This window comes from Amyelois transitella, chromosome 18 (genome assembly GCF_032362555.1).
Source record: "Amyelois transitella isolate CPQ chromosome 18, ilAmyTran1.1, whole genome shotgun sequence".
NCBI lineage: Eukaryota > Metazoa > Arthropoda > Insecta > Lepidoptera > Pyralidae > Amyelois > Amyelois transitella.
Genome location: NC_083521.1, coordinates 5,117,502 through 5,181,237, shown reverse-complemented (window position 1 = coordinate 5,181,237; position 63,736 = coordinate 5,117,502). Strand labels below are relative to the sequence as shown.

The window sequence follows — 63,736 nt, the reverse complement described above, 5'->3', positions numbered from 1 at the left end:
TCGTGAGATAGGATGTGAGAGAATTATAGTTTATACGAGACTACATAAATTTGTATTGTAACCCATACTAAACGAGAACATTGCATATCCAGTGCACCGAATGTGTTATTATTTCCCAATGTGGGTGGACTCTCATATCAACTTGGTCAAGAAGGTTCGGTAAAAATTATGTTAAGTGGAGAAAAATAAATTTTGGGTTTCCAGGCTGGCAGTAGCGAAGAAGAAATATCGAATGTGTCAGCTGCTTCTTGGATTAATAAATAAGATTCTGTGCTAAGATTGTAAAAGATTTTACTTTTTGGCGATGTGATAGTAAGTAACCTGCCACTATGGATTTTAGACCTTCATACATATAATTACGTCTTTGACCTTTTCGGGGTAGACAGAGCCAGAGTTTTGAAAAGACTCGAATGTAACGGTTAACTGATGGAATGAGAATTTTCCCTTATTTTACGAATATTATCAACTAGAAATAAAACGTAAATTTCTCACTTACCTATTCTAAGAAAACCATCAAAAGGTAAGGTAGGTAAGAAAAATATACTTTATTCTATCATAAAACTAGACAAGAGAAAATTTTTTTATTTTAATTTCCTGACGACGTTTTAATGCAAAGTATTTCAACAAAATGTTCAATAAAAGCGGGGTTTGAAACAGTCGCGGCTCGGACTCCACCAACCTATCCAATTTGTGAAGTTACGCCTCCGCCAAGTTTTACACTCGCTGTTTGAGTGAGCGCTGATTTTTATTCGAACGTAAAAATAAAAGCAGACCGCGCTGAAATAACTTAAAAAGTCTTTTCGTAGCGAAAGTCTGTACTAAATTGGTCCTCGAAAAATGCATTGAAGTTTTGCTAGATATAGCCGAATAAACTTGCTTCTGACCGCGGCTTTGTTCGCGCGATGCATTATGTTTTAGTTATGTAATTATTTATTCTGCTAACTTAGCTAAACCTTATAATAGCATTAATACATAATCGTAAGACGTTTAAAACATACAACAACATAACAACTAACATAACAAACATTTTCCTCCGTTTTAATCTACGTAAATAAAGCCACGACTTCTTTGTCACCGAAATAACGTGCACACAAGGTGACCAAACACAAAGGGCGGAAATATATTTTCCCACGAAAATTACTTTCTCGTATTATGAGTTCGGGTTTAAAGAAGGGATAAAAGAAAATAAATGTAAGCTGGCAGGAAAACACAGCTGACAGCTTCGAGAGATTAACGTGAGCGCCATGCGAGTACGAATAAACGAAAAAACATCTTCAAAGGTATATTTTCTAAAGTAGTATAACACGTTGTTTTTGTTCGTCTCATACATTTTTTCTTTTTACAGGTTGTTTTCGTTGCATTAATTATTAGTATTTTTGATATTTGGAGACGAACGTTTACGTTTGGTACGACTTTATAAGCAAAATTACAAATTTTGCGCTTACAGAGTCAGGATGAATAAACAAACTCCTCCTATATTCTATTGAAGAAGATTCAGTTACAAATGACTTTATTTACATGATACTTAAAGGATTAACTATGGAGATCCCATATTTCAAAACATTACATTATTTATGTTATAACATTAAGTATAGTGAAAGGTTTCTTACTGGTAAATGAAAAACCGTTTAAAAATCTTAATGGCAGTAAATTCTAAACCTCTTACAATTAAAATGGTAAAAGAAATTCGTAATCATTTAGCTATTCGTTTTCCAGTTTTGCGGTGTTCCCCGTCATTTTCCAAGCCACTTCATTTAAATTTCTTCATTCATTATGATTTTAATCTGGGTCTTTAAAGGTCTAACGTGGATTAGTAGGGTCGGTCGCATAGTCCTACATAAGAAATTTTAATTTATTCAATATTGTAAATCAATATTGACTTGTTCAATTTGTCGTATTTTTTTCCAAAAAGCCGCATTTAAAACATAAAAACATTATTTTACTTTTACTAAGCAGATAACTGAAAATTAAATAAAAAAAATGTATAATTCTCTCTCTTTTAAAATACCTACCTATATAAAATCGTAATTAGAGGGTTGGTAAAAAAGCAGGATGGTTTAAATATCGGTCATGTACTAAAGACTCTTTTCTGAGTCATTGATTATAATAAAAACCATTGATTAAAAGAAAAGTACTATCAAGAGTCGCGGAAAAACCCGTCGTTTCTAAGATTTGCGATTGCTTACTAGTGGCTAGACATAAAATATGGACCTCGGAGAAGGAGTAGTATATCAATGTCTACACAAATTACCTAAAGGACCGGGTCAAGCCGTGGCTCCTTCGGAAATGAAGAAGAATTTTGTGCCCAACGAATGGTATGCGAATTGTAGTCCTATTGTTTGGTAGGAAAAATACTTATAGATAAAAATATATACAAACATGGGTATAATATCGCCTTTAAAATCTACTTCTTTCAAATTTATGTGTTGAGCGAATTTAGGTATAGATATTTATTGTTCATACTCACTACCGAATATTTACTTAGTAACCGCTCAAAAGAAAATGTCTCAACTACGGGATAATCGAGGCTGATTTGATCCGTGAACTAAATAGTAACAACAGAAAATACTATTTTTTTTTACATCGGTGGAATTATTTCCATCTGATTCTTTGCTGCTTTGTTCATAAATTTGTTGATTTTGCAAAAAATATGATAAACACATTATGGCGCTTACAAATGTATACTGAATTTTACAAAAATACGTCTCAGCAAATCAACTAATGCAATATTTCTAGCAAGTTGATGTAGGTTTGACGATTGGGAGATTATTTAAGCATTAGGAGATGAGGTTCCTCCTCTAATCCACTTTCTTCGTATTTCTCCAATAATAAAGCTAATGTGTCTATTTTTGACGCCAACCTAATCTTCCGCAAGTTGGAAGTAGTCCCGAGGCGCCGACTTATTGAATTTGTGCGATATACGAAGTGCTCTGCTATATTCGTTCCAAATCAATGTTCAAACCATGAAGCTATATATATGTAGGTATAGTAAATAACTGAACGATTTTAACTTTTCTAGAAAAAGGATTAATTAATTTCTTTTTTTTTGCCATTGAAAAGAGATAAATCAAATCACAGTTTATAGAAATATCAACGAAATTAATAGAAATCTAAGAAGTAGTTTTCAGGAAAAATGTCAAGAAAAGATATTCCAAAGTTACAGAACGCTCTTCATTACGACATGACTTGTAATTTGTATTTTTCAACGTAGTTTAAAATTGCCAGTAATGACCATCGAGTAGTCATAACTTTTAATTTATACAATTACTTCAACCTCAAATAATCAACGTTAACTGGGACTTCTCTTGTTTTGGTTGTGTTTACTTTTTGCCAACAAAAATCTTTTGTTACTCGGCTAACTTTCAACGAAATTACCTGTAGCTAGAAGTAGAAAAATTAAGTAGGGTGATACATAATACACAAATTAAAGAAAATACAAAACAGTTTATGTCGCCCAGATTGTTCAAATTATTATTTCTTTCCCTTTTACTCTCGGTTAATATCTTCTCTGGAAAGGAGACCTGGGTGCGCCTTTTTGACTTTGATCCTAAGATTGAGTAGAGTACCTGACTCCGTATTTACACTATTCTATAATTAAATTCAAGCTCCGCAAGATATGACCGCATACATTGAGATTATGACCGCAAAACACTCTTATTATAGCGATAGGTTTAGATTTCATAGCTATACGTTATTAAAGGGAGTTTTATGTTTGCTTTAACTTTATTTTGTGTCTGTGACTTGCTACGGCAATAAAAACGTTTGTCTAACTCGCAAACAAACCTTGGAAGTTCACAATCTGTTTCATATAGGAATTTATGATTGTTTAGGATATTACTTATAAATAAAACACATAATAGCTTCGCTTGCATGATGACGCAATGCCCAACTGATTTATTGTCTTGTATGGCCGTTACAAACTGTTAGTCTATCTCTCTTGACAATGACATTGACACTAATATGACACACAATCTGTTACAGCCAGTACCAGGACTATATTTCTCTTACTTTTCTACACTCTTAGTTCTAAGAAAACATTTTGAATTTGCAGGGTAACTTAACCCATGTTGGATCATGGTTACATATACAGTTGCCTGAATACGCAAGTTTCCTCACGATGTTTTTCCTCACCATAAAAGCATCGCAATCGCATCACACAATCTTATGTACGAGTTCGAACATGAATCATTGGTACATACATAGTTACGGTCGAATTTGAACCTGTGCTTACATGCGCACCTCCCGTTTATCCGACATCCACCACCGCATGTATGTATGTTACATAACACAATTACTTTTCAAACCTTGATATTTGATATGGATGAGTAATCGCGTAAGGGATATAGACGTGACTATATGTATGTATGTATGAGTAACCTAGGAAAATATTTCTCGTACGCTCAACAAATTTAAATTAGTAGCAGTAGGAAAAATTTTGGTCCCAAATAATCAGTGATTGAGCAGTTTTATAGTATATAGTTTGAAGGCTCATTGTTACCATACATTTTGAATTTTCGTAGAGTACCTAAGCGAAATGCTAAATTTCCGACTAAAACTAAGGAACCGCTATGGTGAGAGTGCGCAGTAAACTTGTCAGTCTAATTTTATACTGCATGCCTCTTACTTATTATTGCAATTACTGTGGATGCAAAATCGCAATAAAAAAAGAAAATAAAACAATAATTTTGCGTTATTTTCAACGATTCAAAAACCTGATGCCACGGGAGCGAGCGGTCATTACTCGACCATAATTTTCAGCAGCCGCAATGCTTTCACAGAAACCGCTTTGTTGGCAGTTATTATTTTAATATTTCGTTGCAAGTAACAACGAATTGCATCGTAGTTTACAAACACTTTTCTGAATTGATAAACATTGTGGTTAAGCGATATGTAAGTAAAAAAGGGTATGGTATATCTTTCGTATATGAACGAGATGAGTTTAAGAAAAATATGTGAATTTATGTTTAAACACGAGAGAAACTTTGTAACTTTGTTAAAAAAACACAGCCTAATGCGCATGTTGACGCCCATAATTTGACATTGCAATACAAAAGTTAAGCATGCATTTCTCGTATACAAACTATCATAATTTGTTAAGCAGCGGACTTTCAGTTGACTGTGGCCTTCGAATCGAAATACCTTAAGATATAATAATTAAACATAATGTAGATTAGTAACCTTAATGGGCAGCGACTATGATTTAGAGAAAATTCCTACTCCACATTATATCCTCGCTGACATATCCCAAAAATACATCAAAGGTTCGTATAACGGTTATCAATGCCTATATTTCTCCTCCTCACTGAAACCTTCCCAAGGGTGATGGGACCATGTTTAATACTTAAGATACTACACAAAAATCCGTAGGATTTATGAAAGGAGAACGAAATATTTTTTCAAGATAATTTCACAGAGCCCACGAAGAGTGAGCAAGTCGAAACAAAATCGGCGCTAATGAACTGCACAGCAAAAGGCGGGCAAAGTCAGCTGTCCATCAAGGCTCATTCAGGGTTCGTTGACCCTAATTACGTGGCAGAAATTCATTGAGAAACAAACACGGTGTAAGCCCTGCGGAGTAAATTACAATCTGTTGCCACTGCGATAAGTATACTCACGGGAGTCTGTACTGCGCGCTGTGGACACAACGACGTCTTTGAAAATTAACAAGTTCTTGTAACGTACTTTTGCGCGTTTTAATATTAGGTACCATTTTCACATGGAAGCTTTTCGGCTTATTTTCGTTATAAAAAATAGAATGACTGAATGAGTTTGGAATTAAATGAGTATGAGTAAAATCTTGAAAATATTGTGGAATCCGCACCCGATCAAATATTTTGACCAGCCAAAAAATAGCGATCTTGGCGATCGAATCAAGGGCAACAAAGGGAAATTCTATTTACATTTTTTTTAAATGTATAGTTTTACTATAATAAGCTATCTAACTTACTTTAGAACTCTTATAGTTATCTAAATATTTCTGATTCCTGTAATACTTTAAATATTTGCATTTATTTGTTAACAGTAATTACATAGTTCCGTATGTTTTTGTTGGTAAGTTAAAAAGCAAAGGAGTTGTCGGAAGTCGGCGGTGGGCTGTTTCACTACCTTGGGTATTTTATAATGTGCTCTTACAGTTTTAATTAAACTAAAACTTAAACCGACTTTACTTTTAGATCAAATGCAGTGCAGATAGATGTTGGTAAGAACTTAAATGAGATTAATTCGAGGTATTTACCAGAATCAGGATTTAATTAGAAATTTGACACACGGAAAGAATTCTCACCGACAGAAAGACATTTGTTTCAAGATATTTCTTTTATCTTCTATATTAATTTATATTAAAGTAAAATTATTTATTTTTACTTAAATAATTTTACTTTATTTTAACTGTTACGTTCAAACTTTCACCGCTGTTCGTTTTACATTACCAATTATTTTGCAGTTACAAATTTTTACATGGATTAATTTTAAATTTTAAACAAAACTGGATATTACTACGTTATTGCTTTGAGCCTGTAACTGAAATTGAAATTAATTAATGATAAAAACGAAATACTTTTTGGTGGCTTATGAAATATTTTACAACAAACACCGAGCTCCGCTCCGATTTTCCAGGTACTGTCAAAATAAAGTGCTAAACATTCGTGTCTCATTTTTACATATAGGTATAATTTCAAAATGTAAAACAAAACTGGAAACCGTAGTATAGCACGCACGACACCGTTTTAATCTAGCGCTGTCCCCTTTCACGTCACAATAAAAAACGAAACAGCGATAGTTTTCAGCGCGACAAAAACGACATCACGCGTGCCATGCTACAGGGGCTGAATTATCGCTTTACGCTATCACCATACTACCACAAAGTTATAACAGCGCGACTACAAGTAAATCAAAACACAGTGAGTCTACTTTCAAGAGTAGGTAGGTACCTGACACCGACGAACTTGCCTGAAAATATTTATTAATGTGAATGAAGCGAAAGAAGTATGCAGGAATCGTGGTGAGTGGAAAGAGATGCGTGATTATGTAAATCTCTAATGTCGGTTTTCGCAAAGTTAAGACAATCATTTTAACACCGACGTTAATTTCAAAATTGCAACAAAACTAGATAAGCAATATCGCTTTACGCTAGCACAATGCCGCCGCAAAGCTATCACTGCGCGGCTACAATGGATTCACTTTGCAGATTATCATCATGCAGTGTCCCGCACGCGCGCAGTAAGACAATCGCAAAACGACATGCATTCACGCAGCCTCCCTGATAAACGTAGCTAATAGGGTTGACGGAGTTACGATAAAGTTATCGGTAACATTGTCAGCAAATAACTACAAAATTTTAAATCACGGAACTTTGCTGTGTGGCTTTCAGCACTTTAGAATAGATCACACCATATCTTTCCCATGGATGTCGTAAAGTCGTCGACTAAGGGATGGATAACTTGGGATTCCTTTTGTAAGCGATGGGCTAGCAACCTGATGATTCAAATATTGACAGGTTTCTCAGCTCAAAAGTTTAGCTGTATGGCTTTATGATGGAATTGATCATAATTCCATCATAAAGCCATACAGCTGAACTTTTTCTTCTCTTCTCTCGCGAAGTAAGAATTTTATCAAAAACAATATTTACATAACAGTGCCCACCGTCACCCATTTGTGCAATATGGTGCAAGCAGCGTAACCTAACCATGGTCTTACTGAAACCTGAACAATCAATTCCGTTGTTAGTGTTGCCAACCCTATCAATTCAATAGTGGGTGCATTGTACGCGGCGGCGGTCGGTGCGAGCCTCGTAACTGGATGCCTCGCTTGATTAGTGAACTAATTAGCTTGTTCGGCTCTGTTATTATTGCAAAGCTCGTAGAGATATTAAATTTAATCGTTACTTCCATACTGTACAAAAAGGAAAGATTTATATATCTTTTTGTAACAAATAAAATAAAAAACACTAGTTTTGAATATATTTGGCACAGACAAATGCCTTGAATTACTTAGGCTACTTTCTTTCTGGAAATTGCCATGGGAGCTAAGCTTATTCCTAGATTAATTAAAATTGGTTGTTATTGAATTGTTTATCCTTCAAACAAACTAAAAATTACTGATGAAAATATAGTATGCCAGCCGTTATTATCGAAACCATCCCTGCGTCTGTCCCGATAACATCTGCTTATCTGGAACAGGGCCTAATTATTATCCGCGTAAAAAAAGATCCAAGAATTATCATAGGTATTAATTCTAAGTATCTCCCGTCTGTCCCATCCTTTTTAATCCATCATACATATTTATTGCCGTTCCATCACGTATAAATCACATACCAACTCTTTATCTAGATATAGGTTATGCAGCAATAGAAAAAGTTTTACGAGGAACTGAATATTATTGCAGTATAAGCTGTGAAAGAACGCATGACTTCCACTTACTGACAACTTCATAATCCCTGTATATGATGCTAACATTACAACGTAGCTCATTTAATAATAAACTCATGTAAAAAAACAAATTTGTTTATGGACCTATAGTAATATTATAAAGCTGATGAGTTTGTTTGTTTGAACGCCCTAATCTCAGAAACTACTGGTTCGAATTGAAAAATTATTTTTGTGTTGAATAGACCATGTATGAAATGTGAAAAAAAAACGGGGAAAATTATTCATCCTTGAGGGCTTCAATAATGCCCAAAATAACTATTCCACGCTGACGAAGTCGCGGGCACAGCTAGTATTTAATATGGGGTTTAAACAAGCAAAAGGGCAGGTCAGCCGCCAGCAAACGAATCCTCTCGCTAACTTGCTCGAATCGAGCTTATCGAGCTGAAAAAAAAAATGTGGTCTAGAATATCTTCGGCCGTATTGCTCACACCTTATAGTATACTACCTGTATCACAGTATGAAAAGAGGTGAATCGACGTTCGTTGGTTTCGCACACACGTTTGCGCGCTGACTCTCTGACCTATCTTTATATTTTAATTTTAGCCTTAGGGCTTGCCACCTCTATGAATCTGCATTTGATTACCTATGCATACAATTAAACTAAGTCTACACTTCTATCTATATATTCTTCTGACTACCGACTTTGTATACTATATATTGTATTCCACTTATTTATTTACATGTCCATGGCTGCTACTATGGGACCGAAACGTCGACAATGCAAAAGAATGTATACGTCAATACCTGTGTTTTTCACAACATATGTTAGAAAATGTATTTTAAAAATAATGTTTCGAATTAAAATCACACATGCGACTCGATTTAGCAGGCGGAAAGTGATGCAAGTGGCGGAAATTAGTCAGCCGCCAGACATCACTCAACTCACGCCTGGCCGATGGAAACATACGGAAATATTGAGCATTTGACGAAGTTTTAGGTACCAAATGTAATATCCTCAATACTCGGGTACTTTGATTCTATTAATTTATTTTAAATTTTATTATACAAAATGTAGAAACGCCGGATGTACTGTTTGTTATACGCGTACCTATGGAATTTTCTACCACACAGTCTCTACAGCCTACCAAATGACCAAACAGAGAGAGTGTGGTGGTTCGATAAAATGAATGTGCGTTGATTATTGATTAGGAGAGCTCCTAGTCGCTCTGCGTTTAAACATGCTGTGAAGGGGTTCTTTCTTCGGCAGATTAATGATGGGTCATCCTAATTATATAATTATATATTAAATGTATGTATATGTATTTATAGTGTATATTATGTATCTTGTATGTATTTACGCATTTTTTTTGTAATGTATGTATTTTGTCAGTATGCATGTGCACTTTATCGCACCACCAACTTAATGTTTTTTCTGTTTGGTCAGCTGGTTGACTGGTAGAGAATGCCAAACGGCATTAAGTCCGCCTTTTGTACATTTTTGTTTTTGTGCAATAAAGTTTAAATAAATAAATAAATAGATTATGTCAATCTATCAGAACTAGGAATTCTGTTTTATAAATGTTATGTTACGGTAACTTCCGTTCAGAACATACTTCAATAATAATACTCGTAATAAAAATAGAGGCGTAGGGACGAGACGACCCCATCGCCCTCTGTGGAAGGGTTTCTTTCCAGTGCAGTCAGTCTCCGCGGGGTGGCTTGTGGCGAAACCGTCGGTGAGTGGTAACAACACGGACCTTACATCCTGGGGAACATACAGGCAAAGAACATCTAATGAAGCTGCCGCTAGTTGGCTGGATTAAGGGTCAGATGCAGAAAACCGTACCTACTTCTAGACACGGCACGCATCGTCAGGTTTGACACGAAGAAGCGTGGGCCATAAGCTACCGGTAGTTAGGCCTACTGGTGAAGATCTATATTATTTTTTTATTATGTTTTCATAAACATATTACATATTATAACAATTTAACATTTCAAGTATGATACTTGAAATGTTATTTAACAATCTTGTGTAAACTTTCTAAAACGTTATAACTATTCGTACAAAACTTCAGCGCAGGTTTAACCAATTTCACTGAAGTAAGTTACGAGCCAAGTCACAGCCGTAAGAATATAAACATCGGTAAACTTCCTCTGCCTGTAATACGTGAAATAGTTGCAAAGTTGCCTGAAGAACGGGTAGAGGGCAGCACTTTGTTTCCCTTGTTATAACTTTACGATTTTTGTTTTCGCCACAAACAACGAACTAAGGCGATTCCTGTTCGGACCCGATAACGTTACTTATTATGTTTGTTTAACGAATAATGTTTCCAACTTAGAGTTAGTTTTTTTTATATCTAGGCAGATTTAAAATTTTCGATAGATAAATCGCAATATGACCAAATAAAAAGAAACTAATTTATGGCGACTTTTTCACTTACATACTTTAGCTTAGCCGTTTTGCGATTTATTCTATCCTTATAACCGCCTATTGAAGCCCTGAGTAAAGTTTTTTTCATTTCTAAGTATATTTTTAAAAGCTTGTGTTATTTAAAACAATTTCTTTTGCCAAATAAAAAATTGAAGACAAAATGTTAATACAAAATTATTAAACAGTAACCATCTGTTTTATATAAATATTATAGTTACAAGAAAAACCTATTACGCGGTCAGTATTTTGTATTTACATTTGTAAGCTGTGGACTGAAGCCGATCGACAGCTTATAACATTACTTACGTGACTGAGAGAAATGAGTTTTCCAATGAATTCCGCGCGCGTCTCACCGACCCCGTAATACGCTCTTGTACCGCGTAGCTACAAGAGTATTACTAGAAGAATAAAATAATATTACATGAGAAAATATTAAGAAGTAAAATGTCAATGAGAAATGCAAATATGTATGTTTGTAAGTTAAACATGTGTATCTTTAATTGCGATGTTGTGGTAAGTCAGGTAATTACTTCAGAGTCAATTATTGAAACATGCTCAAAGTATTTCCAAATTGAAATCTTTAATTTCACAGTGAGTAAAAAAACAAAGGTACTCTAAAATTACTTTGCCAATTTTAAGGTTAATTAATTTTAATGTACCATATATCTACATCTTTCTCTATTGAAGGACAAAATATTCTAATAATTTCTTTTTATATTCGTATCTTTAGTACTGTTTTCAGATACTAACAAGTTAATCTATTAATCCGTGGCCTGTAAACGTAAGGCACCGGTTACTAAAGCTCCACTCTTTCAGGGCGGAGAAAACATTTCATCAAATCCAATTTGTATCAGATGAAAGTCAACATAAACGAGGGCTCATTTATCTCGTTTCCAAATGAAAAATGCGGATGAGACTCCCATCGCGGTAATACGCGACAAATGCCAAAAGATCATAAAGGAAATTTACATAAAATTTAGTTCATTCGGGCAGAATTCGAGGCCTGAGAGATTTTTTATGAAGGCACATTAGGCGACATTACGAGACACGGCCCTCGCCCACGTTTACCGAAATAATATTTTTCAAGCTGTTGAGTTGCTTTTTATTTCGTGGTTCGCCGGCAAATGAGTTTCTAAGCGTAAATAAATCTTTCACGGCTCCACTTGGGAGAAACTCCCATTATTAACATTTTGTTTCGAATGAAATCTTTAGTGAGAGCCGCTGAGGGAGGAAAAATGAGAAAAGCATCATTTAATTGTTTATATTTTAGCTTCTTTTGACTCAATTATAAAAACTTTTAATACTAATAGTAATAGAATGACATAATTCGTAAGCAAAGTTTCTATTAAAATTCTAAACATTTGAAAATACCCCCTATTTATATACGTGGACCGTAAAGCCAACAGATGAAAACTCATTTTGAAATATGCTACTATGAGAAAGAGGGAGAAATAGGACTACATTTTTCCAAAACATTTGTATGTGAACTCTCAAAAAAGAGAACAAAATATATATCCGCTCAGGCGTCAAAATCTCTAAGCCCAAATACATTTCGTTTAGAAAAGAGCGAGGATTGGTGCGACACATTCGCGCAGCATCAAATCCACAAGTTATTCCCGACATCCCTATTTCCCGGGACCCACTGGATACAAGCGATAATAAAATATACTACATCATGGAACTATGAAATAAAATACTGTCTGAGATTCTACTATGACACTGAGGAATTGGAAAATCTCATTGGATCTTTTTCTAATTTATTTTGTACTTTGCTATAATGAGGTTTCGAGTTATTTCAAGGCTTTTAATTCTTAGGACTTATATCAGAGGAGTCAATCAGAAATTGTTGTTTAAGTTCTTTTTTACACTAGCATTGTCTCTGTTTAAGTTTGTTCAAATAAAACATAATACATATATCTTTACATACAAGCCGCCAACAACGGTGCTGACATCGGTCACGTCAAGCGTTGGCAAATTCCATAGATCGGAAAGCGGACCCAGGGCCCCATTAAGCATTATATTAGGGAGTGCCACCGAGAACACGTACGTAACACATAATATGAGAGAGGGATCTCTATTTTAATATAAACAAGGTTCAAAATTTTATTCTTTGTGACTGGCACTAACCGCAAAAAAAATTGTAATCACTACATCACTAGGTATAATAACCAGAAAGGGAAACCTCATTTATACATACATACATTAATCACGCTTCTTTCCTGATGGGGTGGGCAGAGACTAGATCTTTCCGCTTGCCACGATCCCTGCATACTTCTTTCGCTGCATCCACATTCATAACTTACTTCATGCAAGCTCGTCGGTTTCGGTTACTCATGACATAATCATAAAGATCTATTTTAAAGCAATATGAGAAGTACACATAAATCAGAAACAGCATTTCCTATTTCCTTTCTTAGCTATATTCTCACATACCCTACAAATCTTGTTTGCGCTCGTTCCGCCTGGAATTCTTACAGCGACTGTATCGGCATTTATTACCTGCTGGCAATGCCAATTTCATGGTATTCGTACCTATAAAAATGATTTAAAACTACAAGGTGTTCTAGTATGTACTAGGTTTATATTCAAATTTATGAACATGAAAAATACTGCTGCTGTCTTTTCAAAGTCGTATTTCATTATGATTCAATAAAGTTTGTTGAAAAAATTGACTGGCCGATTGTCATATCAACGCACGGCCCAGACCACTAGGTAGATTGAAATGTGGCGTGTAGGTTCTTCATGTGGTCTAGGAGTGCACATAGAGTACCTGAAATTCCAACGGGAATTTTAGTGATTTTTCGATTAATAATTATATAACCATTAGGTACATTAAATGATAGTCACTCCTCTCACGCGTTACTTTTCTGGTTACAATTTACACAATTGTAGCTTTTTTATTAGAAAGTAACGAGGATTGTAGGTTTGTTTGACCTACTCACATCTATTTTAAAAATAGTATAGAGTTCTTATATTGATATTGATTTAAACAATATGATCTCTGAAATTCAGAGCAAGTTTCAAAATAAAACAATTTACAATGGGGATTTTTCCCAAATCATAACGGGCCCGTAGGTAGAAGCATGACCGAATGCAGAATACAAATCCAAGTCTCCAGACACAACAAGATAGGTCCCTGGACATGTTTATAAATCCCGCTGTTTCACCCCGGCTGCATAGAAAGTAGGGACGGGGGGCATGTCTTTGTATATTGGTCGGAGGAGGCCAGTCGACCACCTGAGATTTCAATTTCGCGACGCTGAATAAATTTATTCGTATTTCGCCGTCTTCGTTGAACTTTCAGTTACATAGTCGTGTGAGCATATGCTGCATACTCAATCGTTTCGTCCATTCGCTCGATCATCTCTTTTGAAAAGAAAATCAAATTATAAACCTTTTGAAATTTTACGTAGGTTGCAGTAAGTTCTTTCATTCGCAAGTTGCAGGTTTTCATTCACAATTTTATTATTTCGGCCTACGTCTTTTTTATATAAATTATTTAATGTAAATTATGTTTTATGTAAAAATTTTAATATATTGTTTTTTTTTATTTTCTTTGAAGTTATTTCATGTAAATTTTATTATATTATATAGTTTTTTATGTTAATTTGAGTCAGAGATTAGGTTAATGGTTTTAGAAATAAATCGTTTTATTTGGAAAACAGCCAAGTAGCGCTATCTGTGAGGTCGGTTCCAAACCGACAGTAATTTCAACGTTACAAAAACCATTTTAATGATAGACAGTTATGTTAGGAAAGTATTTCTTACTTTACTTTGCCTAGGTAACCCCATGGAAGGTTCGATACCCGATTAGATAGTCATGATTAAAAATGATCTTTTTATTGTTTATTGGCTTGGATAATAAATATTTATCTATCGTTTCGATTACTATCGCTGTATTGTTTAACTCAAAACATACACATACATTAAAAGTCACTCCAGTCAATCAATATATGTATCTGTCTTTCAATATAGTTATACTTCAATTGTTTTCGTTAGTCATTCTCAAAAAAATATATGACGCTGAGTAAGCAAGTTTGTTTGTAACCTTCCACTTAACAGCATGAAATTTTTCAAATTGTGAAGTACTGAAAAGAACATAGGGTACATAACACGCCGGCGGAGTCGCAGTCAAAAGCATACAAAATTTAGATTTATATATATGATGTATCCACTAACGCGCGCAATACGCACACTCAATCTCATATCGAATGAGATTGATTTATTCAATTGCAGTTTGAGTGAATTCACAAGGATATATTATACACTATCGCATTAGATTAAGTCTGTAATGGTAGATGTAAGAAAGTAAATAAATAAATATTTTATTTTTATAGTCAAACTACGAGATTCCATTACATTACCCCGTTCTTCATTTTCATCTGAATAATTCAACGCAGCGAATGTAAGTGACAGAGAGAACAAGATAGGGCAGAGACCATTTAAGGGATTACAACAAAATATTTGACGGAAATTCTTTCAATTACGCCGGAAACTTTATAGATTTCAATTAAATTCAGCCAGTTTCCGTTCAATAAACGTATTTTTATTTTTCTTGTTATTTTGAGACGTCAACCACAGGTCTTTTATGAAAAGTATGAAACGATTTAAAACAAACTACTCTGTTTCTTACCATTGATATTTATAATCAATAAGTGAAAACCCTGTAATTAAGTAACTAGAAAATCACTGAGTTGACATATCAACGCTTGACCAAACCATAGAACGGAATATACTAAAAAACTTAACTTTCAGAGAGGTGAGAACGCAACCAGGATAACGGCTTGATGAATTGTATAAACACCATTGGGTAAGTTTTCGTTTGATAATAAAAAAATATCTCTATCACCTATGTGTACCTATTTCTTTATTATTATTTAAATAAGGGTAAACTCTCTTAACAAATTTTCTCCAGAGAAAGCTTTACTCATTCAAATTACATGCGCCTACTTTATAACAACACCTTCACCACCCTGAACATCAATATAATAGAAAACATTGATTCTCACATCTTAGGTTCCTTACATACTTTCTTAGTACTGTAGATAATATCTTTTTGTAAAATTATTGTGCCATGCAGCCGAGCGTGGCCTTTTGCAAGACTGTCGATTCTTTCTACCCCTTAAAGGATGGAAACGTGATTATACGTGTCTTTTTTTTTAATAGAATCACTTTTTTCAAGGTGTGACAATATGTGTAAGGTGCCTTCCTACAAAAATTGCGGAGATCGTACGAGAGTCGTTTCATGTGTAAATTTGACTTTGCCAATCCAGGATCATGGTGAAAGACGCAGACTGTGCAGACTTTCACAGTCTGCGTCTATGACCGTAACCGGGACTGACGCCAGGGGGAACAATAAACCATATATCTTGGTTTTATCCTTAATGAGGTCCAAAACCAATGTGGTCACAAGACACAAGAAATTTACAGTAAGTCAAAGGTAGCCCATAACTTGAAGAAATTTCAAGGTTATAAGCCATTATTCCTTGATTTAGAAATCTTTGCTGAACAGTAGCAGCTTTCACAGCTTTTTTTCTTACAGTGCACATATTTTGATGTACATTCATAAATACATCTAATCACGTCTATATCCCTTGCGGGGTAGACAGAGCCAACAGTCTTGTAAAGACTGATAGGCCACGTTCAGCTATTTGGCTTTAAGATAGAATTGAGATTCAAATAGTGACAGGTTGCTAGCCCATCGCCTAAAAGAAGAATCCCAAGTTTATAAGCCTACCCTTAGTCGCCTTTTACGACATCCATGGGAGAGAGATGGAGTGGTCCTTTTCTTTTTTTTTATTGGTTCCAGACAAGTGCCAGTACAGATCCCTAAAAAGCAAATGATCCCAAAACACATAACGCCGCGCCAATACGCACGTCGATACGGAGGCGTAGAAAGAGAATATCTTCCCACGTGATCCCTGAATCGGCCGCGGCGCCTCACGTACCAAATTTATTGGCCCCTCTAATAAAACAGAACACATTTTCTGCATTCGGGCGTAACGTGCCCGGCCCGAGAGATTCCTCCAGTAATCAGGGATCTTCTGATGTTTTCCAAACACGCAACCTTGGTTTACACAGGGAATGTCATAAAGTCATATTGAATATTTCATCGTGTTATTTGTTGGCGCAATAAAGAAGTATTTGAATACGTAATAAGTTACTATGATGTGCGGTTCTATTGGTTCTTAGACTGATAGATTGTGCGCAAAATACATTCATACCACTAAACTAAAATATTGATAAAAGTTCGAATAAGTCTCCGGGATAAGTATGCGGATGACAACTGCCAAACATTAGTTTACGAGAACACGTTTAACGTATGCATAAAAACCGGGAATCTATTTGGATTGAGGAAATTTGGTTTGGAGTGTTCGACAAACAGTTTATCTCGATAAATCATTTCAACTCACCTTTTCAATCCGCGCTCGGCGGATTTAACTTGGAACAGATTTCGTACTTTTTATGTCATTTTAACAAGAGATTATAATTCATTTTTCCAGTGAAAATGAAATGTTAATGTAGGTCGGTTTATCCTTGATGGCTTTTCTTGTAGTGATTATAACATAGTAGGTACAAATGAATCCGATAAAATTATGTTAGCATTTTCAAAATGTTAGCATTAAGGATGGTCCATAAAACAGTTTTTTTTACTGGAAATACATTATTTTTACAAATGGCAGTAGTTGTACTTATAGTTGTAGTTTTATTGACTTATTCGCTTACGAATTTTACCAAGGATGAGAATTTCTCAATTCTGCGGTAGAAGCACTATGTTCTTTTGTACTCATTTGATGGTAAAGGGCACTCCTTATATTTATTTAATTTTACGATCCTAGACTAACAGCCAGAAATTTTCGGTAAGTTATTATTATGTAGATACATATAGTAAATTTTAAGTTTAATTAAGCATATGTCATTGAACAGATAGATAATGGAACTGATATTATCCTGAAAAATATCAACTCCCCAACTAAACGGCACCTCCACCAGACATATTTTGCTATTTCATTTCCCTCGGGAGGCGGACATGGTTTACGCGACACCTCATTCTTAAGGAAGTTTAATATTTCTGCAATCTTCGCCTGTCCGAGACTGGCAATAAAGATACTTTAAACTAGATTACACCACAACGTTGTAGTGGGAATTTGGAGAAACAGGAAATAAGACGCAGTAGTTTCAAACGTTGGAAATGTACTTACAAAATACTTTGAATTTGTATTTAACCCATCCACGCTTATGCCAGAAACTTAATTGTAAGGAGATTAAAAAATGATACCACATTTAAACACACATGTAAAAATATATTGATATATAATTTAATTTTCCTTTCACCGTCGTGAAAAGGTCCTTCAACTTATCATTTTAATTCCGCCGTCCATATTATGCACTAAATCTGCCTATAATGAATTAAGTCGGATGCAGTAGCCACTCGACAGCCGGCTCCGGCGTCTACCGTGCCGCGATTTTTACAAGAGCACCCATTTACACATTTAATTAAATTCTCACTGTTTTAATTTGACTCGGTAACGCAGTGGAGCACTTGCCGCGCAATTCAAGTTAAGCCGCGTAAAATACTGGGAAAATACGGTAAAATCGAGCATTATGTACAAAAGCCGAAGCGGCATAATTGGAATGACGGTTGCTATCGGCCTGAATGTCGGTCCGATGCGATAAATATTGGAAATGCCGGTAGAAAAATATGGCGCTCCAGTTATCTGGGGCTGCACTAAATTATTATGCCTACCGTTTTATATAAAAACTATTCCATGTAAAAACTATGTTAATGCATCCTGATAATGGTTTATATCTGTCAGTTACTATTCTTAACAATCCTTAAAGACCATTTATGAGGGAATTAGATTTTAATTTTCCAACAAAAACGAAACGAATTCCGCAAAAAAAGAAAATGGCATCCATATAGGTATGTCATAACGACATATACGGATGAAGCATCCGCTTAGAAAACGGATGGATATCTAAAATAAACAAACTCAGTTACATACTTTGGATTATAAACTAAAACTAAACAATTACCTCCTAGTTTTAATGGGAAGGAAGTGCAGAATCACAATAAAAGAACCTACATAAGAGCTATTCTAATTTAAACCAATTAATGTGTTTGTATTTACTTAAATAAATCTGTAATCAAATACTTTTGCAACCGATACATATACAATTGCAAGCTGCACCAAGCTATTAGCAGTACACGCGTGCAAGTGACAGCCGCGCGGAACGTACGCGCTCAGCCTAACGTTTTGCACAAAAAAGCGCAAACTGACGTGAATGTTTTAGAGCGAAATACAATTACTGGCAACTTTCGGAACAACTCCGCGGAATGGTAAGCGCAATGAAATAAAAAAAAATATTTTTGTGGTGGATACGACGTTTAAGGGTTCAGTTGGTGGGCAGTTTAAAAAATAATCAATCTTCCATGATAGCCTTGTAGCGAAGAAAAATATAGTGTATAACAGCTGTTTCTCTTCCTATGAAGATTGTAAAAGTCAATGAAGGGAAAGGCTAATAAATTTCAGATTCTTTTTTCAGGCGTTAGGCTAGCAACCTGTTACTATTGGAATCTCAATTCATTAAGGTATACAAGTGAACGTGGCCTTTCAGTCTTTTTGAGACTGTTGGCTCTGTCTTCCCAATTAAGGGTTAGGACGTGATCATATGTACGTATGGTTATAAATCATTTTTGAAAAAACTTTTTCAATTTTATTGGTAAGTAACAGAAGAACACATTTAATAATTTCGTCATTCGCACTTGGCCGTGTTTAATAAATTTAATACATTAATCGTCATAATGGTAGTACTAAAAACTAGTACATTATTTCCAGTTTTTCAAAACACTAACATGTAAGGAGTAATCAATACATCCTGTACAATAATGAATAACGAAATAAGTTTTTGTGAAAAATTAAAACTTCTGTTTGAAGCTCAACAACATATATGCATACATATAATGTCTTCATTCCTCACGGAGTAGACGGAGCCAACAGTGCAAAAAGACTGTAAGGCCACGTTCTATTGTGTGGCTGAATCATGAAATTCAAACATACAACAATTAAAGAATAGTGACGGGAATGACTGGTTACTTGCTAGCCCATCGCCTAAAAGAATAAACTTAAGCTTATTAGCCTTTACCTTGATTGACTTATACAATCTGCAAGGGAAGGGAAGCAGTTGGCACGCAACAAGATGCTTGTGTAAATTTGTATTCAGTTTTTTGGTGATTCCAGGAGACCTTACTTACGCGGTGCTTCTCCATTCACAACATGTGTGACTGCAGTATTTGTCTAATCTTGTCCTAATAACCGTACTCCTAAGAGGCTCTAAATGTGGCAGACTATCGTGCGATTGCTTTGGCTTCCTTTTGGGCAACACTCATTTAGACAAATAATATTAATTACTCATTTACGACTCGAAAAAATATGTATTCATAGATTGTCGACTATCATTTAGGCGCTGTTTAGCCAACATTACTTGAAACCAGCCAATTCAGCCTAACGTTCTATCCTATCATTCAGAAAAACATTACTTTAAATTCTAACTACAACAGAGCGGCCGTAATGAACCTCCCCCCGCAATGTTGCCAACTCGTGAAAAAGCAATAACTGCACCGTATATCTACTGGCACAATTCGAAAGAATAATAATTTTCGGGTGTATTTTTTGCTGCGGCCAGTGGCCAGTCGGAGCTACCGTTTTATTGCGCACTATCCTGCGAATAAACGCGGCCGGGGGGGTTTAATGGACCGGTCAAGGGGGTGCCACCCCACCCTTATAGGCTAGCCAGGGAATATTCAATATATTTTTGCATGTGAAGCCGCCGGCAATCCAACCACTAATCAGAGGTTTGTGCGATGTGCTTACGTAAATGTTTGTATATTTTTTTACGTTATTAAGTGGTCTGCGGTTAATATGTACTTGTTTCTATCGTACTTTGTTTATGATTATGTAAATTAACATTTTATTTTTTCTATTTCACAGAAGATACGTAAATTCTTCACTAATTTTAACTAAAAGAACAACAGTTTGTCTCTCACTGCTCTCCTAAAACTAAGGTACTTACTTAATTCAAATAAATGATAAATATAACAATTATTCAGAATTCTACTTACAGTGTATTTCCAAGAGAGAACTACATTTTTAATTTTATAAAATTATTTATGATCCAAGTTTTATTTTTCATTATTCTAAAGTACGTAGTAAAAACCGATTAGTTGAACAAAATACTTTTGAGTAAGACCGCCTTTAAGACTCAATTCACAAAGTACACTCGCAAAAAAAACAAGTTCGTGTCTTGACTTCGTCTGACTTCGACATCCATGGTTGTATGGACTCTATAGGACTTTAAGAAAACTTTTTTGGAGCTCCATCTATCGGGAAGGAAAACAGTACCAAATACTTTATTTTGCATCTGAGTCGTTTTTGTTTAAGGTAGAAACAGAGTATTTAGTTGTACTTTTGTAAATATTTAGGGATGCTCTCTTGCTCTGATTTTGTCGTGATGCAAAAACTTTGTTAATAGTTATATAAAGTACATGTTACGCTTTTAGGAACAGGGAATATAATCAGCATATTTCGCGAATCTAACACTAAATTCGAATAGAATTATCCGCATACATAATATTCCCTTGTTGTTTTATTTCCTTTTTTTTTTTGTTTCTTTTAGGGAAATTTTATCTGTATATATCACCATCTCATACACACAGCCATTTATTTGTAAACACGTTAAAAATCCTATTATCTCAAAGGTAATCAGATATTCTATAATAAACTTACCTCAAAATGAAACTGGAATTTGTTCAAGTCGAGCCGGGAGCGGCAGCTAATAACATAAAAAACTTAAAAATTCAGCTTACTAAGTACATACCGACTTTCAACTTTTGAATTCGAACCGCCGACTTTGAAAGTCCGCGATTCCTCGACTCTACAAAAACTTTTCTTTTTTCTTGTGTAAACGTGGACGCAGCTCAAAGGGATTTACAATCAGTTGGCGCATGTTTAACTTGTTCTAGCTTTAGATATTTATCTAACTTCGATGTAGCTATAGAGTTCTTGTCCTTTTAGTTTATTTTCGTAAGAATTCCATTTGTAAGTATTTATTTGAGTTGAAAATGTTTCCATCCCAGAAAGCAGAATGATTTTACTTTATTATTCTGATTTCTATTGTTTCTATCATAATGTATAATGGGACATGACTTATTTTTTACTCACTGATACTTTATTTAATCATAAAAATATATAATTATTTTTGTGTACAATTCCAAATATTATTCTATGCTGTCCTCGTCAATTGACTTTCAGTTGTTTAAATTAATATCAAAAGACAATAAAATTATGCCCGATCCATAAATGATTATATATTAAAAAATAAATATTGGAATGGCTTCATTTCCCGTTTGCAGCCGTTATCAATTTTATGCTGCAATTCGAGCTGTCATAGTCCATCGCGCTCCTCAATTCCTCTCCAAATGGAATATTCAATTAATTATTACCCACCGAAGGCAGGAATGCTCTCCGAAACTTTTTACACAAAAAACCCATCTGCTCTGAAGTATTAACTTTTTCTTTGTTTTAAAACTCTGCATTGGCTGTTTCGTTGCGAAATAATGAGGAGTTTTTAGATGCAGTAATGTTATGTATTTATTTGTTGTAAATATAGAAAAGTATTTACATAAAAAATTGTTACGAGTATTTCAGATGGCTGGCATAGGTAATGAGTTAGAGATATATAATAACGTATCGGTATTGATTTTATTCAATTAGTAAAGTCAATCTATTATATTGAGGATTTTTCTTTTAGGCAAGGAACTAGCAACCTGTCACTATTTTAATCTCAATTCCATCATAAAGCTGAATGTGGCTTTTCAGTCCCTTCCAGACTATTTGCTCTGTTTACCAAGTAAGGCTAAAGACGTGATTATAGCACACTCCATCCACACTTAAATCGTTTCGTAGAACACTGTTGCTTACAAATATCCGTAGCAATAAACTCGCAGCATCGTCGTATCAAAATCAAAATATTACACAGGTTTTTTCCCGTCATTTTTTTCAATTATTATAAGGTAGAGTAGGCAGTTAAAACATATACCTACCTTGTACACTTGTTAGTGAATAAGGGGCAGGACACATCATTATCATTTCAACAGTAATATTGCATACCTATGGTCTTATCTTTCCGATTTCTATCTCATTATGATAAGTATTAGTAGTGGCATTATGAGCATTCTCTCGCTGCATCGAGCTTGTCCGATCCGCGATGCTGGACCCCACTCGTTGTTTCTCGCATCCAATGTTCCAGAATGTTCACAGGTTTCCACTTCACTATTCTCATTTCAATGCGCTCCCAACTCATTTTATATAGCATAGGGTCATTGCACACTAGAGAAAAAATACTAGCTTTGAAAGATTTTAAGTTTCGTATTCACAATTTATATCCAAGTACCGCGTTTATCTTAAATAGAGTTAAAATCTTTGCTAAAGCGTTTCAAAGCATCGACATAATTAGGTAAGAGACTTAAGCAAATCTTATGCTTTAAAGAAAGTAGCTTATATGCAAACGGAAACTAAACTCCTGGTACTGATATTTAAATATACAGATAAATAAGAATTTATTAGGTATGATAAAGGAAATTAAACCTTTTTAACCTAGAACATTCAGTTCATCAATCAATAAAAAATTCTTGCATTACTGAGTGACAAATCACGTACGGCCGAAATAACTGAATGGGAAAAACTTTGTTTTTTTGTTTCTAAATACTGAGTAGAATTCGAACCTACTTGCAAGATGTATGCTTAGGTATATTTGAGATAAAATATACTGCTGTTGTCTGCTAAAGCCCTTACCTATAAACATTACAACTATGAGCTCTGCTCGGCTCCAATATAGTGCAACAAGAAATAATTTTCCTCGCTGGCTCCTATTCGTTGTAGGGAAGCACTTTTATGATAAATCTATTTCGATACACACGTTACTTCGAATTCTATCCAGAATCCCGATAGCATCCAACTTTCCGAGCTGAAATAACCATTTATGCGGAACAACACTTACCTTGCTCTCGAATACAATATTTCGCATCGATACATCCAATCGTACCTTATGCTATTTCAAATATAAATTTATTTCACATGATGGAATGCGAATAGAGCCAATTTTATTGCAGTAATAAAACAATTTATTTGTGTAATAAATAAAATGGATAGTTCTCATATAGATATTACTCTCGTGATTAAATCCTCATAACATTCGATTGTCAAAGGCACAGGTCGGTGGGAGTATGGTCTGCTTCTACCACGAAAAACTGACTTTAAAAATGTATTCAACACAAAAATAAATCTGATGAACATAGTCTCTATTGCGCCAAGAAAATACAATCATGAACAGCAAAAATTGTACACAGTCACGCATTTTGTGCCTACTTTTTTACTACCAAAAGTTTTTCTCAACAAACCTGGAAATAACACTAGATCGATCATTGTATTTTCACGGCCTGAATCCATTATCACATGAATCAACGTCCTCAAGGAAGTTTCGACAGCTCCGATACTCTTCATTGTTTTAAGAGCTTCGTGTACTTTGCTTTTTACTTGCCTTGTACCTTTATAATTTATAAAGGTCATATTTTAATCTACGATGGTTATACTCATATACTTATCTGAAAGTTGTGATGTTTATTAAATAATAAATGAGATGCCAACAATATAATCTCGTTAACTTAAATTATTAACTACGTAATGGTTCATCCATTACGTAGTAAACATTCAATATCAAGAGTTGATAATATTTTAAATAAAATATAAGTACGAACATACAGCGTCAATCCCGTGGACCCGTCAATCTTTTCTCCAGAATCTAATAATATAACATTGGTGAAACAACAAAAACTGGATAAGAAAGAAAATATCAACAAAAAAGAACAGTATGTAAAACTTTTTTCTCAAAGAAACAAAACATTGGTCTGCATATTTGTTACGCCTGAGAAATCGGAGCTGTGCGCAACTTTTAATCAAAGGTGTCAAAAGATACGAGTAGGTCAGCCATTTTGCGTCTCGTGCGAGAAATCAAACGAACAAACGAAACGTTCATTTTGACCGGGTTCCTATATTTGCGGCCTCTTTTGTAATGCAAATACATATATCTTATACTTTAGATATTATTCTATTTGACAGTATCTTTTTTTTGTACATTCGAAGTGCATATTTACACGATCTCAGTAGTTAAATGATTACTTCTTTAGGGTTCATTGTAATAATTTCATGTTCTCTTTCATGCGATGAAGATAAACTTAACCTACGGCCGGCGAGCTACAATCGACACTTTCCAATACTTAGTGTAAAATGAAGGTATTGCGGGTCATGCTATAACTGCTTCAAATTTTGCTTGATGCTTCCAAACATCAAGCAAAATTTGTGCACCATAGAGAACATTATGCAAAAGGGAAGCAAGCACACAATATTTCAGAGATGGTTTTAATAACAGGTGCGGTTACAAAGAACAGTCATTGTCTGTTGTCGGCGCGGCCGGTCACAAACGAAAACGCTCATTTTGTACTGCCCCGAAATTGTGGTGAGTGTAGGGTCGCCATCCGTCTAAATTTTCTCGGACATGTCCGACTTTTATAAAAACTTGTATTATTGTGATTATAATTGTTGATGCATTAAGTCTAAAAAAATGTACCTAACATATCAAGGTGAATTTAGTGCCCCAATGGGTGAACATATGTTTATGAACATTATATAGGTACGTCAGACGTAGGTACGAAACTGCATAAAATATTATATTAACACTGAACACTACTTTGCAGTATTGTAGAGGTCTTCATTTAAAAATGATTTTTTAAATGCAGGCCTATTAACAATTGTTTTTAAATGCAAAAGGATATTATATGTTTAGGTACTTGCAAAGATATTAAGTATATTAAACTACCTACTCATCATTCTGAAAACTTCCTACAGTTTCGCTAGAGCTCAAACTTTTTTGCTATCAAAACTATATTAACTTCGGGTGGTTGACAAATAATTTATATCTTATTTTCTCTATCTCTGAGGTGAACAGAACGAAACCATATCAACGTTCGTGAGTAACGCCGTAGGTTGTAACATGCATAAAGTAATTGGCATTCATATTCCGTATCTAAAATATCCGCAAACTTTTCACAAACTTCCGAAAGTCGTAACCCTAAACGCGTATATTTGGGAGTCAAAATATTTATTGCAACAAACTGCTAAAACAAAGCATTGTATTCAGGACATTGTTGGAGGAAATTCAAACAATGTGTTTATTTTATATTGCCTATTTTTACCAACTAAAAGTTATTCACTTTTAACCTTAGGTTGGTAGGTAGGTACCTAGCTAAAAATGAGAAATACAGAATCGATTTATTTCATAAAGTATGACTTTTTGAAAGAAATCAGTTCTGGACCTTGCATTATATCGATACTAAAAAAATTATAAACCATTCTTGTTTTATTTTCGTTTTTAACGTTGATTTTTAATTTCATTTGTAACGTAAAATCTCGAAATTCAGTTGGAATACAAGCTGGGTAAGTGTCAAACAAGTAAGGTTGCAGAGTTGCTTCAATTAAAAACCTGACTTACCCACACTAGAATCGTGGTTAAAGGCGCATTTTTTGCACCCAAAAGTGAGGATGTAACCATAACGTTAAAAGCTCATGACGATTTTTATTTTACCGCACACTATCATTAAAACCAAAGCATATCTTTGTTTTCAGTACATGTTTGGTGCTTTTACCAGTTACTCCAAGTTGTTGGGTAAATATTACTTAAATCCAATGAAGTTCGATACAAAGCATCAAATGACTAACAAACAAATATTGCGTTCAGTTTTATCCACACAAAAACCGCGCACAGCTAGCGAATTTTTATTAAAAGGCAAAGAGTCAGCATTTCGTAGCCGGCTATTTAGATAATTCACGATATTATATTCTTACGGAACATCCTATGTTTTATATTACCATTTTCATGTGATTTCGTTTTGTATTAGTAGGTAAGTAAAATATATTTATGGTCAAAAAATTCTTCATCTTAGAAATTATAAATAATTATAAGATTAATAATAATTACTCACTAAGTAACACAATAAGAGAGCAACAACATTCCGAATCCTGGATCGCATTCTTAAGTTCTCATTGCCTTGCCTCATGGCTCTAAATAATGCTTCATATTATCTTTTGATCGACTTTTACAGGAGATGACATTCTGTTTCCGATACTAGATCAGCATTTAAGGTAAGGTAAGAATAGATCAATGAAAAAACTAAAAATACCTAATATATTAGGTAGGTACTGTAGCAGGAGCAATGATTCGGCTCGACCGCCACCAAAAGAAAGAACTTCCACCGGGCTAGGTGTGATGCCTGGAGAATGCGACTGTAGGTTGTATTTATGCTCTAATTCGTGAAATCGTTGCTAACATGAAAGCGTCGCGTGATTGGCTATTGTGACTTGTGGCGTAGAAATGTCGCCACAGTACAAATTAGAAATACTTTTCTATCTACTTGAATTTTCATTGGGTATTCGTCTGCTTTTCACAAAGATCTTGATACCACGCACAAAAGACGCGATGAAACCAGAATACTTACATGTAAAAGATAAGCAACAAATAAACGGGCGATGCGGATATAGAACGCCGTTTTTCGTAGCGTCGACGAAGAAAGCGTTTAATAATGATACCGCCTATAAACGCGGCCGTTTCTTTTTATTTGCCTTCTCGGCCTTTGTCTAAGGCTTTGTATTTAAGTCTATAGAAACCTCTATTGGCGTAGCGGTAGACGGCAAGTCGAAATTAACGAATACTGGGATTGCAGATGCAAAACAAATGGCTGTTAAGAAGGTGAAGATTATAGTTTATGAAGAAACAGCTTTGTCGGTATAAGCTAGTCCGGGGGAAATTACTTTTTTCATGAGGAAATGACCACAAGACGTGCGTGCAATTAGACAGTGCCTAAGTAAGTGTTCATCACTTATGAGTGTTATAAATTAGATATATCCTGATTCTGTACCAAATACCCTGTTCAGTTCGATTCAACTTATGAGAAAGTGGAGTCAAGCAAATAAAGACTAAAAATGTACGTATATAGCGCAAAGCTACAAAGCTGTCACATCTCTGCATGCCTAGCTGTACCGTGCGATTGGGAACAGAACAACGGAATCAGATAGCGCTCGACAGAATCTTGGCAACATGCCTGCCACCAACAGCACTTGGCAAACTAATACTAGTACGCCGTGTGGTTCACGGCACTTAAGGTTCATAAAAGGCGACTAAAAGAATGGCTAATCAACTTTGGATTCTTTTTATAAGCGATGGGCTACCAAACTGTATCTATTTACATTTCAATTCAATCATTAAGCCGTATAGCTGAACTTGGCCTTTCATAATTTTTGAGACTGTTGAGTCTGTCTACACCGCAAGTGATATGGACGTGATTATATGTATGGATGCTAGTACGCGCTGCAGCATCGCTGTAGTGAATTTTATTCAGCCGAACCGTAATCGCAACCATATTGCCACCCTAGTGTGAACACATACTTACTCGTTTGACCTGCTGACTTGCCCATCTATCGCTTCCATGGTGATATCTAGCAGTAAATAACCTACGTCACTCAGAGAATAATCCCTTTCTTGTGTTAAATTTAACCAAAATCAGCTGGTTTGGAGTTTGGTTATTTAAACATAAATACTTACAGATATTTGCTCTTTGGTTATACATGTGCATGAATTAACACTGGTAATAAATAGGCTACAGATAAATCAGAAAATAAAACAAGGCCAATTAAAACAACTCAAATAAACTTTATTTATCTACGTTATCTTATAACTTAACATTCAGACTTAGGAAATAAAAATTATACACTTACTACACAGTTATCACTATAAATGTCATTCTACACTTTTCAGCTTATTTTCCTAAAAATAAAATTACACTTCCCCGTAATGTTACTTTCATTAGGAATTTAAAGTAATCTTTCTGTTAAATCAACCCTTGCATACTAATTACAAAGTGTAGTTAACACTTCGTGAGCCTTTTCGAAACCTATTCGAAATTGGATGGATGGAAATTTTTTTGTTGCGTTAAGTATACAAAATGAATATTGATTTTTTTTATTCATTAATTCAAAACCAATTTGACAAACGTTTTCTGTGAGTGTCAATCGTTATGTATCTTCAATGGGTCCGTGAATTGTGCTGTAAGTATGTAAAATAGTGCTGGAGCCGGTACCAAAGACAAATACCACAATTCCCTGAACCCAGTCAGTGATATGATGCCATAAGCGTGGACGAGCCAATGACCGAGGAGTATTGTAAGGTTCCTTGTATCAGTTATGGATGAAATTAGCAGAGCCGGCGCCGATTGGTCCAATTTTACGGAAAAATGAGATGCTGACGTCATCATGGATATTATGATTATTATGTAGGGGAAAGAGCAATCTGAAAAGAAATACATTTAAAATTGAGCATCGGATAAAATCTGAAGATGACACTAATCTGATTTTTTAAAGAAAGTAACACCTGTCTGACCTCCACAAAACTTTGCATCTAAAGTTATTGTTATCTTTTAAAAAACCTCAAGCATTGAAATTAATATTAAAGAATATGATTGGGATTTGTTTATAGAGTGAAAGACAATGAACAGCTCTTTGAACTTACAAATCAAACCTGCAGCAACAGTGTGAATGAGAATGAGGATGGGATAGAAATAAAGAGCACAGTATATGGCCTTCTTTCCATAGTTAGGTGTGTGCCACGCCAGCAGCCAAGGCCGCAAGCTTATTGTCATTAGAAGACTGAATGCGTAGATCAACAACACTATTGTATATCTGAAATAAAATAAATACATCATTTTATGTGTGTGATATTAGCATATGTGGGTGGATAACTTAATGCTGACGGCTTGACCCTACACAAATCAAATTAACTTATTTTGTTGTCAAGATATAATCTTAATGTTTTTTTTAAATCTCATAATTTCTTTAATATAAGATCTCAATCAGGAAAAACGAAATGATTTTGAAGTTTAACACAATATTTAACTCCGGGTTGTGTTTATACTTACATTATATGATCATAGCTATTTTGTGGAGGTATAGGTAGAGACTACATGTTTCCACTTGCCACTATCCCTGCATACTTCTTTTGTGCCATCTTCACTACATTCATCAAACACTTATCTAACAAAACATCACAAATTTACTTACAATGGATAAACAGCTTCTTGAGTACAATGCAAGGTTTCCTTATAATCAGGTTGTGGGTTATGCAGCAGAGTGTACCAGTCCGACAGAGCCTTTGGAGTACACACATGCAAAGCTAAGTGGCCTGTCGGAGGTAAAACCAGAAGAGCTGATAGTGTGCCTGTTACCACTTCCACAAACGCACATATATGCTGGATCAAAATGCCATCTTTGCTGTAAGGAAAAAAAATCATACGAAATAATTCATCTGTTCTCAAACTTGCTTTTAATAACTAAAGAATTCAATGAATCTAACATCTACCTTAATAATAAGAAACTGTTAGGTACTATTTTGAAACACCAATATAGAAATTATGTACTTTCATCAATTTCATTTTTTTTATTGCTGAACAAGTAATAATTATATGTGTTATTCCAATTAAATTAAACCAGACTTACCTTTTTCCTGCCGCAACTATATCTATGAAAAACCAATGAAGCACAAGCGGCAAAAGAACCATAAAACCCAAGTACTGCCAGTCATAAAGCGAAGGTTCGTCAGCACACGGGGTGCAGTAGCTGGATGCATTGGTTCTAAAGCCCCGAGGACAGGCACCGCAGTCACTCCATGACCCATCTTCCAATTCTGTACGACCACAGAAGAGTCCGGGACAAGTCCTTACGTTTGACATTGAAATGAATTATTTTCTCAGGCGTGGAAACTAGAATTCTCAATAGTAAAACGACTGCGTTAACAAGTTAATTATTGCTTCATAATATATAATAATTCTGAGGTAATTTATTTCATTTGGAAGTAGGTACCTACCACTTTTGATTTGTTTTGGAAATATTAGTTTTTCACGTTCTCGACTTCTCGACTCGACGTTGACAAGGAGACTTTTGTCAAAATGATGTCATGAGTGACATTGATAATTAATCGTTTTGTTATTGAGGTTTTGAACCAAGAAAGAAATAAAGAATTATAATCACGTCTTCCCCTTGCGGGGTAGATTGAGCCAACAGTCTTGAAAAGACTGATAGGCCACGTTCAGCTATTTGGCTTTAAGATAGAATTGAGATTCAAATAGTGACAGGTTGCTAGCCCATCGCCTAAAAGAAGAATCCCAAGTTTATAAGCCCACCTCTTAGTCGCCTTTTACGTCATCTATGGGAGAATAATAATAGCGAAGATGTCATAACTTATAGCTTGTGATTTTAAAAAAAAAAAAAGCAATCACTTATAACGTTTTATATTTCTTTGGATTTGTCTAAATTTAGGCGTCCTAAATGATTAAGTAACTATTCCAACAAGTACATACTAGCATTTTCCTACCAACTTTCGTTGAATTTTAAGAAAGTCAAATAAATGGAATAGGTAAGGTGCTTTTTACTTTTAGTTCGAAGTCAGTACATACAGTTAACCTACCGAAAATAGGTTAGTACTGACCTTTTAGAGTAAAACCGTGACCGCTTCGAGTGAATCTTATGGTGGCTGGTCCTTCCACTAGGAAACACTGTGTTTTGAGAATCACAAATTAACTTGTAGGTAATGTTTGTATGTGATCATCTTTAACGGGATACTTAATCATTTTTCTTTGGTCATGATTTTGTAAAAAAGGAAATTAAAACCCTCGAAATTAATGAAAAATATAATTTATTACTTAAAAACAGTAGCAAACAATTCTACAGCGCTTTGAATTTACCGCCTTTACCACCCAAATCGGGGACGCCCCTGAAGCGCTGTCGAAGACGTCGGTAGACATACCGCAGAATAAGATATGATAGATACAGAACAAACAGAGACGCTATTAAAAAATAGCTCAATAGATCCAACATGTAGTATTTGAAGAATGAGACTCCAACTGCAGGAGACCGAAGGTGACGGGCGCCATTGTGACGAAGAACATACTCCGTCCACCAGAGGGCGTTCTCCGGTCCAGATATCACAGGATCGTAGATCATATCCTTGAGTTTAATCATTGCTTGCTTGTACCTGTAAAACGTGATGGTTATTTTCATACTTCACTACTTATTACACTTCAATTTATTCATTTAATTAAAGAACATTCAAATATTCTTAAAAGATCTCTTTAGTTCTCAGAAGTCTAACTTCAAAAAAGGTAGATTTCACGTCGTATAAATAATTTCTTAAAAGTTTAAAAGGCTTACTAGATAAACATTATCGGGAATCCGCTATGATGAGAGAGAAAAAACTAGATAGTAGGTATTGAGTTCAATGGGTAGGTATTCACTATTCTCAAAACTTACTTATCATCGGTAGCCACAGCAGAAATCGTTGCTTTCAACGTTTCTTTGTCCAACTGATAAGGATCCAAGATTTCTCCTGTGCCGAATTTAGTGACCTCGCGAATAAAGGGTTTTCTAGACCGGACAATCGGAAGGCCGACTATTGGAACTTGGTAGTAAATAGCTTCTTCCAAAGACCGTGCGCCTCCGTGAGTTATAAAAGCCTTGACGTTAGGGTGAGCTGGAAAATAAGATTATTTTCTAGGTAACAAACGAAGTTATCAAATCAATGGACAAACTAAGATTCAAAAACAGAGCTAGGGTAAATAGGTAGGTAAGTAATTAGACTCTAAAATCAAAATACACTTTGTCATTGACTTTTGCACCATTCGTCCAAAGAAACATAAGTACCTACTTATAATGATAATAGCTATAAGGTATTATATTTATAGATAGATAGACTCTTTATTGCACCATAAGAAAAAGAAAAGCAGAAAAAAAACACAGGTAATGAGGTACAAAGACGGACTTTTCGCTTAAGCAATCTCTTCCAGTCAACCTTAGAGTGGGAGGAAATTAAAAATAAAAAGGCGATTGGCGCAGTTCATATAAAAATAAATGCTAAGTATAATTATAGCTAAACCTAATGTAAACACAATTTAAATACATACTACATTGAAATATATCTACATAAATAAATAACTTTCAAAATATGCCCCTACAAATGAAATACATAATTATGACAACCTACAAATATATACATGATATAATATAAATTAGGAAAGTGTAGAAAGATAATGATATTATAGATAACTATTAATTTTTATAATATGGTTATGTACCTACCGTTAGGAACCCACACCGAAATACCTAACCTACAACTTACATAACAGCTCTTGCTGAGGGAACCATCCTTCAGCAATGACATTGTCTGGTTTGTTGATCATGGTGGTATTGCCAATCTTCCACAACACTGTGAAAGGAAGTTCTTTGAATGCCTCAGACATGGTTTGAAGAATCGTTGGTGAGAGGAGTTCGGCGTCTTGAGTCACCCCTAAACTGAAGTAAATAACTCCTTTCGTAGCAGAATCTAGCACCGTCTTCCAGTTCTGTGGGCATAAATAATTCATTCGTATACACAATCAAAACGAAGCTCTATTTCATCGGAACCAATCGAAACTGAAACTTATATTGTAGTTACTACCTGTGGCAAAACAGCGTTTGGTCTGAGATGCAAACGGTCAGCATAAATAATTGCGGGCACTGTCGGTCTATTTCCAACAAGGATGGGGTTGGCGGCAATAAGCAATAAATCGATGTCATACTCCACTTCTTGAAGGTCTCTCTGCAAACCTAGAAGCTTCTTAGCTGCTATTTCACTCAATGGGAGATAATGATTGTAGTATTCGTTCTTGGTCTGCAGATGACGGTAGAACTCTAGCACCTTCTGCCAGCGAGTCAAATTTTTATAGTTCAAGGTGTTTACATCTGGATACAAAATTGGATGAATGGGATTTCCTTTTGCTTCATACTGATGTATTTTTCCATTTGACGTCGTTATAGAAATATGAGGAACTTTATATTTCTCAGCCACCGCATAAAACAGAGGTACGTCGGCTTCAGTAATAACAAGATCGAATTTTATGTTAGGATTAATAAGCAACGCTTGCATCTGCTGCGATTTCAGTTGAACTATTGCCAATTTCAGTGAAAATTCGTTCAGTGCCCTTAATCTGGGGAAGTAATCGTCAACATTGGTCGTCAGTCTTCTGTATTCATCCCAGAAAGGTGCTGAGTCTTGGCCTACATCAAGTTCTATAATTTTCTCTACATCAGGATATTGGAACTGACCTGGATAAGGCGTCATTAATACAACAGTATGTCCTTTCTGTGTGAGGAGAGAGATGTACCCTCTGAAGACGAGATGATCCGTGTAAGAAAGAGATGAAAACAAAGCCAAAATAGCTGCACTTTGCACTGCATAGCTACAGTATAGCAGGGTCAACACTGCACACAGTATTTTCAACCCCATCCCGTTCAACGCAACCACGTTGCAACACAAAAAATACGACTACTGTTGACGTGGAAAATTAATGAATGCTCGAACACCTAGTTGAATTTGAAGGCGCTGTGAATTGAAAAACATCTGTTTAAATATGAAATCAATGTGCACAGGTGGTATTCGGCAAGTCAACAAAGTTATTGTAATCGGGTCACACTAAAGAATGATGAAAATATTACTAAACTGATACAGTCTTCTTACCAAAGAGTACCATATAATCACTAAAGATTATTTTATGTAAAACAGGCTTTCATTTCATATCTACTCAGTCAAACAATTTATGCTAAGTTCGTGTCTCGTAAAATTTATTTAACAACACAATTGTACCTGTATTTTTGAATCTACGAACATTTCAAAATACAATTACATACATACATACATACATAAAATCACGCCTCTTTCCCGGAGGGGTAGGCAGAGACTACCTCTTTCCACTTGCCACGATCTCTGCATACTTCTTTCGCTTCGTCCACATTCATAACTCTCTTCATACAAGCTCGGCGGTTTCGGGTACTTTTGACCTGACCCTTTACCAGGACGTCCTTAATTTGATCAAGATACGTTCGTCTAGGTCTTCCCACTCCGACCTTTCCCTCCACACTCTCCTTGTATATCTGCTTAGTCAACCTGCTTTCATTCATCCTCTCCACATGACCGATCCATCTTAACATACCCTTTTCTATTCCTGTAACTACATCTTCTTTCACATCACAACATTCCCTTATCACGCTGTTCCTTATCCTGTCACTCAATTTCACACCCATCATACTCCTTAACGCTCTCATTTCCACTGCATTTATTCTGCTTTCATGCTTACATATGCTAAAATACAATTAAGTAGTTAGTAAGGCGGCTTTTCCCTCATAACCATATATAAACTACCACCATAGGCTTATGAAAAATTCAAGTGCGCCCATTATTTATCTAGTTAGATTTCTGAAAGGTGAAGGAAATCGCTCCATTGTTATAACCAGACATTTCCACTGCGGGATCAAGGGCAACGGATTCTTCCCAAACAATTGGTACAGGCAACTACAAAAGCCTACTACCTATATTGCATGTGGCCCGTGGCTCGACAAGCAGTTGCCGGGCGTAACCATAGTAACCGCCCCAAACAAAATAAAATTTCAAAATTGTCTTTATCCAAAAAGTATATACGAATAATGAATAACGACGTGACTAATTATTCTGTTATAGGTAGAATTGGAGAAGGAGCCCATGGCTTGGTGTTCAAAGCTAGACATTTGCCGAGTGGTCGGGAAGTCGCGCTAAAGAAAATCCTCATCAAAAACTTAGAAGACGGCATCCCAGTCAATGTTATGAGGGAAATCAAAGCCCTGCAGTTACTCAGATGTAAATATGTAAGATCTATTTTGAAACATTTGCTTTCCTGTGGTCTTCCTAAGAATAGTCCCATCAAAAAATTATATTAAAGACTTATTCGATTTCTGTGGATCCTTTTCTACTCGGCCCACAACTCACGCAGGGCGAAAGGATTATACAGGGATTTATATAAAAAGAAAGGACCCAGATGATTTATTAATGTTGCTTGACTTCACAACAAATACAGAAAAATAAAGATGATCTTTGCCGTTTTATATATATATGTTTATATAAATAATACGGTATCCTTATACGAGTCTGATTTGCACATGGCCGGTTTTTAATATGTGTATACATATAACACATACATTTTAATTGTAATTTGTGTACTTTTGTACTTGTACCTAGTGAAGATTCCGTTTATTGGTATTTTTTCAGATAATCAAACTATATGACATGTTCCCACGAGGCATGAGCTTAGTGTTGGTACTGGAATATATGTGCTCAGGGCTGTGGGAAATGCTGCATCACAAACAACACGAACTGACAATGCCAAGAGTGAAGACATACGCGCAAATGCTGCTCAAGGGAACGCGGTATATGCACGCACATTATGTGATGCATAGGGTAAAACCCATTAATAGTTTTTTAAATACTCTTCGGTAAAATTTACTAGGATGCTAATCAGGGAGTACAAAGGCTATGAAGGCCTCTAGCAGCATGAATAAAGGTTTAGTTTGAGGAATAGGGTTCACCTCATCACCTTTTTCTCGCCCAATTAGTACCAAAAAAAGATGCTGCTATTCTATTGTTTTACGTAACTTGACCAAAAATTGTGTAGTGAGAAACTGCATTTCCGTTAAGTGTAACTTGTTTTTGTTCTACTAAAAATACCTGCGTTTTCCCTTGCACACATCCTATCACATAAACTAGACATTTAAAATAAATATTTCTCAATACTATTCCAGGACCTCAAGCCTGCCAATTTGTTGATAAATCACGATGGTATTTTGAAAATTGCAGACTTAGGATTGGCAAGATTGTATTGGCCTGATGGTGGAAGACCTTATTCACATCAAGTAGCTACACGGTACATTTAAACAATACTTAAAATAATAATACATGCATATACTCGTATCACGCCTTTACGAGATAAAAAGAGCCATTATCCACCAGCCCCACCAGAATCAAAAGCCACGTTTAGGTCTTAAGTTTTGGGATAGGTGGATGTTTTAATGATGAATGAGAGTATTAGAAGTACGGGCCTAGGTTGCTAGCCCCTCGATTAAAAAGAAACCCATTTAAGTTGTAAGACTTATAAGTTAATAGCGTTACCCGCGCAAATTTAGCGCCACCTATAAAATATTATTTTTCTATTGGCGTCTTATGGTTCCCGGCACAAAAGAAAAAAGAATAGGACCACTCCATCTCTCTCCCATGGATGTCGTAAAAGGCGATTAAGGGGTAGGCTTATAAACTTGGGATTCTTCTTTTAGGCGATGGGCTAGGAACCTGTCACTATTTAAATCTCAATTCTATCTTAAAGCCAAATAGCTGAACGTGGCCAATCAGTCTTTTCAAGCCTTTGGCTCTGTCTATCCCGCAAGGGATATAGACGTGATTATATGTATGTATGTATATATTTCCTTTTCCATGATTATTTTTTACAATTCAATTTTAAAGAATAAATTTTATATTTTTAGCTACTTAAGTAACATTTTCAATGTAAGATTAATTTTCAGATGGTACCGCGCGCCGGAGTTACTCTATGGCGCGAGATATTACTCGGAAAACGTGGATTTATGGGCAGTTGGGTGTATAATAGCCGAGTTGATAACACAAAAACCATTATTTGCGGTGAGTTACCTTATACCTAACCGACCTTATAAAGACAATCATCCTCTCACGAGATATTTATTCAATAGAGAATCTGATAGTACCTAGGTATCCAAAATCTTCCGAGTAATAGTAGGTATACATATAATAGTTTGTAACGTATGTGCTTAAAGTCTAAGGCGGCTGAAAGGTATCTCATTCCCAAAACATCGCTCGGTGAACAAAAAAACACTAGATGAGTGTAGCACAAGACAATAATTCCAGGAATTAAATGAAATTGCAGGGTGAATCTGACATAGAACAGCTCGCAATAGTGTTGCAACACCTGGGTACACCCACAGAAGAAACTTGGCCAGGCCACTCTAAACTGCCGGATTTCCATAAGATCACATTCCCAGAGTCCACGCCCACGCCTTGGACAGACCTATTGCCAGGCGTCGAGGCAGACGCGGTACATCTAGTGAAATCCTTCATTTTATATGACGCCAACAAAAGGATATCAGCCAAAAATGTAAGTCTAAACACCCTGTGCCGCAGTCGCATTTCTTTTTTACTTTCATACATACCTAAGTAGGTACCAATTTATGGCTAAACTACACCAACCGGCCAATATAACTTGTCAACAACAATTAAATGGAAAGATGTCTCTGCCTTACTAGGAAAAGAGGCGTTATTTTTTATGTGTGTACAATAAACAGGACAATTAGAACATGACTTGCCATCATTGCTTGTACTGGCTTGTACCAACCCCAATGTTTTGACGGCCTCTGTGGCGCAGGGATAGTACGCTTGTCTGTGACACCGGAGGTCCCGGGTTCGAATCCCGGCCAGGGCTTCATGAGAAAAGATTTTTTTCTGATTGGCCTGGGTCTTGGATGTTTATCTATATAAGTATTTATTATAAAATATAGTAGCGTTGATTTAGTATCTCGTAATCTTAAATCGTATCTCTCTTCAAGTCTCGAACTTACTTCGAGACTAACTCAATCAGTATAATTTGTCCCGTATAAAATTTTAAAAAATATAGCCAATGTTATTTCCAAGTTATTTCTTAAAAGGGGACTATCAAATTTGAAACGTGTCCCAATCTTCAAATATAAATAAATAAAACTCGTTGGCACGAACTTTACATCTTGATTTGATATTGTTTGCGCTAATTCTCTATTAGGCCTTGCGACACTCCTGGTTTCAAACAAGACCGCTACCGGCCACCTTGGAAGAAATGCCGAAGCCAGACGTCGGGAAACACAAATAAAATTCATTTTATCGTAAAATGCATTTTATTCACTTAAAATAGAAACAATAATTACAATTCATATTGTACTTTAAAAATATGTACATTTGAGCCAAAGTAAATCTAAGAATAGAAAATGGTTTCCAAAGTACCTATTCAAGTAATATTCAAATTTAATAAGTATCACCACTACAAGCTTTATTTTCAAAGTAGTTTTTGGCCGCAAATCTGTTCAAGTTCAACTAAAATTCCCATTTTTTTTTCCAAATCTATGATTTTTTGGAAAACAAAAGTAGTTTTGATTTTATGCCCAAAAGATTGTAAAAGCAAAAGAAAGAAATTAACGCATTCAAAATAATAGCGTATATAATACTCATCCAACAATGGTGATACCTACATACTTATTGAAATATCTTGAAATAAATTATCTTTTACCATTAGATTCGAATAATATCTTTATGCTTGAAATTTATGTTGAAACTTCATGTACAATCAACCGCAATATCAAATAACCCTGCATGAAACTCTATGACGCGGTTTTAGAGGTGAATTTTCAGTGATATTGGGGTGATTGATATTCTGTTGATTTACGTATGCACATGTATTCATGCACTGTTTTCACAGAAGATATATTTTTATTTTGAAACAAAATATTACAACAAGAGATAAGATTCTATGGAAGAAAAGAGCTAATGTTTTATCTTAAGTGAAAACAGTGGAATAAGTTTGTATTTCCTTTCATAATATCAAAATATTGAAACGCAAGTTTTTTCAATATTTCGATATTATGAAAGGAAAGGTCTAATAAATACTACCACGTCCTCATTGGAATTTAAGATTACACAAAATAAATAACAGGCAAAATGCAGAAAAAAAATACTCAATTATACATACAGAGATCAAAAACGAGTTGCAAAAAACATTCCAAAATTTTAACTAATGCTCGTGCCCTTTTTTTTAACTAACATTTATAATTTAGTAACATTTTGCATTACATTTATGTCCTTAAAACACAGCTTGATTTGTGACAGCACGATGGTACGATAACTTTGCCGAAGGTGCGAATAAAGTGAAAAATAAAACGAATGCATTTGACATCTGCATAGAGATCAAGCTATATTATAAGGAATATAAGAATACTTATTATTGAAGTATAAGGTTTATTTCAACATGTGTACCTAGATGACATTACCGAGGTGTAATGTCCTCAATTCACTTTGGTTATACATAACTCCACCAGATGAAACAATTCGACATCAGTGGAGGAGTTACAAGTACCCTGGGCTCCGCTCCAGAATGGTGAGGATACAACCGGGACTAAAGCCAGGAGGAAGAAAATTCAGTGGACTTCTATAACCCAGACAAATATGAAGAGGTTTTTACTATCAAGCAAATAATATTTCAAAATTTAATTGATGACACTACAAGTCGCCTCAACCGAGTGATATCAATTAGATGCACATAGTGGAAAAAAACCAAGAATACACCATTTCTAAAAACGTACACAGCCATTGCTACTATAACTAAACAGATAAGTAACAGTGGGTTTATTTAATTTAATCATCCTTTCTGTATTATCCTTTTAAATAACATAAAATACACGTGCGCTATACCTGAAAATCCTAAACCGTGGTTTTTTTACCTTATTGACTTTTTTTGTTTAAATACCACAAGTTTTATGTTCTTAAATCTGCTGAGCAGCCTTGACCCTATTTACCTAGGTTCCAAGTAGTAAAGACCCAAAGTGCCTGAAAAATTAGGCACAAAACTACATACAGATCTGAATAAAACATATATTATTCCGAATTATATGATACAGATACACACACCTATTAAAAAAACACACTTCCAACGATTTGTTAATTTTCTCTTAATCATTAAAAAGAAATAAAGATAGGTACCATAAATTACTGTTCCCAACGCAGTCTACATTAGGTGTATGTATGTTGACTGCAATCTATCCTTACAAAAATACCATAAATAGAACTGGTAACATGTCACGAATTCTGATGGAGCACTGATGGTCTTATCCGATGATTAAACGCCAATATAAGATTTTTATTTCATAACCAACATGTACTTACACAATTTCTATTCAGCCAGATTTTGACCGGCAAAAAAGCACGTAGAAAATTATATGCTCTTTGTAGTGTGGCAGTAGCTGATAGCAATTTTTTAATATGTGAATTATTTTAATATAATTTATTTTTATCAAAAAAAATGATGTCACGGAAAGGACCGTTTATACAAAACCAGTGATTTAGATACCTTTTACAAACAACGATAAAAGAAAGGTTTGAAACAATGCAACATCAACCTATTTTCATTTCTATTCTGTGGAGGAAAGTGAACTCGTGTGTGAGATTAAATTTCATATAAATTATATGAACTAAGGTTTTGCAGTAGTTTATACACAACCTATAATTACCATCATCATCCTCCCGGCTTATTAGTGCCGATTGCCTCCTCAGCTCTCTGGGGACGCAACCACCACAATTCTTTAGTGGGAAATTTAAGATTTTACACGAAGCGTCTCCCATCTGACCTTCGCAACCTTGCAGGGTAACCTTAACAATTTGTTTCCTAACAATGTTCACTCTCGACGTACGAGCGTCAGACAGCATTGAAACTAATGTACATAACTCAGAAGAGAGTTATTGGTACATGGCCGAGGTAAAATTTTTACCTGTGACTCTATATGCGCATCACGCATTTTAATCAGGCACCTATCTATTCGACCACTACGCTCTTAAATAATAATAATAACATAACCTATAACAATTATAAGGGGCATTTCTGTTTGGTCTTATCCTAACTTTGTGGCTATATACTTAGGTACGTACGCACATGACGTCAAAATAACGCTATTTATTCAGGTACGCGCGAAGTTTACCCGATTGCTTTAAATAAAATATTATTGGTGCCCCAAATTCCTATACTAATGGAATAAATTGTGCATAATTTTCTAATAAAATTACAATACTTATGGTATATTTCTTTTAGTTTGGCCCAAATATTATCCTTTAATTTTTTTATTAAGTGGTGGCAGTAAAATATTATAATTTAATATTCAGGAGATGATATTCAGGATGGAAAGGTAGGGGTGGGAAGGCCTAGACGAAAGCGCCTTGATCAAATTAAGGACGTCCTGACAAAATGTCAGGACAAGAGAACCCGAAACCGCCGAGCTAGCATTAAGAGAGTTATGAATGTGGATGAAGCGAAAGAAGTATGCAGAGATCGTGACAAATGTAAAGTAGTCTCTGCCTACCCCTTCGGGAAAAAGGCAAATTTTATGTAGGGTAAACCAGAGAGTGATTGCCCACAGGCAGTGATTGCCCGTTTTTAGAAAAAAAATCTGAATCAAAGTTTGTTTTCTCACTTGTTTCGAATATAATTTACTAGGTTACTCTATGTTCAATTTATAGTAGATTTTAAAATTGATAAGTGTTAACATTGAAGAAAAAAAAACATTAATGGTAGATTTTGTCAAGACGGGTGAACGTGTTACTCAAACAGGTAAGCATTTTAGCAATTTTCTTAAGGAATTACTTGCTTAGAGGTTAATTTCTTTTTGCATTTTATTTGATATTTCATTATTGGTGTATGGTTATGACAAAAGCATAAGTGTTATGTTATGTTTTTAATGAAAATATTTGCAATCAAATTAGATTCAACGGTTTTTTTATGGTGGGCAATCGCTGTACGTATTTCGGCATATTTTTAATTATTGCCCACCATAATTTTAGTGATTGCCATGGTTAATATGTATAGTTATTGCCCAGGGCTATCATTATCGGTAATTTTTTGATTAAGTCAGTAATGTTGCCGTCACATTTATTAGCTTAATGCAACGCGCAATAATATTGTTACAATAATATTGTCAATATTTTTGCCAAACACACGTAATAATATTGACAATGTAGCAAATATTGTTAACATTATTTCGTGGGTGCGGGTAGCCAATCGCTATGCAGTCTTATTGGCTAGTATTGTTTTATTTACAGTAGGTATGCCAAAGACACCAAAAGTGCAATATAGTAAAGAAAATTTACAGAAAGCTATCGAGGCTCTTCAAGATGCTTCTAACAATTTGTCTACAAGGCAAATTGCTGAAAAATACTGTGATCCGAGGTCCAGTCTCCGCTACTATACAGGGTGACATAAAACAACTGCATCCTTTTAAACATAGACTTTACCCATGCTTTTGAGCCGTTTGAGCCTATTTTTATTTAAATTAAATATCATCATTTTCACATTTAAAAAAACCCTCAAAAACTACGTCACACGCTTTATTAAAGACCAATACTACAAAAAGAAATTAAAACTAAACATGTAAATAAATGTCTTAAAAATTAATTATTTTTCTAGTATCAAGATCGAGTAAAGTACAGAGTTGTCGAGATCGCTCAGCTAAATGAATTGTGTCGTTGACCTCTGAATCTTACGCGTCGCTTTTCCGCCGGCGGGGGTGTTATTACGTATTTAGGATCGTGGATTTTGATACTTTTATTTTTTTCGTATTTTCTGAAATATGAACCGATATTTTTTCTTTTAACGTTTTTAAATATCCTTTAGATGAGTACACTTAATAGTTAAATTTATGCAGTTAAATTAAAAGTCACCCTGTATTAAAAATCTGGGACATAAAACCAGTTTAGGACTGTAGGGATCACATTTAAATAGTTGTAAATACTACAAATAAATAAAATTTTATGTTAGTAACAAACGGACAACCGTATGTATAAAAACTCATACGCGGAACTCCTTCGTCCCGCCATAAATTCGGTGGACAAGTAAATTTAAAAATGTCTGTTTGACAAGAGTCAAGTTTATACACCTAAAAAGTAATTTAAATCTTTCATTTTATCTTATATCCTTTCCCCTCTTCTCTTACTCTGACTGCGCTTCAACTTCAATTAGGTAAGCTTTAAATCTATTGCTACAGGACCATCTATACTAATCTATACTAATATTATAAAGCTGAAGAGTTTGTTTGTTTGTTTGAACGCGCTAATCTCAGGAACTACTGGTTCGAATTGAAAAATTCTTTTTGCGTTGAATAGACCATTAATCGAGGAACACTTTAAGCTATATAATATCACACTGTAACTATAAGGAGCAAAGAAATAATAGAAAATGTGAAAAAACGGGGAAAATTATTTATTCTTGAGGGCTTCAATAATTCCAAAATAATTATTCCGCGTGGACGAAGTTGCGGGCACAGCTAGTCACCTATATTAACTGTCTGAAGAAAGTCGTTTGGAGGATTGGATAATAATATCGGCTAGAAAAGGATTTCCTCGAAATAGACATTTTAGACTCCGTGCAAAAGTTTTTGGAAAAAAATCCGCGCCCTTATTAGTTTTTTTTTAAATAGGCCATGTGATGGTTGGTGGAAGGCATTTTTGAAGAACATCAGAAGAAGTGACAAAAGTTCAAAGTCTAATTTATCATTTTAAGGTACTGGGCAATTACTGTGCTGTGATGTGGGCAATTAGTGTAAGCAATGGGCAATAACTGTACATTTTTGGATAATTTTAAATTTGTTTATTTATTTTCTAAGCCATGTAAGTTTTAACTAAAAACCGTTAACACTTTGATGGAGATCTTATTTAGACATAAGAAAAAAATTATAAATGGTTGAAACTTGTAATACTTTTTTTATTTTTTGAAGCCAAAGTTTTTGAAGTCCTTAAGTGGGCAATAGCTATACGGTTTACCCTATGTATAATAAATAATGTAGACCCTTGTTTATCTTTTGAAGAATAAGGACGAATTAACAACAATTTTGGGCCAACTATATCTTCCTGTAAATTAAATATGCTAACACAGCGTGGATCTCCTAATAATTAAATACCTATGTAATAGAATATGTTATAATTGAAAAGGAGAAAATTGTTTCGCTCTCATCAGGGCACACGCGAAACGCAAGTGCCGTCGTCGGAGCTTCCGATATGTTTACTCACTCTAGACGCGACACGTCACAGGTTTCGTTTATTTAGATAAACCTTTATGCACACGACATATGGGCATATACACAAAGTGGCTGGGTATATTGGCATGCTGGCCCGTTTTACAGAATTCTGGGGTGGATATGGCACATACCACCTACGATCGTCATGGTCATGTGTCATGGTGTGCCATATGATGCGCAAGAGACTATTGAGAGAAGAATTGCAGAATATGTAACTAAGGTAACACCTTTATGTTGCTTTACAAGTATCTATTCTGATGCTCTGCTGAAATAACGATCACAATCTTTTTGTTCACCCATCTTTAATAGTATGGTACCTAATGCAAATTTAATTTTAATTTTGACGTCAAAAAGAGTTAAATCGAATTGATTCTCTTCGAAAAGAAGCACTCTAAGCAATACTTAGTATCAATTTTCTACTATGTAACAGAGTTCGCTAATACTGGTTGGCTAGTCTATATTCCTCATAAGCCGGACCTACATATACCTATATAACATTTTTTGCTAACAGTGACACACTTTAACTGTAAGCAAACTATGTGATTCTACGTAATACCCGCTGTGAACCCGGCTTATAATTAGGCCGCCATGTTTGGTGGTCGAATGGTGCCATTATGCACACATTTAGCCGGCACGATTCAATGAAGAAAAGATGAAGAAAACACAATTATCGACTAGGTCCTTTTCGTATAAAATTTCTATGCAACTACTTTTTATCAACAATTTAAGTAAACTAAAGCCAGCTCGCACGATTTTACTTTGCGATAGTGATTATAATTCCAAAAAAAAAATAAACAAATTGATATCGTACAAGCTGCTTTGGTTATAGCACCGTGGATTTAGGATTAATTACGGCTAAAACTGGATGGTTCGTTACATTTTTCCATTCCTTCCAAATCCTTCAATTACTATTGTAGATAATAAACAGAACGGTTTAAACAGCGACCGCCAAAAGGCGCTTAGTTCAGAATTGTTAAATCTTGTGATGCATGATACGAGCAAAGCCTTAAATTTATATCAATTAGTGCCTAGATTGCACACATCACATATTTGAAAACACTTACACGACTAGACCTCTTTATGTTTCCAGATTAGATTTTGGGAAAGAGCAAGGGAGAATTATTTTTCTAGGCGTTAAAATAGGAATATCAAATACGGGCATGATAAGATTTGGAAAGAGCGGGTTGAACCATAGAGTTTTAAGCTGCGTACCCACCGGGACAACGAAGGTGAAAAAATAGTTTGGTCCTGTTTGGGCGGCAACGCAAACGCCAACACCTTCATTCGCGAATCAGCGAATGTGCGTGAAGTTAGCTGTCTCAGTGTGTACGCGGTTTTAGTTAAAGATTGTGATCGCTAGTTACGTATCCAGCCGGCCGAGTGCAGGTAGTGCCTGATGGCGAGGTCCACGTCGCAGTCGGGCGCTGGCGGCCGGCGGAGCAGCACGCCCTTCATCGTCACGTATTGCGCGGGCGGCAGGCTCAGCGTCGAGCAAAGCTGGGGAGCGATCATTTACAAATTTAGGCATTTTTTCAATAAATATTCCAGCCCTTTTAATACAACCAATGAAAGAGGGAAAACATACAAACTTACGGAGTAAACATAGACATTATCTCAAGATTCAGCCTAATGATGCAATTAAAATTCAGATTCATAGGTTGCTAGCGACCAAAAAATAATCCCAATTAAATTATCCTTTCCTTTAATTAACATTTCATTAAGGAAAACATGCAAGAAAGAAGGTCATGAAAGATATCAAAACCTTAAAAACAACTTAATAGAGTTTTGCCTTAATAGAAACTTGCCTGTTGCTCGCATTCCTCCTCCTCAAACCTCAAAATCAACCGTGAATTTATTTCATAACAACTACGATAACATTTTCTAGATTTTATTGTTGCTAGGTGATATTACTTTACTACTGCCCGGTTGTAATTAAGCTAGGTTGTTAAATCGCATTGCTACTTTGTTTTGGTAGTTTCCTTACCAATCAACTTGCACCAAAAATATTTTTTTGTATGTAGGAAGTAATATAATGTAGGATAACGCTAATCGCATTACAAACTTACATCAAACAGCTAGTCTGATGTTGATGTTTAAAAGGTATATCATATACCTTTTAAACATCAACATCAGACTAGTATATGGGATCTGTCAATAGAATTTTGAAATGCGTGGGACAACAAAATCAGTGAAGACGTTTTTGAGAAAAACTAATTTGTATAGACAAAATGTTAGGTACTGAAGGATCGATCGACGTATAAGCTAAGCTTGTGGTCGTAAAAAATCGAAATCTGGCGTACAATGCCTTAAAAGCAGCTTAAAACAATGTATTCAATTGTGATCAAATAGTAACAAATTTGGAATCATACATTTGTTTGAATCTACAATAAAAGACAATGTCCAGTTGAACAAACAATTAATCACAAATTGTTATCAAACCCTGAAAACACAATAACTCATTACCATTTAGTCCATGTTTATAGAAAGACTCGTCAATATAAGTAACACAAGATTTTGCAAGGTCATGTGAAATGAGTTATTGTGCAATCATTGAAAATGTGTACGATAAGTGAATTGAAAACTGTAAACCACTATAAAATAATAAGTTACTTAGCGGGAATGCCTTTTGACCATTCTCATGAATTGGGTAGGGTTTTACACAAAGTGATCCCGAGAAAACTGAAGGGGTCAGAGGTTGCGGAGAGTTTGCTCGGTAAACCAAGGTACCTATTTCCTTAGTTGCCTGTTACAACATTCGCGGGAAAGAGATAGGAATGGTCCTAATCTATTAAAGTGCCGAGAATCACACGGGATACCGAACACGACGTTCCCTCACTATATATTGTACGCTTTGAGAGAAAAATATATATTTACCTGTATTTCATTATTTGTCAGAAGCTGCTTCGAGCATGCGCCGCTGCTGCATGAGCTCTTTTTGGAGCATCCACATGCGGTACTTCCGTCCCGTGTGCACCTTGGGCTGGTGGAACTTGAGCCGCTTTCTCCGTCTCTGTTGCACGGATACATTGCAATTTATAGTCTATTCACTTTAATAATGTCGCCTTTGAAAGGCCACATTATCCAAGGTGTGTATGTAAGGTATTATAGGTGTAACAAGACTTGGTGTGATCACAAACGTAGTTCTAACTTGACATATACTTCGCTTGCCAAGTCGCATGACGTAAGGGTGAAAAATTGATATCTTTTTAACTTGATTTGGAAGGGTGACATAGGAGATAGCACTTATTTTCGCATAAATTATTTTGTTCCAATATTTTTTGGCATAACGGTCTTGGCATATAATATTATGCATAAGGCATAATTGATTTTTGGCAAACAGTTAGAAGTGGCAAAACTCAGTTTTAGAGTAAGTTAGGTTAGTTATGTTTTAAATAGTTTTACTCAAACATTATCCGAAGGAACGTTATGCTTAAAAATAATAATGCCATTATACGGTTTGCTAAATTAGATAAATTATAGTTTAATTTTTATGCTAATAGATAGAGACCCATGACATAGGATGTGGCTAAGTTAGGTTTTTACACGAAGCGACTCCAGTCTGACCTCCGCAACCGCGCAAGAGGACCTCATCCTTATTGGATTGCATTTTCACGATGTTTTCCTTAACTGCTAGAGCATCGGATAGCAATCAAACTAATGTACGTAACTCGGAAAAGAGTGATTGGGAGCATAGCCTCGGTTGAATTCGAACCTCACTAGTTCGCACAAGGCTTTTTGACCGCTCCACCTCCTACAAACTACAACTCCTCTAAACTTATCCTCACTGTTCTACCATAACAGTAAAATGTATCAAATGCTTTTGTACAATTACCTTTTTCTTTGCTGCGGCGTGCTGTTCTGAGTTTGGTCTTTTATCTGGTTGGTGTCCAGGCACCCACTGCTGCCCTGGCGAAAACAATCGTTATACGGGATCAAACCCAAAACCACAAGACATCTACTAAGCTTATCACATTGCACTAAGAGTTCTAACAAATTATTATCACCTTACATGATGTGTTATTTAGTTTTTAGTTAATATGGTCCCATTTTATAAAAATATATTGATTGATTGCAAACTGCATGAAGATGCGTAATAAATATCTGTTACAAATTTGGTACCACATTTGGATCAAATTTTATTTTTAAGAAACTTTTCTAATACTACCTATTTCAAACCATGCATGACGCATAGATAAAGACACACTATAAATGGCTTTAACTGGCATAATAATGCTTTGGCTAGGAAAAAAGACCCCAAACTCTGCGTTTCGTTGAATTTCGAAACACATTGCAGTAGTGAAAATTGTATGATTATCGAAGTTGTTAGAACTCATACTCTACACTAACCAAAGATAATAATTAAAAAAATAAAAACAGATCGTCCCAATACCAGTCCAGTGAATGTAAGTTGCACCAGATGAATGATTCCTTTCTATTTTCTAACCAAGCGACTATATTTGTAATGCTACACTTTGCTAAGCGTAAGCATGGATTGGTCGTGAGGCATGAACTATTGAAAGCCATGCGTATGGTGAAAGAACGATAACATAAAAAAGGACATAATGAAGGTGTGGTAGATTTACAAGAATATTTGTAAAAGACGCCATAATGATTAAACTTCACAGGTAGCAGAATCAAAGAACAGCGAAACATCATAAACGAATTGCCATGAAATTCGGAATGCAGATATGATAAAACAAAAATGCATTTGATTTCACTCAACCCCTAGTTGATTGAAAATATTATTTAAAAAATGAAAATAGAAATTAATATTAAAAAAATCTAAATGAATAATGGATACGTACAACACTATTAAGGGCATGTAAATTGACTGAAATTTGTGTGTTAAAAGTGGCAATAAGACAAACCAAACATCGAGTTTGTTTTTTTAATTATATTCTATCTAACAAGCATTTAAGTGATATTCAGTAAATAATTACTGAAGATCACTTTATCTAATCATTAGATTTTTTTCCTGGACAATGACAAAAAATATATATACGCCGCCACCTTCCTCCTGGCGTTAATCCTCGTCTCTCTCAAGAGGAGGCCGGACTGCGTCTTTTTGGCCGTAATTCTGGACTGAGTAAATCAGGATTTACACGATTAACTGCCTTCATAATAGCGTTGTACGCAAAAGCAATAGCATCAAGCGTGCGTAGTACCAGGAAGCGAGGTCTCACGTCGATGTGCGAGTGGTGCGGGTGCTTCCTCTGCGCGGCGTGCTGCTCGTAGTGCGCGCACTCCTCCAGCCGCGTGACGCCCGCCAGCCGGTAACGATGCAGCTCCGCTAAGCGCACGCGCAGCTCCCGCTCCCGCCACAGCCCGGCCACGACGCCGGACTGCTCGGCGCGACCGTAGAACTGAGCCGTCCAGCGGAGGCGGTCCATGAATTCCCTGATAATGAACATTTTACTTAAAATTAAAGATGAACAGGGTCATTTTTATATTAGTTTGAGTGCTAGCCATCTCATTAAAGGAAAAACATAATGATGAACGAATTTAGAATATTCCCCTGCAAAGGTTGCAGAGGACATATAGGTTTAGACAGGATTGTGTAAAAACTCAATTCAGGGACATGATCAATGGTGCATTTTAAGCTCCTCTGCAGAGCAGACCACAATTTTAGTTATAACTCTCCTACATCACATCTTACAATACCCATAAAACACCTTAACATTAAAATAAACAATTCTCTTACTTCTTTTCTTTGGCAAGTTTTCCTAATGGTTTCTGTTTGTTTCTCTGATTATTGAAAAACACAGATACAAGCTGATAGTCCCGGACCAGTCTTTTTCTTCTCGTTCTTTCTCTAAGGCGGCGTGTGTAAATATCAACTTGTGACAACTTTAATGCTGAAAAAAGATAATAAACTTAATCATCTAGGAGATATCAAAAATATTGTTATTATCACAAATTCAAACAAATTAATAACCTGACGATAAGAGATTTATGAATCCCGAGGTCTACTTAATATCTTGATAAAAAATATTAAACCAAAAGCAATATTGAATTCCTTTTTTTTAATAATCAAACAATTTTGTTTAGAACTCCACCACAGAACTTACCAACATCTAACTCATCATCTTCAGGGTTCAGAGACAAGGTTGAGATCAATTGTTCTGCTTCATGGTCATGTTCCTACAAACAATACATTTTATCAGTTTTTTCACTTCCCTAACTCATACAATAATTTTGCTTAAAATAAAAAATTACATACATATGTACATATACATAATATTTATATCCCCAGACTGTCAGCTATGTCTACACCATAAGTAAAAAGACGTGATATATGTTTATACAGTACCTACTATCACTTTTATATGTCGCATCGGCAATATTCAACGGCGCCGAATAGCGCGACCTACCGCCGAAACAAACAGAATGAAAAGGCAATAGAATACATATATAAAACCTTACAAGTACATATGTATTATTACACGTATATACTGAAAATCCAAAATCAAAATGCCTCCTGCTATCTCGCTCATAATAGCGAACTGTTTAGTTCGCGGGTTCTAATAGCGCTTCCAGATAGTCTGGATTTGCCTTGATATTTTCGCGTCATAAAAAATTATACTTATGTGCTGGTGGTACATCGGTCTATTTAAAGTGGTAATGAATGGAATTGAGATTCAGTTTGAAGCGCGGGTTTCTAGCCAATTACCTAAACAAAGAATAGCAAATTTATTAGCCTTTCTGTTGATTGGCCTGCATAACAAGAGCTGCCACACAGTATAGCTAACAGTATGGAATCAAAGATGTTTTTTTAAAGTACTTATTAGGTAAATCCATACATATAAGAAAATATAAACTGAAGGATGTCTGTCCTTGAAAAATATTATCAAAATATCAATATCGGGGATAGCAAAAGCCAATAATATTTTTTTAATTTGTCTGTGCGTCCATCTGTATGTATGTTCGGACTTTAAAATGCGAAAACTATGGCTCCCATTTGAATATGCTCAGATTTGTTTAGGTCGGTCCTACTTAGAAATTGGTATACAAAAACCCCACTCCGCCAAGGGGAAATAGATAGGGTCAAAAATCAGCGAATGTTCCCTATAAATGTTCACTGAAATACATTGATTGGTATTTCAGTGAACATTTATGGCGAATGAAGTTGTAGGCAATAGCTAGTAATTGAGAAAAAAAAAAATATATTTTTAATCAGGAGAAAAACAGTGGATATAAATCTAAAAAATACTAACCCTTTCAAAATCATCTCTGTTTGGCATGTAACCTAGCTGTGAAGCTTCGTCTCCTGTAATAGCAAGATGAGGCAAGCGGGACACTGCACTGGGACCAAGAGGACCCTCATCTCTGTCTGCACAGTGCAGCAATGGCCGAGAAGTACTCTCCACATTGCACCATGTAGCTCGTCCTATACTGCCTTCTAAATACCTAGTAATATATTCATCTTTGGCCTCTGAAATAAATCAGGATTATGTTAGTGTAAGATCAATATATAAATATTTCTTGAGTAATTTACCATAAAGTCATAATGAAAGGAAAAGACAAAATAAATAATTTAAATTTATTAAGTAACTCTATATGAATAGCAGAATATGCATTATTTTTTACCTTCTGGTGTCCGAGTTTCAATGTGTTTTGCTATATCTTCCCAGTTGCCAAATCCAAATTGTTCCATTGCATCGAGGAGCCTGACTTCTTCATTGGCTGACCAACTACTGCGCCCCAAAAATATTCCAAAAGCTCCAGAGTCCTAAAAGAATATCGAAAACATGAAAGAAGGCATTACTTTTGAGGATAATTTTACACAAGTAAATTGATTTGTTACCATAAATTGATAGGAGTGATCATTTTTGTGTGACCCGATTTCAGCTCCAAGAGAAAAGCACTGAAATAAAAACAGTAAATATATTAGTTTGAAATTTAGCGCCAAAAGAGTAAACAAAAATGGCTAGGTACGGAACAAACCTGCAAACAAATGTCGAAATCTATACATTCAGCACATCTCACGCGAATTCCATTTATTTCTTCTTGACAATATGTACAATTATACTTAGCATATAAATCGGAAAACGACATGATTACAAAAATAAAACAACTCAAAACGGCCCACTTAAACACGTAAGCGAAGCTACTGATCGGCCATTTTAGAAAAATCATAGACAACACCAAACTGTTGCCAACTGTTGCAAACTTTGACATACATACATACATACATAAAATCACGCCTCTTTCCCGGAGGGGTAGGCAGAGACTACCTCTTTCCACTTGCCACGATCTCTGCATACTTCTTTCGCTTCGTCCACATTCATAACTCTCTTCATACAAGCTCGGCGGTTTTGGGTACTTTAACTTTTGACCTGACCCTTTACCAGGACGTCCTTAATTTGATCAAGATACGTTCGTCTTAATTCGATTGATTTTAATTGAATTTAATTTGATTGAATTGTCTCGATTCTGATACGTTCGTTGCAAACTTTGACTCTAAAATAAAACGCGTTAAATCAAAGAAAAATCATACGTTTATATACCTATATGAAGGATTAGATAAATTCATATTTTGTGAATACAACCCAGTGCCCCCGCTAAGGTATTTAGGTAGACTTTTGTACACACGTGTTAATTTCCCTAAGTAACTGCTCAAAATTTAATTAATCATTAAATACATACACTCTGTGCTTACACTAAACGATCAAATTAATACTTAAATTTTAGTGAAAATTAATTAATACCTACGTAGGTTACACTTGTAACAACCTTGTAAGCCGCAGTATCTCAAAGCGTCATTGTCAGTTGCCGAAGTCAAAGAAATGTCCAAGACTTCTCATATGTCAAAAAAGAGCAAAAGTCAATGTCAATTCAACGCAATTTTTGCTTTACTTTCCGCATAATTTTGCGAATAATAATGTGCTAAAAACTTTTATTTTTGTGTGAGATCTTTATATTAAGTAAATATATCCATATCACATTTGTAAACAAATAATAATAATTGATTAGAATAAAGCGGACAGTTACAAGCTGATATTTTTTTTTACAATACCTTTTAATGCGTTACTAAAGATCATCTTGTTCTGTGCTCGCGACCATGAAATCTAGCAAACGAAGACTTCAGGCCCTAACAGAGAACTCCGATGGAATGCCCAATTACCTTAAAATGGAAGACTCAGAAACATCGATCCCTCCAGTATTTAGGTCTCGCCTGCACGAGCTTTTTTCTCAAATAGAAAAAGAATTTGACCTTCTTTATACTGAGAACTTAAACCGTAAGTAAACAAAATTCTTTTTAATGGAGACATGTTATCAATGTGCAGTGATTTAGAGCAACTTAATATTTAATGTTAGTGCAAAATTTTTAACATGTATTTAAGCAATAAATCACCTTAAAAGTTTTGTTACTTGTTAATTCTTTGTTTGATAGTTTATCATTAATTATTCTAGTTCAAGAGAAGATAGACATTCTCAGTGAGAAGTTAGAAAGAGAAAGTTATGGAGGAGACCGTCCAAATTTGGACTACATAGAATTTGAAAGCACAGGCAAAACTTCAAAGGCTAAATGTAAGTATATATTACTAACAGTTTAAAACAATTCCAGATTTTTAATACAGCTTTTTTTTATACAGCTTTGTTAACATGCCATTGCAGTCTTGTTGAGGCTCTGTCTACCCTGCAAGCGATATAGACATGTTTATATATATGTATGTTGATTTAATTTTTATAGTGAGCCAAAGTAATTCTCAAAAAGTAAAAGCGAGCCACAAACTAAGGGTCCAGACCAGCAAGATAGTGTCCAGTTTTAAAGCTCCCACATATAATTGCCAGCTTGTGCGGGAGTTCACAGGACATAAAGATGGCATTTGGGATGTTACCTCAGCAAGACCAGGGCAAGCTCTGATTGGCACTGCTTCTGCTGGTAAGTAAATAAATAAATATTGTAATGAGAACAAATTACACAGATTGAGTCAGGTGAATGAAAGCTTGAAACTTGTGTTAAATGTTAACTAAAGTTTCAAACTTACTCAATCATACTGGTTGCTTAAAACTATGTAACTTATTTTAATGCCTCACAAACTTACAAATTCTACTCATATTTATTCTCAGATCTACATATAAAATATACATATAAATACTAAAAATTTTATGAAAATCAGACAATTGGTTCAAAAGTTATTGTGTTACAAACATACAAAAGTTGATTATTATAGACCTCACTTGCTTTCCTCACCTGGTGACTTATATTTTATGTGAATGGGTGGAAGTGGAAGCAATGTGCTTGCCTCTGTCACAAGGTCCCAAATTCCATTTCCTATTTAGGTCTTGATACTGAATACTAATAATGCTGTCCTTACAAAGTATTATTAGTTTATGAAACCAAAACAGCGTGCTATTTTCTTGGCAATCAAATAGTTTATCAACCAAAAAAACTCAAAAATAAATTCCCTTTATTAAAGATGGTCATTGCTTCTATCTTAGACCACACAGCCTGTGTTTGGAGCGTAGACTGGGGGAAGTGCCTCCTTCAATATACAGGGCATCAGGGGTCAGTGAACTCGATCAGGTTCCATCCGTCGCGGGACATCGCTCTCACAAGCAGTGGGGACAACACTGCTCACGTTTGGCAGGCTGCTGTTAACTGGGATTTGCCTGTAAGGATCTTTTAAATTTTCTGTAATGTTCAATGTTTAACAAAGTTTCACTTGGCCTATTGTCGAATGCTTTGGCATAAAATACATAACCTTAACTTTATTTGCAAGTTATTTTTTAAAATATAGCAGGGCCCTAGATCTGACTGCAATATTTATTTAATTTAATACAGTATTTGTAATGGCATGTATACTTAGTCATCATTCTCAAGGCGTCTTAGTCCTTAGGGACCACTTATCACAATGATACAAGAGTTAAACATGTATTAAGTGGTTTAAAGTTCTAGTTTGAAAATATCACACTATATATAATTATATATAACATATTTAAATAATAATTAATGTGTTACATATTAGCGTGGCCAGTCTTCCGAAGAAGAATTAGAAGGTGGTGGCGAAGAGAGTCTCGGAGAAGGCGGCGAGAGGCCAGAAGTCCTGCGAACACCGCTCACAGAACTAAGTGGCCATCTAGGAGTGGTCGTGGCCGCTGATTGGCTGACGGGTGGCGATCACGTGATCACCGCCTCTTGGGATCGGACGGCGAATCTGTACGATGTTGAGACTGGCGATTGCTTGCAAGTGTTGACTGGTAAGTTATTCAATATTTTTAACACAAATGTTTACTTTCTGACTATACATACGTACTGAGTAGAATTACTGCCTTTTGACCTGAATTTGTATAAGGAAACGACATAAAGCTGTATCTGGTTCTGAGAGCAGTTGAGTGCAATACCTATATTGTTTCATTGTTTCCCAGGCCACGACCACGAGTTGACTCACGCATCAGCTCACCACAGCTCTCGGCTAGTGGTCACGGCGTCACGTGACACCACATTCCGCCTGTGGGACTTCCGCGAGCCCATACACTCCGTGTCCGTGTTCCAGGGACACACTGAGTATGTACTTACTGCGTTACTATTTGTAAGCTTAATATGGGGCAATGATTTAATGGGAATGGATTAACTGATCAAAATATACAAGAAACAGATACCAACCAAAGTATCTTGTTTCTCAGGATTCGGAATGTTACTGTTTTTTGAAATGGATATGATTCCTATGTACTTCATGGAAACTTTTGGTCTACCTGTAATACAAAATACGTCGCAACTGTTAGTACTGGATGTCAATTTTCGACGAATTGTAATAGATCATTACAACTGATCTTTAATTGACATGTTTTTTCAGGAGTGTCACTTCAGCAGTATTCACACGAGAAGATAAAGTAGTCTCAGGATCAGATGATAGATCTGTAAAGGTATACATGCTTCTATTTGATAAATTTAAATTTGCATATTCAGCGATAACCTGGGATTCATTGCCATTTGTTTTTATTTGGACTTGCATTTCCATTTATTAAGAAAACGTAAAGAAGGTGGGCCACAGGTCTGAGAGAACGCAACCGCGACTAATGCCAAGATGATTATGATCCATTATTTAAAGAATTTTTGTTCACAGAAATGTTGTTCTGATAATAATTCCTAACCGAGCAATCATGAATCGTGGCTAGGTAGACCCTATGCTTTCTTCTATAGGATGATAATGATCCATTTCAATATAAATGTGTAGGTTTGGGACGTTCGCAACATGCGATCGGCGCTGGCGACGATACGTTCGGACTCGTCCGTGAACAGAGTTGGTGTGAGCGGCGCCGGCCTCATAGCGATACCGCACGACAATCGACAAGTCAGGCTGTTTGACTTGCAAGGACAACGGCTGGCTAGACTGCCACGGTCCAGTAGACAGGTAAGTGTTACAGGAAGTAAATAACTACTTAATGATGTCAAGAACGACTAATTATATGTAGGTACTTAATAGTACTAAGACAAACTACTAGTTTTTATGCTCTCAAAGTCAGAACATAATTTTGTAGAGGTTTTATTAGTGCAGTGATATACATATATTCCTAATATAAGTGGCAAAACGCAGTCTTGGGGATACTGTGCTCAGTTAAGACTTGCAAATCTTAACTTTTGCACGCTGGCCATTCCTCAGTAACATTGCTATCTATTTATATTTCCATGGTTTTAGCCATTTGTTATTTATCAATCACTCATTACCACAAATATTGTGAATAATTATTTTTAACTGATATTCAGTTCATTTCTACTATCATCACAAATCTCTTATTTTTTTCCCCAGGGCCACCGACGTATGGTGACATCAGTGGCATGGGCGGAAGACATATCGAACATCAACTTCTTCAGCTGCGGTTTTGACCGTCGCATCCTCGGCTGGTCCATACAGCCTTCCAAAGAGAACTGAGTAAGCGCCGCCGGTCGAAGGACCTCCAGTTAAATCTAAACCGTCGATAAGCTAGAAGAATTTTAACATTTGAAATTAAAAAAATAATACCTTATTATACTTTTTCTCTATTACTCATTTGACTTATTTGAAAGGTTTGAAAAGAAACAATTTCTGATATTTTTGGTTCTGAGTTGGTTTTCCATACATCCATGGTAACGATTCTTAGACGATTCCTATTCCAAATATCTGATTGAAATGACCTTTATCATCACTACGATTCTTCAAACTTCGTGAGTGAGTTTGATGTGTCACGTAAAAAGTATACCAACCTTGTATCGTAGACATAAAGAAGGTGGTCTTTTCTATGTTATTATATGTATATCTTTGTCAATCTAACATATGTATAAGTTAGATAAATTTCAACGAATTGATTTTTGTCAGGCTCTTTATTTATAGATATTTGAGTCACCCCCTTACCCTTAAAGAAGAAAAGATTTTAAATTAAAGAAATACTTCTGGCTTAATGACTTACACACTACGTTCGCTGATGGCGTAGTCTCATCTATCATTGATGAAAGATTTAATGGCGTCATAGACCGGTCATGAAATAACAAAATATCACATTTTATGTTTTAAATAGTCCTCTTATAGAAATATGCATTTGTTATTATTATAACATATATCTGTCAAGTGGTTTGTAAGAAATAGGATGTTTGTCACTAATCCAATATTAATTTTATATTATATGTGCCTGTGTGTATTATATTTTACAGTGGCACGGGTGTATTTAACTTAACTGATTTTAAATACTACTAAAATATTATAATGGTATTTGACGTAGTTAATATTTCTCTTAATAAGGGTTCCTCCAAAAACGTAGGTATATCCTTCTAAACCTTATTATAAAGTTCAATATGGCTTCATCTGAGAATTTTTTGCAAAAACATGTGTAAGTGATTTTGATATTTATAGTCTTAATATATTTGTTTAGTGACAATCAATCCTTACCTATAAGTGTATCATTAATTGTAATAAAAGAAAAAAGTCTTCTAAAGTGGCTATTTGATGGTTGTAGTACCTACTTCAATTGGTGATATTTTCTTATAGCTGTTTTATTGGTATGTAGATTATAAAAGTGAGAAAAAATATATTCAAAATAATGAAGGATATAGACATTCGAATAATGTTTTTTATTTTTCATTTTATAACCTAATTTTATTATAGCACAATATTTCAATAGATCTAATAATAATGGAAAATAATTATAATTTTTCATTTTCTATTCACATTTCATAATTAAGTTATGCTTTAGTTGTCATGTGTATGTATTGTTATAGACATTAAGCTTGTTGTTGTTTTAGTAGTTTATTAGTGGTTCTTCGTCCAATGTTTAGTATTTAAATAACTCAGGTTATCGGGGAAATGTATGTGGTGTTGGCCAAATTATGTTCTGGAACATACCCTGATGCGGAAGGTGATTTTATAATAGTATAGTGTATACCTCCAATAATTTTGATGTGTGTCAGTCATGTTGTGACTAATAAATTTACCTCTTTCTTATTATCTTAGTGACAACTATATGATAATGATTTTATGTATTAAAAAAAGAGACAAGGATTTTTTTGTTTACCAAATGCATTGCTCATAGCTTGAAATACTTATATGAAATACCTACAAACCTCAGCTTTATCATATTAATGAATTGAGTGTTTCGGAATCATATCTATTTTTCATGGGAATGATTTCCTATTTGCCAATATCCCTAGTTCTGTATTCCTTTAGTAGGTAGGTATAGTTTCAATAGAGTGTCAAAATAATATTTATGCTAGTTTATTATTAGGAGTAATGAATGTTAAGGTTACTCTGCGTCAACTAAACGTAAAATGAACTATGGTAAAAGTCTGATATACTGTTTCTGTATTTAGCTAATCATTATTTCGCAGCAAAATCCATTATTACTTGTTCGCACAAAGTGATTTGAATTCTCAAAAATAACGTGAGTTTGTTTAGACTTAAAAGGATACGTGTTGAAAATGTCACGTGGTCCCTCCTAGTCAGTGAAAATTTCGTTCTAAACCAAAGATCTCGAATAAGCACATTCCAAGTTCAAGATGTGTTAAAATCAATAGGGAATTTACCTATCCTGTTTAAAATGACGAAAATCTCACTTTTTTAACTAAGATCCTATGATGATAAATCTTTTAATAGTATGTTCATTGTTTCCAGACTTTTCGCACCAAAGTAATATATGTACTATCTGTACCGTTCTAAGTATGTATGTGCCAATGCCGCACGTTCAGAAACAAGGCTATTTGTTTTTTTTTTGAGATAAAATGTGCTTATACCACTAATTTAATTTATATTCACAAAATATTCTGTATACATTTAAAAAGTCAGTGAATTCAAAAAGATTTGAGATTATCGAAAATGGAATTTGTTACAAAATTATTCTTTTAAAATTAATGTGACTATGTGATACAAAATCCGGGAATTTATGTCTAATATTTTTAAGTTGTAGTTTTCTTTGTTCTTCAGCATTTTAACCTAACATGTTTGGAGTTGTATATTGTGTAATTAGTTATTTTTTGGTGTAAAAATATTTAGAACTATATTATCCTGTACATACAAATTTTATAAATAATGGTGTTTGGGTGATCTGTATCTAAAATAGTTTAAAAATTACTTATCACTAAAATAATACTTGTGTAATATGAATATTTGTATGGAAAGCTATTCAACATAGGTAATGGTAAAAGGTTTTTCGTTATTCTCTAGTCAGGCTCTCAGTGGTTTGAGTAGATTTCTTTGTGATTTCATTAACATACAAAGATTCTATGTTTAAATTCCAGCAATATGAGCTGAGCTATGTTTACTGGCAAGTATACAAATAATTGAAAGGTTGTAGTCTGAAGTTTCATCATATTTTCTCCCCCATCATGTTCATTTCTTTATACCAACTATCAAATCAATGCTGCAGATACAACTCAGTAGGTAATAAGTTGGGAATATTATCATGTTTACTACCAAAATGAAGGCAAAGGAACATGTGATAAAACCTTGATTAAACACGTTCGGTTCCTGTATTGTCTACTGACTAATAGAACTGATATTGAAATCGGATTATTTACATTTCCGGTTTCTATGCTTGTAGCAGGCATTAGTTAATTTCTTCAATAGTAACTTATTATTTTGTATACTGTACTTGTTTATCTTGTTTGTATTTTACATAATTGAGTAATTATAATTTATAATCTAGTGAAACCATAAAAAATTATAATTATGTAAATTTAATGATTTACGAATGTTGTGTACTACCTACTAACATGATCTGAATATTTTTGTTATACCGATTACGGTACCTACGACATAATATATGATAAAATATCAAATCAATCTTTTATTTTCAAATATAACTTTTCACAACCCTATATATTTTATATTTGATTGTGCCATATACATTTTTGTTGTTGATCTTCCTAAAAACTCACTTTGTGCACACAATAGGTTGATTGAGGGTACTGAGAATTTGATTAGACCATATAGAACCAGAAGATTAATTTCTAAAATACATTGACACGTTGGTAGGGGGAATCCCGCTTCGACCAATCATTTCTCATTTTTTGGACCTGTTAAACATACAACAAACGTAATTTTTGGTCAATTTTAATAAACTTAATAAACAGATATACTTAAACGTGATAAGAATAATTGAATATTTAAGTAACAAACGTATTGATGGTACGGAACCCTTAATGCACAAGTCCGACTCGCTTAGACATAAATTATTATATGTGTCGGACTCGCACTTGGCCGGTTTATTTTAATTTTAAAGATAGGTAACTTTTTTGTCTGCTAATCTGCTGTCAACTGTCTGTGGACGGCTCTGAAGAACTATCCTATGAAAATGGAAGCAATGAAGAAGTATTATGGAAGTGCCCTATACATGTACTTTGCCTGCATACCAAAATAAACAAACCCGGATACAAACATGGCGGACTAGAGATGTTCGCTTGTACATACATTTAGACGATAATATTTTATCGATGGATGAGTGAATTAAGATTGTTTATTCCGATCCATTGACGTACTATAAACAACTAGACTCACAATCCCGCTAAAAAAGTGTCCGCGGCAAAACTCTACTCAACGCTCAAGTGAGTAAAGTTCTCGGCTAGTCTCGTTTCGTCCGTCCACGAGTGACAACGTCGCACAATGACGAAGTGCTCTGTTAAAAAGTATAAAAATTGTCCAAGAATTGCGCTCAAAAAGGATGGCGTTTCCTATTTTATGTAAATACAATTCAGTTTAAAAGTAATCGCACTTAATAGTATAAGTTAGCTGTTGGTTTTTTTATCAAATCATTTTATTAAATATTTAAAACTTAACGGTACTCGGCATTTAGCACTATCCGCGCCTATCTCTTTCTTGCGGTCAACAAATATTAAAGAGTAAACGAAACAAATATAGTTTTGTCGCCACGCTTCATGATGCTCGCCTAGGAACATAAAGTTGTGGAGTCGCTTTGTTTTATTTTTTATGTTTGTGATTTTTTATTTTGATACTAGTTCGGTTGATTAATTATTTAATGAGGTGAATGGAAATATGTTATGTTATCTGAAAATGGTACCTGTTAAAACGATTTAGTAAAATTTGGTAAGGGAGTGATACTACATCAATTACACGACTATCTAGTAAATTCTAATCACATGCCAACGAAGTCGCAAGTAAAACCTTACAGAATAACATACAATTTAAAATAGCAGTAAAGTCTAAATTGACAAAAAAAATAGTACTTCGAACACTATTTGCGCCCCGGAGCCGTGCTTCTGTAAGAATTTTGGGGTAGTAATTATCCTGTTAACCAAATCACATCGAAATCTGTTCAGTAGAATTTGCGTGATTGAGTAACAAACATCCTCACATACTTACAAACAAACATCTAAAAAATACATTTTCCAGATTGACCAAACCGGGGATCGAACCCGAGACCTCCGACTTGGCAGTCAGGCAAGATGATCATTAGGCCACAGAAGTCGACAAAAAACAAAAGAACTACCTTTAAAGTAAAAAATAAACTACTTACATCCAAATCGACACATAATCACAGACATTCAAACACTCATACACCCAAACAAACTCCTTCTAACATCTAATAGACAATTTTTATTGCAACGCATTTCGTATCAAAATGTTAAAGTGTGTGAAGGTAAAATTTTTAAAATAACAAAGCCACTCCATTAGCCTCTTTGTTCTAAATGAAACATTGAGTTAATACCATGTCACACCAAACTACGTTTTTTAAGGATTGCGTGCCTTATCTTTAAAACATTTAAGGTTCAATTTTCAATACACTTGTTTTTGGACATAGGACTTTGTCAAATAGTCGAATTAATATGCGTAATAATAATTACGTATTGAGGTGAGGACGATATTTTGTTTTATTTTGCTCGGAACTGTTTATCTAGTTGTTTATAGTTGATCGAAGTTCCGAGCACAGTTGTAACTATAAAGTTTAATACGTCTGTGATTTGGTTCTACATCGGGAATCCTAACTATCTTCGCTATAATCTAAAGTCCAGCAATATTTTATCTATAGTCTATGTCAATATAATAAAAAGTGTTAGGAAATCAAATATAATTAATACCCTATGATTCAGATTATAGCTAAAACGCTGGACCGTTTATAATATATTAGACCGCTTATTAAATACCCAAGTTCAAATTAAGGTTACTTTTTATGTAAATAAAACAATCCCCCGAAGTGCTGCAATAAGTGATGTACCGTGCCCGGTAGTCATGCATTGCCAGGGACTGGAAATTTTGCTGGAATCGCTGCCGGCAACGTTCCCAAAATAGGATTTTACTGGGAATATTGATTAATTTTTCTACTAATTTAAGTCAATTATATTGTACTCACATAAATGTTTATGTACAGTGGCTTGACACTGAAATTACAAAAAAATCATTATGGATAATAAGTTCGAAAATTATTATAATGTGCACAAAGTGTTTGTCGGATGACTCCGATATTCACGTTTAAAGGGTTAAGAGAAAAATTATATCAATAACTAAAAGATAAATAATAGCAATTGTTCGTGTCTTTTGAATCTTCGAGATTTCTTTTGACGAAATTATATAAACTTTATGATAAGCGATTGCCAAAAGATTATTGTAAAGTGGATTGCTCTTTCGTGGCCCTCG

The 63,736-nt window shown here is 35.0% G+C and overlaps 5 protein-coding genes across 10 annotated transcripts; 2 read left to right on the top strand and 3 right to left on the bottom strand.

Moving 5' to 3' along the window:
* Positions 1–28,597: 28,597 nt before the first annotated feature.
* On the bottom strand, positions 28,598–30,892 carry LOC106129222 (JNK1/MAPK8-associated membrane protein). Of its 3 annotated transcripts, none has more exons than XM_060949035.1 (5): positions 30,823–30,892; positions 30,456–30,726; positions 30,021–30,230; positions 29,473–29,642; positions 28,598–29,253 (listed from the first exon to the last, which is right to left on the bottom strand). In XM_060949035.1, exons 2-5 carry the CDS (start codon positions 30,686–30,688, stop codon positions 28,973–28,975), a joined length of 894 nt encoding a protein of 297 aa, XP_060805018.1. In that variant the 5' UTR covers positions 30,689–30,726; positions 30,823–30,892; the 3' UTR covers positions 28,598–28,972. The 3 variants fall into 3 exon arrangements, with proteins under 3 accessions (XP_060805018.1, XP_060805020.1, XP_013183175.1); XM_060949037.1 differs by having other exon boundaries at positions 30,456–30,742; positions 30,823–30,872; XM_013327721.2 differs by having other exon boundaries at positions 30,456–30,884.
* A 741-nt stretch (positions 30,893–31,633) lies between these two features.
* Positions 31,634–34,356, bottom strand: LOC106130549 (UDP-glycosyltransferase UGT5). Its single transcript, XM_013329407.2, has 4 exons — positions 33,448–34,356; positions 33,130–33,352; positions 32,265–32,484; positions 31,634–31,989 (listed from the first exon to the last, which is right to left on the bottom strand). The coding sequence occupies exons 1-4, from the start codon at positions 34,273–34,275 to the stop codon at positions 31,680–31,682; spliced, it is 1,581 nt and encodes a 526-aa protein (XP_013184861.2). The 5' UTR covers positions 34,276–34,356; the 3' UTR covers positions 31,634–31,679.
* Positions 34,357–35,400: 1,044 nt separating this feature from the next.
* On the top strand, positions 35,401–38,719 carry LOC106143549 (cyclin-dependent kinase 20). The gene is made up of 6 exons (XM_013345676.2): positions 35,401–35,666; positions 36,067–36,255; positions 36,597–36,718; positions 37,371–37,485; positions 37,748–37,975; positions 38,633–38,719. The coding sequence occupies exons 1-6, from the start codon at positions 35,469–35,471 to the stop codon at positions 38,717–38,719; spliced, it is 939 nt and encodes a 312-aa protein (XP_013201130.2). The 5' UTR covers positions 35,401–35,468.
* Positions 38,720–42,964: 4,245 nt separating this feature from the next.
* LOC106130689 (transcriptional adapter 2B) lies at positions 42,965–52,812 on the bottom strand. Of its 4 annotated transcripts, none has more exons than XM_013329591.2 (10): positions 52,620–52,812; positions 52,480–52,539; positions 52,263–52,404; positions 51,890–52,107; positions 50,744–50,816; positions 50,377–50,530; positions 49,841–50,072; positions 48,508–48,581; positions 47,550–47,685; positions 42,965–46,172 (listed from the first exon to the last, which is right to left on the bottom strand). In XM_013329591.2, exons 1-10 carry the CDS (start codon positions 52,809–52,811, stop codon positions 46,032–46,034), a joined length of 1,422 nt encoding a protein of 473 aa, XP_013185045.2. In that variant the 5' UTR covers position 52,812; the 3' UTR covers positions 42,965–46,031. The 4 variants fall into 4 exon arrangements, with proteins under 4 accessions (XP_013185045.2, XP_013185053.2, XP_013185061.2 ...); XM_013329599.2 differs by having other exon boundaries at positions 49,859–50,072; XM_013329607.2 differs by having other exon boundaries at positions 46,040–46,172; positions 48,508–48,576.
* A 702-nt stretch (positions 52,813–53,514) lies between these two features.
* On the top strand, positions 53,515–60,905 carry LOC106130570 (WD repeat-containing protein 37). Its single transcript, XM_013329446.2, has 9 exons — positions 53,515–53,914; positions 54,090–54,206; positions 54,370–54,561; positions 55,122–55,294; positions 55,649–55,880; positions 56,049–56,187; positions 56,477–56,546; positions 56,858–57,034; positions 57,431–60,905. The coding sequence occupies exons 1-9, from the start codon at positions 53,737–53,739 to the stop codon at positions 57,551–57,553; spliced, it is 1,401 nt and encodes a 466-aa protein (XP_013184900.1). The 5' UTR covers positions 53,515–53,736; the 3' UTR covers positions 57,554–60,905.
* Positions 60,906–63,736: the final 2,831 nt, after the last annotated feature.

Coding starts and splice junctions, on each gene's coding strand:
- LOC106143549 (XM_013345676.2), top strand. CDS start 35,469: ATGAATAACGACGTGACTAATTATTCTGTTATAGGTAGAATTGGAGAA. Junction 36,719..37,370: donor TCACATCAAGTAGCTACACG/GTACATTTAAAC, acceptor ATTAATTTTCAG/ATGGTACCGCGCGCCGGAGT. Junction 37,486..37,747: donor CACAAAAACCATTATTTGCG/GTGAGTTACCTT, acceptor ATGAAATTGCAG/GGTGAATCTGACATAGAACA.
- LOC106129222 (XM_060949035.1), bottom strand. CDS start 30,688: ATGTCAAACGTAAGGACTTGTCCCGGACTCTTCTGTGGTCGTACAGAA. Junction 30,231..30,455: donor ATAGTTGCGGCAGGAAAAAG/GTAAGTCTGGTT, acceptor TTTTCCTTACAG/CAAAGATGGCATTTTGATCC. Junction 29,254..29,472: donor TGTTGCTGCAGGTTTGATTT/GTAAGTTCAAAG, acceptor ATTTCTTTTCAG/ATTGCTCTTTCCCCTACATA.
- LOC106130689 (XM_013329591.2), bottom strand. CDS start 52,811: ATGATTTTTCTAAAATGGCCGATCAGTAGCTTCGCTTACGTGTTTAAG. Junction 50,817..51,889: donor ACAGAGATGATTTTGAAAGG/GTTAGTATTTTT, acceptor TATTGTTTGTAG/GAACATGACCATGAAGCAGA. Junction 46,173..47,549: donor TGACAAATAATGAAATACAG/GTAAATATATAT, acceptor ATCGCTCCCCAG/CTTTGCTCGACGCTGAGCCT.
- LOC106130549 (XM_013329407.2), bottom strand. CDS start 34,275: ATGGGGTTGAAAATACTGTGTGCAGTGTTGACCCTGCTATACTGTAGC. Junction 33,353..33,447: donor CAAACGCTGTTTTGCCACAG/GTAGTAACTACA, acceptor TTATGCCCACAG/AACTGGAAGACGGTGCTAGA. Junction 31,990..32,264: donor GCTGTGGCTACCGATGATAA/GTAAGTTTTGAG, acceptor CACGTTTTACAG/GTACAAGCAAGCAATGATTA.
- LOC106130570 (XM_013329446.2), top strand. CDS start 53,737: ATGAAATCTAGCAAACGAAGACTTCAGGCCCTAACAGAGAACTCCGAT. Junction 55,881..56,048: donor TTGCTTGCAAGTGTTGACTG/GTAAGTTATTCA, acceptor ATTGTTTCCCAG/GCCACGACCACGAGTTGACT. Junction 57,035..57,430: donor TGCCACGGTCCAGTAGACAG/GTAAGTGTTACA, acceptor TTTTTTCCCCAG/GGCCACCGACGTATGGTGAC.